At 48.0% G+C, this 70331-nt stretch overlaps 2 protein-coding genes and 1 long non-coding RNA gene across 15 annotated transcripts; 2 read left to right on the top strand and 1 right to left on the bottom strand.

Annotated features, from left to right (window-relative positions):
• Positions 1–647: 647 nt before the first annotated feature.
• Positions 648–2979, top strand: Hoxb13 (homeobox B13). Its single transcript, XM_070028277.1, has 2 exons — positions 648–1380; positions 2321–2979. The coding sequence occupies exons 1-2, from the start codon at positions 783–785 to the stop codon at positions 2572–2574; spliced, it is 852 nt and encodes a 283-aa protein (XP_069884378.1). The 5' UTR covers positions 648–782; the 3' UTR covers positions 2575–2979.
• Positions 2980–24074: 21095 nt separating this feature from the next.
• Positions 24075–47073, bottom strand: LOC138831124 (uncharacterized). The gene is made up of 5 exons (XR_011373124.1): positions 46734–47073; positions 40663–40818; positions 37556–37638; positions 32529–32632; positions 24075–24215 (listed from the first exon to the last, which is right to left on the bottom strand). It is a non-coding gene; the product is annotated as an uncharacterized lncRNA (long non-coding RNA).
• On the top strand, positions 42657–69827 carry Hoxb9 (homeobox B9). Of its 13 annotated transcripts, none has more exons than XR_011373114.1 (6): positions 42657–43319; positions 56581–56834; positions 57183–57336; positions 59561–59599; positions 61305–61431; positions 62254–63937. XR_011373114.1 is itself a non-coding variant. In XM_070028276.1 (2 exons), the coding sequence occupies exons 1-2, from the start codon at positions 64550–64552 to the stop codon at positions 68095–68097; spliced, it is 753 nt and encodes a 250-aa protein (XP_069884377.1). In that variant the 5' UTR covers positions 63961–64549; the 3' UTR covers positions 68098–69827. The 13 variants fall into 13 exon arrangements, 1 of the variants encoding a protein (XP_069884377.1); XR_011373117.1 differs by lacking the exon at positions 61305–61431 and adding an exon at positions 53713–53864 and having other exon boundaries at positions 56657–56834; XR_011373118.1 differs by lacking the exon at positions 59561–59599 and having other exon boundaries at positions 61385–61431.
• Positions 69828–70331: the final 504 nt, after the last annotated feature.

Below are 70331 nucleotides of genomic sequence, written 5' to 3'. Positions count from 1 at the left end.
GTTGGTAGTGGTGGCAGTAGCCGAGGTCCCTGGGGAAAGGGGCATCTCAGACACCTCTCTGGGCTCCAGAGCCGCTTAAAAACAATGCATCCGAGACAAGAGGGACATCTGGAACGAACTAAGGGTGCTAGTACCCGAACTCAAAGCAAGAAAGGGTTGCCCAAAGTATCCCTAACCCCCCATTCCCCAGTTTCCTGTGACTGGCGCATTCCCGGGTTCTCCTTGGAGGCCAGGAGTGGCCTACCAGCCCCAGCCCCACCCCCAACCCCCACCCCACCCCAACCCCAGGAGATGGACACTTTATTGGGAGAGCTTTTTATTCTCTCGTTAAACCTGCCAAAGCGCAGGAGACAGAGAGCCAGAGAGAGAGAGAGAGAGAGAGAGAGAGAGAGAGAGAGAGAGAGAAAGAGAGGCGGGGAAGAGAGGGAGGGGGGAGAGAGGAGTAAACGGGGGGGGGCGGGTGGGTGGGGCCGGACTCCCGGTCCCCCTCTCCCTCTGTCCCCCTCTCCCTCCGTCCCCCTTCCCACTGCAATTTCTACCGGGAGGATTTTACGAGCGTCTCTTCCCCCCCCCCCCCCCGCCCCAGGCCGCAGCCAATCAGCGCGCGTGGCCGGGCCCTGCGTCTTTTGCGTCAGGACGGCCCCGGCTGGGCGAATGCAGGCGCCGAGCGAGCAGCGAGCGATTTAAAGCGCATAGGATTCCCTGGGCCTGGGTGGGGAGAGCTAGCTGGGTGCCCCCTCCATCCCCCACCCCCAGCGCCCCATGAGCCGACCCTCGGCCCCATGGAGCCCGGCAATTATGCCACCTTGGATGGGACCAAGGACATCGAAGGATTGCTGGGAGCAGGAGGTCGGAATCTAGTCGCCCACTCCCCACTGAGCAGCCATCCGGCGGCGCCGACGCTGATGCCGGCTGTCAACTATGCCCCCTTGGATCTGCCCGGCTCTGCAGAGCCGCCGAAGCAGTGCCACCCATGCCCCGGGGTACCTCAGGGGGCATCCCCAGCTCCCGTGCCTTATGGCTACTTTGGAGGCGGGTACTACTCCTGCCGAGTGTCCCGGAGCTCGCTGAAACCCTGTGCCCAGACGGCCACCCTGGCTGCCTACCCCACGGAGACTCCTGCGGCTGGGGAGGAGTACCCCAGCCGCCCCACCGAGTTTGCCTTCTATCCGGGGTACCCCGGACCCTACCAGCCTATGGCCAGTTACCTGGATGTGTCGGTGGTGCAGACCCTGGGCGCCCCTGGGGAGCCCCGCCACGACTCCCTGCTGCCCGTGGACAGTTACCAGCCTTGGGCCTTGGCCGGTGGCTGGAACAGCCAGATGTGTTGCCAGGGTGAACAGAATCCACCGGGGCCCTTTTGGAAGGCGGCATTTTCAGGTAACTTCCAACACCCTGGGTCCTCATGGCTCTGAGCGTGGGCTACGTGGGCTACGCTGGCACTTGCCTGGGAGGAGGAGGGAGACTTGGGGCTGGTAAGGAGGAGCTTGGTGCTCTTCCGTTGCCTATTAGAACTCCGAAGGAGGGTCCAGGCATCTGGAGGGCCCGTATGGAGGCCCCAGAGGGTCAGTGCGAGGGACCTGAACTGGGTGCTGCCTGAAGCCTCAAGGCGGTCAGCCTCCCTCAACTTCCCCCAGGAGGCCCTGGGACCAGCCTTTCAATATGTTGGAGAGCTTTGGACTTCTTTGTGGTTGATTTCAGCCAGATTATTCCCTATGCAGCACGATCCCAGTCTGATTCGACACAATCAAACAATTCAGTGAGTGTGAGGGTAGGGGTGGAATGGAGGCATTGGGTCTTCTCTTGAGAATAAGACCTTTTACTCTCTCTTAGGTGAGCAAAGGGTAGGCTTTCCCACAGATCAGGTGTATGCATTGGGGTGGGTGAATTAAATACATGTTTGTGTGTTCGTAGTGGAAGGAGAAAAATATTTCCTCCTGTGCAGAATCTGCCTGGAGAATCTGCAGGAGCGGTGGAGAATCTGAAAATGGGTGGACATATGTGATCGCGGGCAAAGGCCTGGCAGAGTGAGGTGGGTGTGCTTGCACACTCCCGGGCATGAAGGCAGTGAGGTGATGGGTGAGGATGACCTGCAGGAGCTGACCAATAATGGAGCACTAGCTGGAAGCAGAGGTGTCTCCTGTGTTTGGGGGGGAAGCAGGGGACGTACAAATACACATGCGCCTGCCCGGAGGGTGAACTGGATTCGCCTGCAGGATGACGTAGCCTCCGGTTTCGCAGGGCCTGGGTCTACACTTATGTTTGCGCTCCTTGGAGATCTGAGCAGTTCCTTGTCCTCTCTTCTTCTCCCGCCATGCAGACTCCAGCGCGCAGCACCCTTCCGACGGCTGCGCCTTCCGCCGTGGCCGTAAGAAACGCATTCCCTACAGTAAGGGGCAGCTGCGGGAGCTTGAACGTGAGTATGCGGCCAACAAGTTCATCACCAAGGACAAGAGGCGCAAGATCTCGGCGACCACCAGCCTTTCAGAACGCCAGATTACCATCTGGTTTCAGAACCGCCGGGTTAAGGAGAAGAAAGTTCTGGCCAAGGTCAAGACCAGCGCTACACCGTGAGGGATCTCTCTGGCTGGGTGGGGGACAGGGGAAATGTTTGTGCGTGAAGGTCCTCGGGGATCAGGAACTTGTCAGAGCCAGGCCTGGCGAGGAACTCCGCTGAGAAGGCCCCCCCCCCCCAGGAGAGCACACCATGGCAGGCCACTGGTTCCTGGACAGTGCATCAGGGGCCATCTGGATACCCCTATACGTGCCAGGAGAGTGAAACCAGGAGTTGCGTTCCATTCCACCAGGGTTCCCCAAAACCCATCCCAATCATAATCATTCATCCTAACAGTGGTGATTATCACGATAACCAGTACTAGTTGCCATGATAATTAGTCTCATTTTCTATCTAGAGCTCTGTAGAGCACTTTAGAAATGCTTTCATGAATTGAGCTGATTGTGAATAAACTTGGAAGGAGATCTTTTTGCAGGGCAGCTTCCTCTCAAGACCCCTCTCTCTCTGCTTCCATTTACACTTTGCCCTTCCAGTTCCAGTGATGGGGTGGGGGACTGGAGAGAGGAGAAAAGGCAGATTCCTCTGAGGAACTATGATGCCCATTTAGCATTTTTCTAGGATGACAGTTGGGAAGGACAGACAATGCTAATGGATGCCTTTCTGTCTTCCCGGCTCTTTCCCACCCTCCCTTCCTGTCCACCTCTTAGGTTGTACCCCTTTCCCCATGCAGCCCTGATCCCTAATTACTAGATTTTGCAGTTGTATGAAAATGAAGCCCCGTGGGTTATCCTAAGTTTATCCTTTTTCCTCAAGAGAAATGGAGTTTGAGGAAGTGCCTATGTAATTCAGTGCTCTCCACTTCTAACTCCAAGACTCTCCTTAATGTTCTCTGTGGTTCCAATGTGAGCAGAATGTGGTTTGGTGAGCATCTTGGAGCCACTTGAGATAGCCATGTAGACTAGTCATCTCCCAGACACAAACTGCTTATAAAAAGAGTAGTGCACTATTACCTTCAAGGCCCATCCCAAATATACTGGAGTAGAAAAACCTCAAAATAGCTCCCCTATCACCCATTATCTCCTGTTTGCCTTTTTGTGACACCAAAGGAACCTTCTAGCCTCAGGACAGGAACATGAGGTAGGTACTTTTGAGAGTAGAAGAACAGCACTCTAAAGAGGCGCCCAGACCTAAGTTCAGGGGAAAGGAACTCTTGGCAGCCAATGCCACGGTGGCCGCAGATTTTCTTTCCATTCCTTTTCACTGGCTTAGCCCATGTACCCTGCATCCTGAGTGGGTGGAGGACAGAGTGGCAGCAACTGTTTTTCCGATGCAAGTAGAGCAAAAACTATAGTTCAAAATTCTGGAAATCTGAGGTAGACCAGGTTAGTTACAGAATGGGTGACCCAGAAAGGGACTCCAAGTTTCCGCTTCTGTACTGGTTCCCAAATATTCCTGGGGCCAACCAGGACTGGAAGCCTGGGCTCAGCAGCAAAGCCAGTGGGTTTTCGCTGGACCTTCTTGCAGCTTGGGCTGGGTGGTGGGTTCCTGAGATCAAGTGCCAGGCCTGAAGACAGGAGAGTCCTCTGGACTGAAGTTCCCAGTGGCCAGCAGCTTATGTTGGGCAGTGCCTACCATGTAGATAGGTTTTTCCTGGCAGAGTCAGCTCACCATTTTCCAAGAAACAGTGGCCAGGGCCAAGGGGTTTGTCAGCCCCCATGTAGAGTGGGATCCAGGCACTGGCTCCTCCCACAGGAAAGAATGAGTAGGGGAACAATCTAGATTCTTCTAAATCTATTTACCAAAACAGAGCCCAGACTGGAGGAAAAGGTGGGAGGGAGGAGGTCAGATTTGCAGAGGTCCTTTTTATGATTGAAAAATTCCTTTTAAACTCTGTGGTGCAGCCTGAGCTCTCTGGCTTTGTAGCTATTCACAGGGGGCACCCTCTGCCTTTCATATTCTCCTTCAAGGGAAGTTCCACGTGGCTAGCTTTATATACCCCCAAGTTCTTATTCCTTTGTCGATAAAAACCCAAACATGACCAAGGACAACTCAAGCAAACCCCTCCTTGACTGACTTCAGAAGTGGCAGGACTTCAGTGCTGATGGGCATGTGGGAAGGGAAGAGATAAATGAAAGGGAGCATTATGGAGGAGTGTGTGTGTGGAGAGGGTGTCCGCCACATGAGGAAGGGGGGGGGAAAGCAGGAGACTGGACTTCACCCTCAATGAACAGAAATGGGCCCAGGTAGAGTGAGAGTGAAGTCTGTAATTCTTAAATTATGTTATCAGAGACTTAAATTTTGATGGTTTCTCTGTTTTTCTGCTTGCATTAATTTCAGAGCAGACAAAAGATTTGGAGTGTTAAATTTTATTCTAACAGTATGTTTGAACTTTTAAGAAGACAAGGGTGCCCCCTCCCGGTAGGAGTTTGCCTCTTTAGGGAACCCATCGGCTGCCGAGGTTTTAATTCTCCCACGGAGCTGCAGGCTTTCAGTCCCCAGGGGTCTCTGGCCTTGGGGTTTTGGAAGGTTCTGGGCTGGATGGGGTCGCACTAGGACTGACAGATGCCTGGAATTCGGCCAGAGCTGCGGCAGATGCATAGGTCCAGGCTCTGAGAGACCCAGGGTGGCTGGAGCCATCTCAAATGAAAGAAGCAAGGCTGCATCAGCCATGTGGCTTCTGTCCACGTCTTCGTTCCACAGGAGTAAAATACTCATCCTCCTCACCATAACAATTCTCTGTTGGACCCCCCCCCCCCCACCACGGTTTTCTGATTCCGTTGTATGGAACCTGTGCAAAAAATATTTAATTTCGTTTTGTATTAAACCCTTTTATGGAATCTTTTTTCCCCTCAAAACACCCATTTTACTCCCAAAGTGCATTATATACCCACTGGCCATATTGAAATCTCACACTTAGTTGTGTCTAAATTACAAGGAAATTCACCTGTCCACCCTAACTTGGCTATCATTTGTTCCCTTAAAATAAGGGCTAGTGAGCTACAGGAGAATGTCATTATAATTGTTATTATTGCTTAAGTTCTTTAGACAAACGTCTAAACAATGTTCACAATTGGTAATTTCAGGAAAAAAATGCCACAGGCAAACAAATGCACGCACGCGCACACACACACACACACACACACACACACACACACACACACACACACACACACACACACACACACACACACACACACACACATCCTGGCTTTCCCCTTCTTCCCCTCTCTTTGGGCCAAACCAGCTGGTACCGCCGCCGAGGGTTTCAGCAGGATGGGAAGGTCTGGTGGACACAAGGGCTCCAGGACCAAATCCACTTTTAACTCCAAAGCAGGTGGATTTTATGTTGCCTCCCGAGGCCCAGTGATAGGGGAGTGGTGACTTGTGTAGACTCACTCGACCTCCGGAAGCTCTTCTTTTTTATTTTATTTTTGCAGCTAGGTTCCAGCAGCAGCAGAGTCACCCCAAGGCTTGTGGGGGGGAGTTCTGGAGCCTTTTTCTTCTGCTTGCACATACTTCCTGCCCCCAGGCCAGGGCCCGCTTCCACCCCCACCCTCTACCTCTGTACTGGGGGTTGTTGGGGCAGAGGCTTCCCCTGGCACCAGCCCCTCCCCCAGCCCAGAGCAAACTCCCCTCCCCGCTTCCTTTCTTCCCCCTTCATTAAAGTTTTATTCAAAGTCTTAAGTGCTGCACTTTAATTAGGTTTCCTTGGGGGGGGGGATGGTACTCCACCCCCCTTGTCTTGTCTAACGGAAACTTCAGAGCTACAACCGCGAATTAAAAAAGAAAGAAAGAAATCGTTACCGTAATCTCTCCATAAAGCGCAGAGGCGACTGCGGCGGAGTCGGCTGAAAGGAGATTTCGTCGTTTTGGGGCGAAATCTATATCATAGTCTCTCCCACCTGGACATTCCCTCCCGGCACGAGGGGGAAAAAGCAACAAAGCAGCCCTGGGCCTTCCGCCCAAGACTGGGGCACCCCCCCTCCCCCGCTGCCCCCCCCCCCCCCGCGCTGGCCTGAGCCTGGCGATTTAAAACATCCAATGGGGAACCGGTGCCAGCCTTTCTTTCTTTCCCCGCCATCAGTTAGTTGGGGTGTGTGTGGGGGAGTTAGTCCGAAGAGAGGAGACCTGAAAGAATGCCCTCATTTCCCCTTCCCCTCCCCTAAATGGCCTCCTAAATGGGAGGGAGACCAGAGGTAGCAACGCTGGGGAAGGGAAAAGGCTGGCGCCAAGGGGGGGAGGAGGAGGGCCAAGGGCTTTGCCATTGAACTTGAAGATCCTAGCTGGGGGTCTCCACCTCCACTCCAAACGTTGTATGGGGAGAGAGAGGAAGGTGAGGATGAGGGGCATCCCTGGCCTTGGGACGCCAGGAGGAGGCCAAGCAGCGGGGGAAGGGCTAGAAGCCACCAAGGAAGGCCAGGGGGGCGTGGAGGAGACCCTCCAGCCTACGCCTAGATTTTCAAGCAGGAACCGCTGGCGGTGGGAGGTTGAGCCCCACCCCAGACTCAGCAAGGAAGGGGATACCCAGTACTACACCCTGATCCACCGTCTCCTGGTCTAAGGTGAGCCATGCTTCTTGGAGATGGAATCACTCAGGCAGATGCATGCTGGGTTCAGGGCCTAGAGACAACCAGATTCCTGACTTTTCTCTGCCTTTCCAAAGTGAGCAGGAAAGTTAGTTCCACTTCTCTCACACCAAGAACCAACCTATTTACCACCTTCCAAAGTGCGTTTCTCTTTCAGGTGGTAAACAAACTGATGTTGGGTGAAGGGTGTTTAGGATCCTTCAGTCTGGGACCTGCCTCTGGGGGCTCTAGAGTGAGATCTACAATGGCTCTAAGTAAGTTGTTCTCAGACGACATGTCAGGGGCTTCTCTTGGCTGGTTTTTGGAAAGAACTGGTGGTCATTTGGGCATAAAGGGTCAAAGAAAATGCTTCAAAGCATGTGCGACATTCTTAGTCTTGGTTGGGGAGTATCATTTTGGGAGCCAGGACCACTAGTAAAGGCCCTTCTTTAGGACTTTTTATTTTTGACTTTAATGGAATGGAGTACTGGAGTTATTTTTATTTAACATGGTAACATTTTGAGAGCACACATTTTGAAAATGAAGCAAAAGTGAACTATGATGATAATGAGGCACTAACTCACCCTTAAGGGATTTGCTCCAGAGCTTAAAACCAAACAAAAGCTGGCACACTTGATGTCCTATGGACCCCAACCCTGGACTCTCAAGCTCCCAGGTTTGTTGAGTGATTGGAAGGAAGCTCTTCTAGTTCTCATGGGTATAACTGTTGTGGCATAGGGGTTCTTGACAGTCAGTAAGTGGCCCAGGTCATCAGCCACTGCCTTTGCTAAGTTGGGCTTGAAGTAGCAAATTAATCTATAAACACAGCCAGGATTCACCTAACAGTTTTTCTGTGGGCATGCTCCATCTCTACCCTGCTTCCTCCACTGCCCCACCACTGACAAAGCCCACAACAGAGTGAGCACTTTATTGATAATTCCTAGTGCAAAAAAACAAGCAAAAAAAAAAAAACTCAGAAAGAACAAAGTGGTGAAGGGGCTTCATTCATATTCACCAAAGCAGTCTGAGCCTCAAAGCAGGACTCAAATCTCTTAAGTTCTAAGTCTCCAACAACTGACAGAATGGGAAGTCAGGCACCCTCTCACCCCATTTCCAACATATTCTCTCTCTCTCTCTCTCTCTCTCTCTCTCTCTCTCTCTCTCTCTCTCTCTCTCTCTCTCTCTCTCTCTCTCCCCACACACACACTGAATAATATTGCTTCCACTGGGGCCATTGAGGGAGGTCACATGCTTCACCCAAATGCCTAGACCTAGCCCCACCATGGCACCAGTGTTGGGCTAATTTACCACACACTAATAAGGAAGTCCTTATTACTGAGTGCCTACTGCGTGTGGAAAATCTCCATTGAGTTTGTAAGGCAGGAGAGAGTTTAGAGATACAATGCCTTTCCATAGGCCTGCTTGGGTTCTCTACAGATCCAAGATTTGGAACTGTATACCCTCCTCCATGCCTGAGGATTACATTCTGTGACTTCTATCATAATGAGCTGGGAAAGCATCTTTGTAAATGATTATAATCAGAACAAATAGGAAACAGTGAGACACACACACACACACACACACACACACACACACACACACACACACACACACACACACACACACACATATAGAGGCAGCTTCAGGTCAGCCAGAGATAGCGGGATTCACAGCCATCCAAAGGACTCTTAGCTCCCAGACCCTAGTTGGGCCCAGCCTGTCGCCCCTGCCGGGGAGACCTGCTTTGTCTGGTTGATGTTCATTGCCCCTCCCCCTCCAGGCAGGGTTTGTCATTGAACTTGAGTCAGGCTTTAAACATTCCTTCACCCCTCCGGGAACACAAGAAAGTAAGCCAGGGCGGGGTAGAGAGGGTGGGGGTGGGTGAGGGTTAGAGGCACCCAGAATTCGAGAGATTGGGCCTCTCCACCTGAGCCGGCGTTGTATTATCAAAGACTTTCTGATCCTTGCCTTCCGGGAAAACTCGCCCCGTTTGCATTTAAACACCGGGTTATTGAGGCCACATGGTAAATGAGCCCGGTCTTGTTAGGGTCCCCGTACGGCGACGTTTTCGTTTTCACTCACTCGTAATTATTCATGTTCGTTTACTTTATGTTGGCCAGTAAGTCTTTCCGTTTCTTTTAAATAATCAAGACCAACAAGCACACAAATAAGCCGCCGCGGTGTTAGAGAGCCGCGGAGCGGGCGGCTCGAGGCCGTCGGCGTTTGGGTTGGAAGCGCCCCGCCCCGGGCGCTGGGGTCCAGATGCCGCCGCCGTCGCGCGGGTCCCCGCCTGCCACCCGATCGCTCCGTCTCCTCCGTGTCGCGATCTGGAAACGCAAAACTGGGCATCTCCCGGTCCCCACCTACGAGAACGCAGTGGCGGTGGCGGCCGCCCGATCCGGGAAAGCGGCCCGTGTTTCGCCGAGGTCCGCTGAGGGCGGAGGCCGCGCGCGGAGAGCGGCCTGCGGAGACCGGAGGTTGGTGTGCGGGTTTACTGTTTCTGTTTTAAGAATCCGGGATCCGGGACCCAATCGGAGGGGTGCGGCCCACCGCCGATCCCGGGACCTCTTCCCTCGCGCCTCGGTCACAACCAGGTTGAAGGAGAGGAGAGAGCGCCGGGAGGGCGAGGAGATGCCGGGGCTCTTGGGTCTGGCCAGGCCGGGCTCAGCGCGCGGGGCGACGGGTGCGTTCCGGGAGCCCACGCAGGCTCCACCACCGGCTACAAAAAGACAGCGAATCCCGCGAATCGACAACAGCAACCACCACAAAAGCGAAGCGAACGAACCAACAACTCCCGGCCTTATTATTTGCGGCCGGAGAACACGCAACTGAGGCCGTTTTTTGGCAAATCGGGAGGAGGCCGGAGGGAGTGCGTGCTCTCTCCCCGTGCTCCCCGCCCTCCAATCTGACTTTTACCTGCCACGATTCCGTCGGGATCGAAGGAGTTCGTGGTTTAATCCTTTTCCCAACCTTGATCTCCGATCCTTTCCCGGCCCTGGAAATCCAGCCCCAGACCTCTTTCTTTGTTTGACCTTTCGGGGGAGGGAAGGGAGGGGAAAGGCGTGGGCGCCCGGGTCAAGTTCACCGAAAGATCTCGCACCTTGTAGGGCAAACGAGGCTGCGGTTTGTCGTCTAGACCGGGAGGAGATTAAGCAATCCCGACGCTGCGGGTTTTGCGATTTTTAATCCGATGTTTCCATCGCGCCCCCCCACCACGCCCCTCGTCCGCCCCAGCCCTGTAGAGGAGGAATAATTCAAACTGAAACGATTCTTTGGAAGAAAAAATGCGAAGGTGTTAGGGAATCAGCATCCTAGGAAAACAAAAACAAAAAAATCTTGGCTTGTGGTGTTAGGGCCCTGCTGGCCGGCGTTTACCGAAGCTAAGCATTTACCGTGTTAGACACAATTTTCCCAGCAAAGGGAGCTTTGATAGCGACCCTGCTCCCCTCAAACCTCCAGATCTTACACATGCAAATAAATTCCCGCAACATTCTTGCCTTTAAAAAGCAAACCTCAAAGTATAAAACAAAGCAAAACAAATTAAACTATTCAGATCGAAAAAGAGAAAAGAAAATGGGGCTTAAATAGAAATACATACTTTGGAAACTTTTTAATAAGCAACCTCCTTAAAAAATGTCCATACTTCTTCTTTCAATGTCTGTGCTTTGTTTATAATTTGCAATCACTCTTATTCCCTTTTTGTTTCCTTCCCCCAGGCTACCTTGTAGTTTTATGCATCTTAACTTTTCTAAAACTTGTATGTAATTTATTAGGTCATAAGCAATTTACTGTTTTTTCCCCCTTGCAATCTCTCAAATGCTATTTCATAGTAAGTGACGAAAGAATTTGTCAGACATTTAGAAGATAATTTTTCTAATGATCATTTAGATTGTCCCTGCACTTAAAAAAACACATTTTTTTCTTCCTGATTGGCAAAATAACACATTCTTGTAATCAATAATTGAAAAAAGGCTATAAAGAAATAAAACCTACTCCATATTCTACCATCCACATTTTACCAAAGTGAATCTTTTGTTATACTTTATGAGTTCTTTTGCCTTGTACATAGATATAATTTCAAGTTCAAGATTCTGTGCCATCTTGAATTTTAATTTAATCTTAGTTTACTAGCATTTCCCAGTGTTATTTTTCAAAAGTGTGGCTGTGATGATGGCATAATATTTAGTTCACCAGATGTGCCATGTAAAAGTATTTCTTTAATTATTACTCACTTAAATTTTCATTTTTGTGTGTATGTGTGCCTGTCCTGGGGCTTGAAGGGCCTAGTGTCTCTGATCTTTTTTGCTCAAGGCTAGTGTTCTACAATTTGAACCACACACAGCTTCACTTCTGGGTGTTTGTGTGTGTGTGCGCGCGCACGCGTGCTTAATTTTAGATAAGAGTCTCAAAGACTTTTCTGCTCAGGCTGGCTTTGAACCAAAACCCTCAGATTTTAGTCTCCTGAGTAGCTAGGATTATGGCTACAGCCACCTGCACCTGGCTAAATTGTTTCTATGTATGTATCTTTAAAAAAAAAATTTAAGTCACACGACACTAGGAATTGAGCCCGGGGTCTTCTGTCTGTGCCTCCTGTCTATGTCCCTCGTCATCGGCATCTACTTTTAAAAATAACTTGTAAGAGAAGAATTGTTAGGACTCTAAGTATGTTTACTAGGGAGAGGAAAGTTGAATCCCTGTGCAATAGAATGCTTGAAAAATGATTAGGTTAAAAATCCCCCTTGGTGTTTCTTGGGTGAGAACAAAAGAGTCTTAGCTTGCTTAAAATGTCCCACATGTTGATCATGGTGGTATGTACGTATAAGTAAAATTTTATTAAGCTCAATATTGGCTATTTGTGAATTTTGCTTCTTTTAAGTTTAAACACAGCTTTCCTACCCACAAAGACTGGATCTGTTTACATAGAAAGTGCAATGCAGGAAATAGGAGGAGGAAGTAAAGAAGGGGTGGAGACCAACCCAAAGTGGATCAGTCTCCCCTTGTAAGTATGATCTTTGGTTCATAGAGACCAAAATATTTACCAAAAGTAAATATTTGACAGTTAGTAATGGGGGCAAGGAGAAGGGCTTTCACCATTACCCTCTTTATCCCATCCCAGGGCTAACTCTTGTCCACTAAAGAGGGTTTCCCCATGCGAGCTGCACTCCTGTGCTTAGAGTGAATTAGAGAGGCAGAAAAATGTGGAGGAAGAGAATACACACACACACACACACACACACACACACACACACACACACACACACACGGCTAAAAGTCCCATATAGCAGGTAGTGAAAGCCTGTGGTCTTCAGACACAGAGTCATTAGGTAAGAGAACAGAGAGCTGGCTACATGGCTAATTCTAGGCCAGCTTGGGATACATTGTGAGATTTTGTCTCAAAAGAAATAAGTAATCTTTCCTAATAAATGTTCCTAATATTTTCATTACCCAAATAAATAAAGTAAAAAAATTAAAGTTAAAATCAAAAGCTGACTGGTGTAACATTGTCATGCAAAGAATATATCTATATATATGTATATGTATATGTGTATAATTTTTAGAACTACTGTAGGTTTGGGCTGGGGACTTAATCAAAAAACTACCCTAGCACGCTCAAGGTCCTGGGTTTGATGATCTTCAACACTGCCAAAAGAATGAAAAGAAAAAAGCATACTGCAGATTTTGCATTTGTTTGTAATCTACTTTTACATAAAAAGGTAACAGAAGCCAAGGGCCAGTGGCTCACACCTAGACTGGTAGCTATTCAAGAGGCTGAGATCTGAGGATCATGGTTTGAAGCCAGCCCAGGCAGGAAAGTCCTTGAAACTTTTGTCTCCAATGAACCACCAGAAAACTGGAAGTGGGGCTATAGTTCAAAGTGGTAGAGTGCTAGCCTTGAGCACAAAATCTCAGGGACAATGCCCAGTCCCTGAGTTCAAGCCCCACGACCCATAAAATATATACGTGTGTGTGTGTGTGTGTGTGTGTGTGTGTGTGTGTGTGTTTAAAGAATACATACATACCAACCCACCACTCTCACACATAAGGAAGACCCCAGGGGGTGGGGAGTGGAGCCTGGGGTCTTGAGTCTTCTGTTTCACAGTATGGTGAGGTCAGTTGTACTGAGTGCTGATGGGGAAACAGCCTTAATTTTGGGGATACTGAGGAGAGGAAAACCTCCTCACTCACTCCTTGTGATTCAGATAGGAGATTGTTAAAAAAAAAAAAAACAACCACCTCATTCATATATGGTGGCTATATTTTAAAATGTTGTATCATTTCTTTTTAAGAAGCTGAATTCTGTATTTATTTTTATTATCATAATTAGTTGTGTAAGGGAGGGAGGTTCACTGTAACATTTCCATACATGTAAACACTGTATCCCAATCAACCTCAGCCTCTGTCCCTCCCTCCCTCCCTCCCACTCTTTCCTCTTAAAACAATTTCAGCAGGTTTTCTTGTTCCATTTGCCTGCATGCATATTAACCTGTCAACTATATCCATCCTTGTTCACCCTCATTAGTCCTCCCCTCTCCTACTTGGTCCTGCCCATCTGAGACTAGTTTCCTTTCCTGTCATTCTTTCTTGTTGTTTATTTGTTTAGTATGTATTAAGTGTGCCAAGGGGTTTCCATATGGTATTTCAGACATGCATATATTATGTTTCACCCAGAATAATCCTCTCTATTGCTCTTTATTCTCTTCCTCTTCCCATCAATCCCCGGATGATCAGATGCTTTCATTGAGGCCCTGTGCCACCTTCAAACATGGCTACCGGGTATCTATTTCAAAATTCTTCACTCTCCATTTTTCTTTTTCCCTCTTTTCTTCCCCTCATTCTCTAAAAGTCAATATCTTATGAAGAAAGATATCGGAGACATTTTCCATGTTGACAAATACTCTACAGTTTGTTTGTTTGTTTGTTTGTTTGTTTATGCCAGTCCTGGGGCTTGAACTCAGAGCCTGGGCACTGTCCCTGAGCTGCTGCTTTTTTTTTTTTTCCTGCTCAAGGCTAGCACTCTACCACTTGAGCCACAGCACCACTTCTGGCTTTTTCTGTTTATTTGGTACTGAGGAATTGAACCCAGGGCTTCACAGGGCTTCATAATTTCCAGGCAAGCACTCTACCACCAAGCCACATTCTCCACCCAATATATATATATATATTTTTGGGTCCGGTTGTGGGGCCTGAACTCTGGGCCTGGGCGCTGTCCCTCAGCTCTTCAGCTCAAGGCTAGCGCTCTACCACTTGAGCCACAGTGCCACTTCCGGCTTTTTGCTTATGTGGTGCTGAGGAATCGAACCCAGGGCCTCATGCATGCCCATGCACTCTACCACTGGGCCACCTTCCCAGCCCCTCTCCACCCAATATTTTATTTTTTTAAGCCTCCCTCTCATGTTTTGGAGGCATAATATAAATTAAGTAATGCACATTAGTTTTAAGTATGGGCCTTGATGAATATTTACCTATGAAATCATGATTCCATAAGAAGATACAGAGCATGCTCTCCTGCCCCTTCAAATATATTCCACAGGGGTCTCTCTCTTTCTGTCTCCCCTCTCTTCTTTCCTTTCTCTCTCTTTTCTTTCCTTTCTCTCTCTCCCTGTCTTCCTTCCTTCCTTTCTTTTTTTCTTTCTTTCTTTCCTTCTTTCTTTCTTTTTCTTTCTTTTTCTCTTTCTTTTTCTCCTTCCTTCCTTCCTTCCTTCCTTCCTTCCTTCCTTCCTTTCTTTCTTTCTTTCTTTCTTTCTTTCTTTCTTTCTTTCTTTCTTTCTTTCTTTCTTTCTTTCTTTCTTTCTTTCTTTCTTTCTTTCTTTCTCTGGCACTTTAACTTAAGGCCCCATACTGGCTTTTTCACTCAAGGCTGGTCCTGCACTACTTGTGCCGCAATTCTATCTCCAACTTTTTGCTGGTTAATTTGAAATAAGAATGTGAATTTGTCTGTCAGGACTGGCTTTGAACTTCTATCCTCATATCCCAGTCTCCTGAGTAGCTAGGATTACAGACATGAGCCACTGCCACTTGGTTAAAATGGATATTCTTTTTTTTTTTTTTTTTTGTCGTGGGGCTTGAACTCGGCTTGGGCGCTGTCCTTGTGCTCTTCAGCTCAAGGCGAGTGCTCTACTGCTTGAGCCACAACACCACTTCCAGTTTTCTAGCGGTTTATTGGAGATAAGAGTCTCACGAACTTTCCTGCCCGGGCTGGTTTTGAACTGTGATCGTAAGATCTCAGCCTCCTGAGTAGCTAGGATTACAGGGGTGAGCCACCGTCACCCAGCTAAAATGGATATTCTTTTTGTTTGTTTATTTTGGTCATGGACTTTAATTCTGGGCCCAGGTGCTCTCCCCAATCTCTTTTGCTCAAGACTAGTACACGACCACTTTGATTCACACCACTACTTCTAGTTTTCTGGTGTTACTTAGAGATAAGACTCTCATGGACTTTCTGCCCAGGCTGACTTTGAACTGTGATCCTGAGATCGTAGCCTCCTGAGTAGCTAGGATTACAGGTGTGAGCTACCAGCGCCCAACTGAAAATGAATATTCCTTTTTTTCCCTCTTTTTTTTTTTATTGTGAAAATACTGTACAGAGGGGTTACAATCACATGGACAAGATAATGAGTACATTTCTTATCAAGCATTGTAGCCTCCTCCTTTGTTTCCCCTTCCCATCCCTTCCCATCCTCCCCCCCCAAACCTCCTCCCCCCCCATCAAAGTGAAAATGAATATTCTTGAATATGTCTTTTGGTGTACAAATTGACTCATGAACTATTTTTGAGTTGTTGAGTAGGTATATGTTTAAAACTACTAGTGGTGTAATACTTCAAAAGTCAAATTATTTATACACTAGTCTCAATTACCTGCAACAGCTGTGCAAATGGTCAGGTTTAAGAGAAAGGAATGTTGGCATGGAAGTGGCATTGTGTCTCAAAATGGTAGAGTGTTAGCCTTTAGCAAAAGAGCTCAGAGACAGCACCCAGGTCCTGAGATCAAACCCCAGGACCAAAAAAAAACAAAAAGAAAAGAAGAAAGAAAAAGAAAGAAAAGAAAGAAAGAAAGAAAGAGAAATGAAGAAAAAAGAAAACAGAAAAAAATGTTGACAGATGAAAAAACCTGATTAGATTCTTTTGGACTTTGATACTGAGCCTGTTTTCAAGTCTAAATGACCATAATGCCCTGGGGCAGTGGAGAGTTGGGTTGGCTGAGAGCAGAGCACCAGGATTCATGGCTCTGGTCTTTCCTGCAGTCTCCTTCCAGTCTTTCTCCACTAACCCAGTCCTAGGCACAATTACATCTGTGAGTTATGCCTATGGGCATCTCCCTAAACTCCCTAAATGCCAATGCAATGAGGTGGGCTAGCCGACCGTGGTTGATGATCAGGGTCATCAGGGAGGCCCAAGAGTTAAGTCCAGAAGATGGAAGAAATACTTTTGAATCCTGATTTGGAAGCTGAGTTATAGCTTAGGAAGTTTATTATTACTACATAGTCTTTTTAACAAGAAGTCATCTATCTTCCTGAGAAAAATTTCCATTACTGGTGACAGGTGCCTGGAGCCAGCTTATTAAAAACCATCATTTCAACCCTAAAGAGAGAGTGCCATAGTATATGGAGACAGAATGCTAATCTCCAGCTCCATACCGTATTCTAAGACAAGGAAGAGAGCTCTGGGAGACATGTTAATATTCAAGAGGAAGGAAGCCCAGCTACACTTGGGACCCAGGGATTGTCAGTATCTGCCTTCACTTCCCAGGTAACACTGGCCATCCCAGGAGGTGGACCATAGTTTATCACTTTTTACCTTCTGCCTGGCCCTGCTGTGGCCCAAGACATGCCTCATTGAGCTGCCGCTGTGGTAGGGTGGAATGAACCCTCAACTGTTGCACGTTGGTGAGATGAATTCATATCCCTGCTTTGGCCTGGGGCACTGTGTGTGTGTGGGGGGGGGCTTTCTTACATTTGTGGGGTGCTTTTTTTTTAATGTACCAGGGGTCTTGAATGTCCTTGTGTGCATTTTCTTCAGCTTCTTCTGGTACTAGGGCTTGAACTCTGGGCCTCATACTGTTGCTTGACTTTTCCACTTTTCTACTTGAGGCTGGTGCTCTTCCACTTGAAACATACCTCCACTTCCAGCTTTTTGCTGGTTAATTAGAGATGAGTCTCTTGGATTTGTTTGCCTGGGCTGGCTTTGAACCTTGACCCTCGGATCTCAGCCTCCTGGTTATTTAAGATTACAGGCTTGAGCCACGGGTGCCTGCCTCATTTTTATCTTTTATATAATGATATACAGTAGGGTACAGGGAAGAAGAAAAGAATGTCCATTTTTCAGAGAGGGTAAGTACCCTGGAAGCAAGCAGTTTTTTTGTTTGTTCTTGGAAGAGAGAGAGAAGCTTTACTGGCTTCTATCTAACTTGTTCCTGTGCAGCCCAGAGAAGTTTTCATTGGAGGAGGAGGAAACATGGAGGAAATAGTACATGGCAATCTGTTAAGGATGACTTAGCTTTGGAGCTGCACAAAGCTTTGTTCACCTCTCTGGTCTTCTAGGTGGGTTGCATTATTTAAATTACCAATGAGCTTTCTGTGTCACACAGAGGAGATCTAAGGGTACAGTCTGTGCTTGAATGGCCTAGCCAGGAATCAGCCACATGTTTTGAACCAAGTATAGTTGGTAGTGTGTATAGCCCAGCATTGATGTAAATAACTCTTCTGAATGCTTGGCGTAAAGGTTGAGGCTCAGTGGTAGAGCACTTGCCCAGCATGTGTGAGGCTGTGGGTTTGATTTCAGCACTTCAAGATTTAAAAAAAAATGGATAGAGTTCATGAAGATCAGAGAAGCTTATTACTAGGACACGTGGTATAGAAGAGCTTTCTAAAAGGTAAGGTTAAAGCCAGGCACCCACTGGGTGCTGGTGGCTCATGCCTGTAATCCTAGCTACTCAGGAGGCTGAGATCTGAGAATGGCTGTTTGAAGCTAGCCTGGGCAAAAAAGTCTGTGAAATTCTGATCTCCAATTAACCACCAGAAAACCAGAAATGGCACCATATCTCAAAGTGGTAGAGTGCTATCAATGAGCAAAAAGTTCAGGGACAGTGCCAAGGCCCAGAGTTCAAGCCCCCTACCCCTCAAAAAGAAAAGCCAGGTGCCCACTTGTAATCCTAGGCTACTTAGGAGGTTGAGTCTGAGGAATGTGGTTCAAAGCTACCCTGTGCAGGAAAGTCTATGAGTCTCTTACTTCCAATTAACTACCAAAAAAAGCCAGAAATGGAGCTATGACTAAAGTGATAGAGTGCTAGCCTTGAGCCAAACAAAGCCCAGACCCCAACTTCAAGACCCAAGACCAGCACAACAAAAGTGAAATCAGTAGCCATTCACAGCTACATCCTAGTAAAATGTCCATAATTTTCAGTTTTGATTTCTATCTTAATGAACAACATACATTTTCCATAGTTGCTAAGGAACATCATACATTTCCTAATGAGTGTGATTCATTTCATAGACTTTGACAGTTTATGTCAGTTACATAAAACTGGCCTAGTTTTGCTGTGCTGGGGCTCAAACCCCGAGCTGTACACATGCTAGGCAAGTGCTCTACTACCAAGCTATACCACTAGACAGCCTGGAAAAAGTCTGATCCTTTGGAAATTTAAAAGACCTACCCTGGCCTTCTGTCCATCCTTACTTATTAATTTTTTTTCTGTTTTCATTTGCTTTTTTAAAATTTCTTTTTTTTTAATTGTGAAAATATCGTACAGAGGGGTTACAATTACATGGGCAAGATAATGAGTACATTTCTTATCAAGCATTGTTGTCTCCTCCTTTGTTTCCCCTTCCCATCCCTCCCCGACCCTCCCCCCCCCCCCCACTTTATATTAGACCTAAACATTCAAGGTTACTTCTTTCTTTCTCTTCTCCCTTTGGTAAAACATTTGGATAAACCACAAATTCAGTCCTATTTCCAGTTTGAACAATTTAGCAATCTAGAGGAAAGCAATGCCTTTGTGCCTTACAGAATTTTTTTTGGGGGGGGTCCGTTCATGAGGCCTGAACTCTGGGCCTGGGCGCTGTCCCTCAGCTCTTCAGCTCAAGGCTAGCGCTCTACCACTTGAGCCACAGAGCCACTTCCAGCTTTTTTTTTTTTTTTTCTTATATGGTGCTGAAGAATTGAACCCAGGGCCTCAGGCATGCAAGGCAAGTGCTCTACCACTGAGCCACCTTCCCAGCCCCCCTTACAGAATTTTTTGTCTGGAAGTTTGGCACCTTGTGATCTGAAACTTAGGAAAGCCAAACACCTGGCCTCAAAGCCCTTGTGGAGTATGTGCAGAGGGGAAAATTAAAGCTAGTACTGCTAGCCTGGCACTGGTGGCTCATGCCTATAATCCTAGCTACTCAGGAGGCTAAGATCAGAGGATAGCAGTTCAAAGCCAGCCTGGGAAAGAAAGTCTGTGAGATTCTTGCTTTCAGTGAACCACAAAAAGCTGGAAGTGGAGCTGTGACTCAAATGGAAGAGCACTAGCCTTGAGCATAAAAGCTCTGGGACAGCTTTCAAGCCCAGAGTTCAAGTTCTGGGACCAGAAAGAAAAAAAGGCTAGTATTGCTTCTTGGTTAGCTTGGCCCAAGATGGACTTCACTTGGTATTCTTGGAAAAACAACTTTCTGGGCCTTGATGTACAAAACAGTCACCTCAGCTGGGTACCTGTGGCTCACGTAATCTTAGCTACTTAAGAGGTTGTGATCCTGTGAGACCCTTATCTCCAATTAACCAGCAAAAAGCTGGAACTGGAGATGTGGCTCAAGTGGCAGAACATCAACCTTGAGCAAAAAGGCTAAATAAAGGATACACCCAGGACCTGAGTTCAAGCCTCAAGACACACACAGAGGATCAGAAGGTGGCTCAGTGGTAGAGCGCTTGCCTTGCATGCATGAGGCCCTGGGTTCAATTCCTCAGCACCACATAAGCAGAAAAGGCCAGAAGTGGTGCTGTGGCTCAAGTGGTAGAGCGCTAGCCTTGAGCTGAAGAGCTGAGGGACAGTGCCCAGGCCCAGAGTTCAGGCCCCACAACTGACAAAAAAGAAAAGAAACACACACACACACACACACACACACACACACACACACACACACACACACACATACACACACACACTCATTTTATTTGTCTCTGAGAAGAGTTCCTTGGAAACATTTCAGCACTGCCCATATACTATTTTTACTCTGAATGTTTCCAGAGCCCAGAACCATTTTTGGCCCAGCTGTTGGGTGAAAGCATGACACTGGACTGAGATGCTCGCTGCCAGCTTGGGAGGGCTTTCCGGAGGCTGGGCCAAGGGCGCCATCCCTGCCACAAACAAAGCCTATCGGTTTCCCTTGCAGCTTAGACCACATCTCCACAAGTCCCTTCTATTTTAGACCAGAAAACTTCCATGCTGCAGAGAGTCTGGGGAAAAAGACAAGTGCAGAGACACTGAAACCCACTCTACCGTTCTTGAATCCTCAATGAGAGCACAGAAGTCAGTAATGAGACATCTTATGGACATGAGCATTTTCTGTCCTCATTGTCTCAACCATTTTTGCCACTGCTGTTTTGTTTTAGTGCTAGGAATTGCAATCAGGGCCTTGAGCTGGGCATGGTGGTGCATGCCTATAATCCTAGCTAGTACTTGGGAGGCTGAGGCAAGAAGATCACAAATTCAAGGCTAGAAAGGAAAGAAAAGAAAAGAAAGAGGATATCAAGCATGCTAAGCAAGCACTCTACCACTGAGCAACACCCCAGTTCTTGAATTCTTTTAGTGATCCCTACTTTCTCCTTCATCCTTTGGCCTCCTGATCTGACACTCCTGTTGTCCTTGGCCTGCTGTGGTTGGTCCCCTGAACTGCAGGGAGTAGGGAGGAAAGAAGGGTGTAGCCATTATTGACAGTGAGGCTCAAGGGAGGGGACATCTTTTCAGGCTCTGGTTTTGCTTTCTCTGCCATGGTGGCCCACAGACCTTGGCTACAACTGACAGGTTATGGGCTCTTTCTGGATCCTTCTCCCATATTGGGGCATTTGATAACTTGACTTTGGGGTCAGGAATCTACCACATGTGGCTAACTCTGTAGGTGCTCGGTAAAATACTGGTTGAATGAATGAAAAAATTGGGGAGGAAATAAATCAATAGATTCCCCAAACGCCAACCTATAGTAACAGAGTCACTACTAATGAAAACTGCATTCCAGAGCAAAACTATAAATCATCTCCATACTAAAGGTTAAAGTTTATTTGATGTGTGGTTACCTTTCACTATGAACTGAGAGATAAGATTTTAGCAGTAGCTTAAATGAACTGTTATGACATCTCCCTCTCCCCATCTGAAAAGCTACTTCTTTATATCATCCCCTACCCCCACAACCTGCATTCTGCAGGGTCCCCTTCTTCGAAGCCCTCAAAAATAAAGCCCACACTGCACTATGCACCTCCCCGCAAGCAAAGATCAAATTCTTATCCAGTTTCCAGCTTTAGCAGATCACATTATAAACAAACACCATGGTTTATGCTGTTTGCACTCTTATTACTGAAGTTAATTCTTCTAATGGTATGAGATTTGTGTGTGTGTGTGTGTGTGTGTGTGTGTGTGTGTGTGTGTGTGCATGTGCACAGTTGTCCTGAGGCTTGAATTCAGGGCCTAGGTACTGTTCCTGAGCTTTTTTGCTCAAGGCTAGTAGTGTTCTACCACTTGAGCCACAACCCACTTGCAGCTTTTTGCTGGTTAACTGGAGATAAGAGTCTACTTGTCCCAGCTGGCCTTAAACAGCAATACTTAGATCTCAGCCTCCTGAGTAGCTATCTAAGGATTAGTATGAGCCACCAGTGCCTGTAGTCCTAGCTACTCAGGATCTGAAGATCAAAGTTTGAAGCCAGTCTGGATAGGAAAGTCCCTGAGACTCTTATCTCCAATTAATCACAGAAAAAGCCAGAAATGTTGCTTTGGCTCAAGGTGGTAGGTAGAGTGTTAGACTTGAGCGAAAGGAACCCAGGGACAGTGTCCAGGCCCAGGACAGGCAAAACCCAACAACAACAACAACAAACAGGCTTAAAAATTTTTAAACATGTAGAAGAGGTAGCTAAAGTGGTTTAGCCATCAAGTATTATTCCTGACTGATACTGTCCCTCTACTTATGAAATAACAATATGCACAAACTGTCTTCAGCCTGTTGACAAAATGACTCTTGATAAATGGAAGTCCAGGCAGGGTGGGCAGGAAGGGAATACATATTTGCAAAGGAAAAGATACAGAGAACTAAAGAAAGAAAGGAGAGACAGGAGAGAGAAAGAGAGAGAGAAAGAGAGAGGAGAGAGGAGAGGCAAAGGCAGAGCGTATGTAGCTGAGAAGTTCTCTAAGGCTGGCCTAGATCTTCCTGTGTAGCCTAGGCTAGCCTCAAATCTGTGATCCTCCTGAGTGCTGGGATTGCAAGCATGCACTAGCATGTCAGGCTGGCAGTGGAAAGACTTTGGCCTTGATATGATGAAAGGAATGGATGTCTAAATCCAGACCAGATGAGACCCTGTGTTCCCCACTCTGAACCACTTCCATCCCATTGGAGGACCATCTATGAAAGAGAAGATTCACAGCATCTTGTTAAAAGGAAGGGAAAGTTACAGCCTGACTGTATGTTATCTTTCATAATCAGATCTGAGTGGCTCCTTTGTGTTTCTCTCCCTGGGAGACACAGTGGCTCCTCCTGCACCTCATCTCTACCCCTCTTTAGCTCTTTTCTCTCATAGGAAGTCCATCTTCAGGCTTTGGTTTGTCTTTGTGTATGCCCTTGCCCATGGTGAGACCATAACTGAATCATCTCTACTTGAGAACTCTAGGAAAAGGATCAGTACATGTCTCTCCCCTGATCCCTCTTTGGACTTCGCATCCCTTATTTCCGGTACCTCTGAACCTCTTTCTTCACCTCCTGCCTGATTCTGCTCTCCTCTGAGGATGCAGTGGAAGCCAGGGGCCTGAGATAGATCACTGATCTTCATCTTAAGCTCAATCGCAAGGGCAGCTTTGCATCTGGATGTGACTGTATTAGTCATCTTATAGCAAGAGAGGGGGTTGGGGGAGTGGTGTGAATGAAGAGGAAGCCGGAAGGGAGGAGCAGGAGAGATGGAGAAAGGGCACCCTGGGTGAGGAGGTTTCTATCTCTGCCCCAGGCTTCTGGCCAGTTGGATCCAACATCTGGACATATACTGAAAAGAGAAAGACAGAGAGAGAGAGATAAAAACTGAGCTCATACTCTAGACATTTGGTTTGCATGCCACTAAACATCTGGACCCTGGAAAATATCTGGTTTGGGAACTATGATTTTTTTTTTTCCCTCTTCAAATTTTGGAAGCCTATGTTCATATTGGATTGCCAGAAGACTTCAGACATGATTTTAACTCTTGCACAACTGCACAGGATCTCTGTATGTGCAGTACGCATATCTAGTTAATTCCCACGTCTCAAGGTTTCAGAGTCAGGCACTCAGTGTTTCATACTTGTAATCCTAGCAACTCAGCAGGCTGAGACCATTGTTCCAAGCCAGCCTGGGCAGATAGTCCATGAGTCTCCAATTAACCACCGAAAAGCCACAAGTGGAACTGTGGCTCAAGTGGTAAAAGCTCCATACGTGAGAATAAAAAGAAAAGCTAAGGGAGTGCACAGGGCCTCGAGTTCAAGCTCCAGTACAGGTCTTCGAGTACATGTGTGTGCGTGTGTACATATACATGTGCAAACACACACGCGCACACGCACACATAGAGTTCACAGAGTCTGAGGCATAACGGGAAGAAATGACCTCTGTTTACATGAGGACACAGGGAAATCTCTAGAGAGCATTCCTCCCCTTCTCTCTCCACCCCCACCACTCAGGATAAGTGTTAGAACATCCCTGCCTTTAGCCATCAGCAAATGAAAGCCCAGACTGACTGGAGCTTGGATACCAGGGCAGCGATGAAGCCCAGACTCGTGGATTTTTATAAGCTCTGTTTTATTGTCCATTCAATAACCAGTGAAGGAGCCAGTTCAGGAAATGAAGCAGGATCCAGGCCACCCTGGGCTCAGGACAGCTTTCTTTTTTTCCAGGAAACTGCTTGTCTTGGCTTTGGAGTGGCTTTCCCAGCCCATCTCTGACCTGCAACAGAACACAATCATCATCTCCCTTACCCAAACCCCCAGGGCTGCTGCCCTGGTGTTCTTCCTCCCCAGTGGGCTGTGAAGGAAGACAGCATGGCTGCACTGCTCCATTCCCTCTCCTATATCATCATTCTCACAAGACTGCTCAGAACAACCAGGGATGCTGGAATTCGTTCTCATTTTCCAGGCAAGGATATTGGAGCTCAGGCAAGTCATGCAATGGAGTAAAGTCATGAGTTTACAGTAAGTGCTAGATCTGAACTCAGTCTGTTGGACTCAAGCATGCACTTTATCCCATCTGCAGGTGCATAATTCATTCATAGGTAAGACTGTTTCTCATGAAGTCAGAGTCTACAGTGAAAGGTGGGTGAAAATGTCTTGCAAAGAGGGAAACCAGACAGGCCATGGTGGCCTGTCATTCTACCTACTCAGGAGTCTGAGTGAGAGCTGAGGATTGTGGTTCAAAACCAACTCAGGCAGGAAAGTCCTTGAAAATCTTATCTTCCAGTTAGCCACCAAAGAGCCAGAAGTGGAGTTGGGGCTCAAATGGTAGAGCACAAGCCTTGAGCAAAAAATGCGCCAGGACAGTGTCCAGGCCCAGAGTTCTAGCCCCAGGACCCACACCAAAATAAAATAAAATAAAATAAATAGGTAATCCAAATCCTTGGAAACTAAACAATGAACTACTAACTAATCCATATACCAAAAAAAAAAGGAAGTTTAGAGGCAAGTTACAAATGTATCAACAGACAAAGCAGCCCCAAGAAACATGTAAGACTCCATGCACTCACAGGAAAAACAGAAAAGCAAGTTAGAGATCTAAAAATCCCATCTCAATCACCCAGGAAAAGTAAGTCAACCCAAGGCAAGCAGAAGGAAGGAAATCACAAAGACAAGAAGAAAAGTCCATGAAGCTTAAGCCAGAAAACTGAAAAGAATAGTCAAGGAAGAAGCTATGTAGTAGAGTGCTCGCTTAGTATGTGTGAGGCTGTAGAGGTTTGATCCCAGTACTTCAAACAAAACAAACCAAATCCAACTGACGAGAACAACAACAAAAAGTAAATGCAACAAGTTGCTGATTGAAAAAAAAAACCCACAAAATTTCTCTCAAGACTTACAAGTTTAAAAAGAGAAAGAACTAAGTAAGAGTTATCATTATAGACCTTACAGATACTAAAAGGATGTGCTAACATAGGGGGTTACTACGTGATACCCGGGTGATACCTTTGGAAGGCATTATTTAGTCTCCCCACCTCTCCCCCAGCTTTATTGGAATAGTTTAAACTTACTTTTTTCTAGGATTTTAGTTGCTTTTTCCATCTGACTTTCAAAAACCGATAGCAGCAAATGAAACATATTTATCTATAGTGATAATCTAGTACAAAAAGCCAACTTGATTTCTGTGAAAATGCCATTTCTGTGTGATTCCTGAATAGCTCTAAATTATGCTACCTCTGAGCACTGATGCCTATTCTGAGTTTAGATTATTTCGTCTTCGAAAATATGCACTCTAACTCTTTGCCATCACCATCTACCTATCCAGCATGGAAGCTGCAATGGAGCTGATCCAGTTGAGGATTTAGTCCTGACTTCTCACATACAGCTGTGAACCCAGTACTTATCTCTCCATTTAGTTCACTCTCACTTGACCATGTTCTGTGAGGGGCCGAGGCAGATCTTCCTCAATGTTATTTGACAGCTACCTCCATAGCATCATTATGCTAAAATTAAAGTCATTTATGGAAGTTCACAGACATTTCCAGAATCGTTTTTACCTCGCACATGGGGATATATAAGGAACCTCAGAATAAAGCCAGGTGGCAGTGTTTCATGCCTGTAGACCTAGCTACTCAGGAAGCTGAAATCTGAAGATCTCAGTTTGAATCCAGTCCAGAAAGACAAAGCTGAGAGACTCATCCCCAGTTAACTAGCATAAAGCCAGAATAGGAAATGTGGCTTAAGTAGTGGAACACTAGCCTTGAGCACAAAGGCTAAGCAAGACCACAAGGCCATTAGTTCAAACCCCAATACTGGTATGCATGCACGCGCGCGCGCGCACACACACACACACACTCTCTCTCTCTCTCTCTCTCTCTCTCTCTCTCTGGAAACCCAAAACATGCTTACTGGACTGACTTAACTCTTCCTATTCATTGAGTCCTTGGAAGTGGGTTCTTTATAATAAACATTATATATAACACCGTTATCAAACTAAACCTAACCACTTTTTGTAATTAAATGCAGAAATTCTAGGATTATTTTTCCCCACCTCTTTCCTCCTTTTACATGAAGTAAAGCTTGCTGGCTTGGGAGTAGCTTCTATCTGCCAACCTTTGCCAGTGAAGAGGGTTCAAAGAAAATTATACACCATCAATCAGAGAGAGGAAAATAATTAGGCTGTAGTCAAGCATCCCTAGAGAATATGTCGTGATCCTCCTCAGTAGTAGCAGTTGATCATACTCATCTTGCTTCAATTGATGACTACAGGGTAAAATGCACTTCACTTGTATTTATTATTATTGTTGTTGTTGTTGTCATTGTGGGGCTTGAACTCAGGGTGTAAGCATTGTTCCTGAGCTCTTTCACTCAAGGCTAACACTCTACCACTTTGAACCCCAACTCCACTTCCGGCTTTTGAGTAGATAATTGGAGATAAGAGTCTCATGGACTTTCCTGCCCAGGCTGGCTTTGAACAGTGATCCTCAGATCCCAGCCTCTTGAATAACTAGGATTACAGGCATGTTCCTGGTTCACACTTCACTGTAAAACACTTAAGCTGGGTACCAGTGGTTTACACCTGTAGTCCTAGCTGCTCAGGAGGGTGAGATCTAAGGATTACGGTTCAAAAGCCAGCCTACTGAGGAAAGGCTTTGAGACTCTTATCACCAATTAACCACCAGGAAACTGGAAGTGGCACTGTGACTCAAAGTGTTAGAGTGCTAACTTTAAGCGGAAAAAGCTCAGGAACAGCACCCAGGCCCTAGTTCAAGCCGCATGACTACCCCCCAGTCCCCCCAAAAAGCACACCTCTTTAGGATGGTCTTTATGAATGTGTCTGATTTTCCTCTAAGAATGGATTATCCAGAGTGGTCACATCGTGAGCCACGTGGCCTACTTGGCTGTACTTGGAACAGCATTGCTTTCACTCTTGCTTGCTCACTCATTCGCTCACTCACTCAGGCTCCTTGCCACCCTTGGCAATGTGGCCACCTCTCCTGCTGGTAAGCAAGCATCTCCCTGGACATCACAGTCCTTGGCAAGGTGACCAGCCTCGCCACAGTGGTAACAGATGTCTGGAAGAGATGAGAACACACACTGCAAATCTCTGCCACAGCTTCTCACTCCAAAATCCTGGCCTCTCCCAGTGGGGCATTCTCTGGCCCAGCATCCAGTTCATCCACCCCTCAAGTTCTCTTTGCAACTCGTGCCTGCAAATAGAGCCTCTGGAATATGGGGCCAGGGAAGGTGGCTTGTAAGGTAGTGGCTGTTTATTTTCAGGATTCTTACCTGTACCATCCCTCTTTAATCTTAATAATTCCCCAAAGATAGCTCCTAACCCTGGGAGCCTGTAAATCTTATTTTATTAGGAAGGAGAATCTCTACAGACCTTTTAATTAAATTTTTTGAGATGAGAAGGTTATCAAAGGAAGCTGTAACTTTAGTTACTAATGTCCTGACAAGAGAGAAGCAGAAGAGGATTTTACACACACACACACACACACACACACACACACACACACACACACACACACACACACACACACACACACAGAGCTGAAAAGGAGGCAATGCAACCATGAAGGCAGAGATTGAAGTGATGTGGCCAGGAGCCAAGGAATGTTGGCTTCTACTAGAAGTCTGAAGAGGCAGGGAACGAATTCTCTCCTGAGGCCTTGGGAGTGCATATCATTCTACCAACATTTTGATTTTTGTTCTATTGATACTAACTTTGAACTTCTAGCTTTCAGAACTTGTTAGAGAACTTGGTGGGTTTGTTTTTTTTTTTTTTTGGGTCCGGTCGTGGGGCCTGAACTCTGGGCCTGGGCGCTGTCCCTCAGCTCTTCAGCTCAAGGCTAGCGCTCTACCACTTGAGCCACAGCGCCACTTCCGGCTTTTTCTTTTTGCTTACGTGGTGCTGAGGAATCGAATCCAGGGCCTTGAGCATGCAAGGCAAGCGCTCTACCACTGAGCCACCTTCCCAGCCCCGGGTTTGTTTTTTTTTAAATCCTGGTCCTGGGGCTTAAACTCAAAGCCTGGACAGTGTCCCTAAACTTCTTTTCTCTCTCCTCTCTCCCCCTCCCTCAGCTAATGCTCTACTATTTGAGCCACAACCCCACCTTTTTGGCTTTTTGGTAGTTAGTTAGAGGTAAAAGTCTCAAGGAATTTCCTGTTTGGGCTAGCTTTGAACTACCATCCTCAGATCTTAGCCTCCTGACTAGTGTAGGCATGAGCCTGTAGTTAAGCCAGTAAGTTACATTAATATGTTACAGCAGTAATAGGAAGCTAATATCCTATGAATAACTCCACACACATAATTTAGCAACTTAAATGAAATGAATCAACTTCTTTTTTATTTATTTATTTATTTATTTATTTTATTTGTGAACATACTGTACAGAGGGGTTACAATTACATGGGCAGGATAATGCGTACATTTGAATCTTTTTTTTTTTTTTTTTTGTCAGTCGTGGGGCTTGAACTCTGGGCCTGAGCGCTGTCCCTCAGCTCTTCAGCTCAAGGCGAGCGCTCTACCACTTGAGCTATAGTGCCACTTCCGAATCAATTTCTTTAAAGAAAAAAAAAAGAATACCAAGCTGGATGCTGGTGACTCATGCTTGTAATCCTACCAAGAGGCTGAGATCTGAGGATTACAGTTAGAAGCCAGCTGGGACAGGAAAGTCTGTGAAACTTTTATCTCCAGTTAATCACCAAAAAGCTGGAAGTGGAGATATGGCTCAAATGGTGGGGCACTAAGCTTGGGCAAAAAAAGTTCAGGAACAATTCCCAAGCCCTGAGTTCAAGCCCAGGACCAGAACACACACACACACACACACACACACACACACACACACACACACACACACACACACACACACACACACACACACACACACACACACACACACACACACACACACACACACACACACACACACACACACACACAGAGGCTACAATTCATACCATATGAAATTGGCAATTTGAAAAACCCTCCAACTATTAAAGAAATTGGATTTAGAAGGAAAACTACTCCCTTCCACCCTTGCAATTCTTACAGGGCCAGATGGTTTTAGTGGAGAATTCTACCAAGCATTTTAAAAAAATTAAATGCTACACAATTTCTTCCAGGAAACAGATGCGAAGGATTACTTCTGAATTAATTTTATAAAGTTAATATTGCCCTCATACCCGAACCAGATGAAAACAGTACAAGAAAGGCACATTAAAGGCCAATATCCTTTATGAATATAGATGCAAATATCCTTAATGAAATACTAGAAAACAGACAATGAAACCCCACACACACACTGCACAAATAAAAGTGTGGAGGAAAAGGAATATTAATCAACAGAATTCAGCAATATATAAAGAGAAGGACACTCCATAATCTGAGTGAGATTTATTTCAAGGATATAAGGCTGGTTCATTACTCAGAACTCAATTGATAAACCCCTACGCCCGCCACATGAGTAGAAAAGGGAAAAAAAACTTTATGATTATATCACCTGGGACAGAGAAATATTTGATGAAATGAATGCCCCTTTACTAATTTTTGTAAAATTCAGAAAAAGTTATAAAAGCTTGGCATTGGTAGCTCATGCCTGTAATCCTGCTATTTAGGAGGCTGAGATCTGAGGATCTCGCAATTCAAAGCCAGCCTGGGCAGGAAAAGCTGTGAAACTCTTATCTCCAATTAACCACCAGAAAACTGGAAGTGGCACTGTGGCTCAAGTGGTAGAGCACTAACCTTGAGCTGAAGAGCTGAGGGACAGCACCAAGGCCCAGAGTTCAAGTCCCATGATGGACAAAAAAGAAAAGAAAAAAAAATGACTGTTCAATGAACTACAAAAAGAGCTGGAAGTGGAGCTGTGGCTCAAGTGGTAGGATGCTAGCCTTGAGCACAAAGCTCAGGGAAATGCCTAGGCCCTGAGTTCAAACCCCAGGAACAGGGCTCTCTGTTCTATTCTAGCTCTCCCTCTGTTCGTTTCTAGCTCTCTGCTCTCTCTCCCTTTTCTAGCTCTTTTCTCTCTCTTTCCTTTCTTTCCTCTTTCCTTTCCCAGCCACATGGAGTGCCAACCTTGCCTGGTCCCAGCAGGTCTACCTGAATACCACGTGAGTGTTGCTGTTCTTACCTCTCTCTGCTCTTTTCTAGCTCTTTTCTCTCTCTTTCCTCTCTTTCCCAGCTCTCTCTCAAATAAAAAAACAAAAAACAAAAAAAACCAGGATCAGGAAAAAAAAAGGGGGGGGGAGTGGGAGAAGGCACAAAAATCAAGAGTCTACCTAAGAGGGAGAGGGGAACCCCTAAAGCAAAAAGAGCCAGGACATAGCTCAAATCGTAGACTGCTTACCTAGCAAGCACAAAGCCCTGAGTTCAACCTCCAATATAGCCAAAAATGACTGAATGATTTGTGTCTAACATTGAGAATAAGGTACTGCTTTTCAATGTAGGGTTGGTAGTTCTAGTAAGAAAGAAAAGAATTTATTTATACAGTACGTGAGTGAAAAATGAAGATGCAATGTTCTCAGATGAATGACATAATCACAAAAAAAGCAACCTGAGGGGTTTTGCCCACACATGTGGACACTGGAGTGTGTAGGATCGGCTTCTGTCTGCACTTCCTGGAACCCTCATGTCTTGGGCATCAGCTCATGGCTCACTCTTCTGTCTACTAGTAGATCTATTACAGGTTTGGGGCCCACTGCCTACTCTCTACCTGGGAGTGGAAGGTGTTCTGTGATGAAGCGCCCAGATTCTCCCTACCTTCAGGACAAGAAACACCTAAAAGAAGGTGAGGGGGCTGGGGGCAGGACACAAGGCCTTGAGTTCAAGCCCCAAACCACACACATATGCATGCACACGCATGCACACACAAAGGCGTAAATCTGTATTCCCTCAAGTGTGGGCCTAACATCAATATTGTAGGGTTTTGTTTTTGTCAGTTGTGGGGCTTGAACTCTGGGCCTGGGTGCTGTCCCTCAGCTCTTCAGCTCAAGGCTAGTGCTCTACCACTGGAGCCACAGTACCACTTCCGGTTTTTTGAGTGTTTATTAGAGATAAGAGTCTCACAGACTTTCCTGCTCGGCTGACTTTGAACCACAATCCTCAGATCTTAGCCTCTTGAGTAGCCAGGATTAGAGGTGTGAGCCACTGGCTCCAGGCAGTATTGTAGATTTTTGTGAGTGTGCTGGTGCTGGTGCTTGAACTCAGGACCTCATGTTCAAAATGGGGCCATGAATTTTGATTATATTATTTTTATTTTGTGGTGCTGGGAATCAAACCCTGGTCTTTGTGTATGCTGGGAAAGTGCTCTACCATTAAATTTTAGCCCTGTGTTGTGTGTGTGTGTGTGTGTGTGTGTGTGTGTGTGTGTGTGTGTGTGCATAGTGAATCCCTATGCAGCCCAGGCTGGCCTCAAACTCTCATCCCTCCTGCCTTGAACACCACAATTACAGGTGTGTACCACAGCATTCAGTAGATGTTTCAAAATATACTTCCAGGGATTTGTGTACACAAGGTGTTGGGGGTTTTTTGTTGTTGTTGTTTTGTCCATCATGGGCTTGAAGTCTAGGCCTGGGTGCTGTCCCTCAGCTCTTCAGCTCCAGGTGAGTGCTCTACCACTTGAGCCACAGCACCACTTCCAGTTTTCTGGTGGTTAACTGGATATAAGAGTCTCACGGACTTTCCTGCCCAGGCTGGCTTTGAACTGTGATCCTCAGATCTGAGTCTCTTGAGTAGCTAGGATCACAGGCATGAACCACCAACTCCTGGCACACAAAGGTGTTTTAGAAGCAGTTCCGCCTCTGAGCCTCTGCAAACTGTCTCTATCTGCCCCTCCCCTGTTGCCCCTCTCTTCTTGGACAACATTCCTACACCTGTGTTGGATTTGGTCTTTAGGCCCCTGATTCTATGTAGCAGCACGGTCTGCTTAGTACCCAGAGTGTCACAGTTCCTCTAAAATACATTGAGAAGAGCAAACCAATGACTGGAGTAGAAGAAGAATGAAGAGGCTGAGGGCTGCTGAGAGGTCCCTGGACACAACATTCTTGGCCCATTAGGAGCCCCACCCACTGCATTTTCACCAAGACTTACTTCAGTGTTAGCACATTTTCCACTTCTCCATTTCTGATGCTCAACGTCATAAGTCACTCAGATGACTCATTAAGCTGGTTTACTCAATTTATCTTGTGAACATGCTAATAAAAAAGATGGTTATTGAGTTAGATAATGAAAGAGTAGTATGAGTTTGAAAAGTTATAATAAAACTCTTTAATTAAACTTGACAATGGCCCTTAGACCAGTAATTAGTATCATTTGCATGGTAATTGAATAGTTGATTTGAAAAATGGCTCTGTATTAGGATTTCTTCTCTTCCTCCTCCTCCTTTGTGCTGGCAGTCAAACCCAGTAGCTTTTGCCCCCAGCCCTAGGATTTCTCTTAGAGAGCATGCAGGAATTATAGAAACTTACATTTTTCACTAGTGGCAATAGGCCACATGCTTTCTAGGCAGGTGCTCTACCACTTGAGCCATATCTCCAGCTCTGTGGGATTTTTTTGCTGGTTCATTCCTTCTTTCCCCCACCCTTTGCCAGTTCTGGGGCTTGAACTTGAAGCATCACACGCTCACTTGGCTTTTTCACTCAAGGCTGACACTCTACCACTTGAGCCACACTTCTACTTCTGTCTTTGGTGGTTAATTGGAGATAAGAGTCTCACATACTTTCTTGCCCAAATTGGCTTGGAACCAGTCTTCAGATCTTAGCCTTCTGAGTAACTAGGATTGCAGGTTTGAGCCACCAGCTCCTGACCATCATTTTCCTTCATGTTTATTGTGCATCTACCATACATTAAGTAACAGCCTCAGAGACTAAGACAGATGAGCTCCTTGCCTACCAGAGCTTGCATTCTACTGAGTTTCCTTTCACAGACACTAGTTGGGAATGTTTCTAACAATTGGAAAATGTCTCCTACTTCCTCAGTCAGGAATCAAGGGCACCCACCAATATCCAGGCCCAAATGCCAGAAGAGAATATACAGTAACTCTTGCTACAGCCCTAAAAGCAGGATAGTTTGGTGGAAAGGGAGAAAGGAGAGTCCGGTGCCAGCTTTGTTCAGGTTCTTTCTCTATTTTACAAAGTTCCACTTTCCTCATTTTTTTTTTTTTTTTTTGCCAGTCATGGGGCCTGAACTCTGGGCCTGGGCGCTGTCCCTTAGCTCTTCAGCTCAAGGCTAGTGCTCTACCACCTGAGCCACAACGCCACTTCTGGCTTTTTTTTTCTTCTGCTTATGTGGTGCTGTGGAATAGAACCCAGGGCCTCATGCATGCAAGGCAAGTGCTCTACCACTGAGCTACCTGCCCAGCCCCCCACTTTCCTCATTTTAAGGCCTAAGACGACAACCAGAAAATAAATAAGTAAATAAATAAATTGCTGGAGCTTCTCTCTCTCTCTCTCTCTCTCTCTCTCTCTCTCTCTCTCTCTCTCTCTCTCTCTCTCTCTCTCTCTCTCTCTGACAGTCCTGAGGCTTGAATTTAAGGCCTGGGCACTGTCCCTTCATTTCTTTTGTTCAAGGATGGTGTTATACCACTCGATCCACAACTCCACTTGTGGCTTTTTGATGCTTAACCGGAGATAAGAGTCTCACAGACTTTCCTGCCCTGGCTGGCTTCGAATCTCGATCCTCAGATCTCAGCCTCCTGAGTACCTAGAATTATAAACAAAAGCCACCACACTGAGCACATCAGTCATTCTTAGGATGAAAATGAGGAAACGTGACACAGAGAAGGCAAAGTGACTTGTCTAAGACTACACAGCAGTAACTGGAGGAAGGAAACCTTGAACCCAAATCTTCCAACTCTATCTATGTCAAGTTCTTCCTCCATTTTGGCACCACTTTCTCATATGGGGCCAAGAAGTCATTATCAATAAATGAGGCAATAGCTGTTTACAGAGGGCTGCAGGCCCTTGTTGACTTGAGGGACAGCCTGAAGAGAAGAGGAAAGGTCTTCGCAGCAGAGAACTGTTAGTGGCCAGGGAAGGAGATGCAGCTGCTGCCTACTGCCAGCTCACCTGCGGCTGAACACTGACCCCTGCCGGTAATGAGTGGGAACGCAGCATCAGGCCCCGTTGCAGGAGCCCCAGGTTGCAGGCAGGAACCACACCTGCAAGCACCTCTTCCCAAGCTCAGAACCTCTCCAGGGCCACCCAAGGTAATGGTCTTACCCCCTCCCCCTCACTCAGCTCTAGACCACTGGTGGACAGAGCTGAGAGTTTTCTAAGCCATGGGCCCCACCCTGGTAACTCCCAGGCTTCCAGGATTCCTCCTGATCCCTCCTGGGATGCCCACCACCTGGTCTCAGACCTCAATCCTCCTATCTCTGCTGTCTACACAACTTGGATTACAGGTATGCACAACCACATTTAACTTGCTTTCTGAGAGAAGGTCTGGTTGACTGAAATTGTCCCATCTCTGCCTCCTGTATGGCTGGGATTATAGGTGTGAAGGGCCACACCTAAAATCTTCGGTTGAACCTAGACTATCTGGCTTCAAATACTGGTCCTGCCACTCCCTAATGGAGTGATCTTGGGACAGTTATAAAACTTGGCCATATCCTGATCCACAGAATGAAGTAATCAGCTCAGCCTCCCAGGGTTGTTGTGATGATTAAATAAAATAAAGACATGATTCAATAAGCTCATAAAAACCATAGAGGGAGATAAACTCAGAAGGTCTACAACTGTTATTTGCCTTCCTGAAATTGTACAGGGAGCCATCAGCTTAGTAAAAATCCCAGAAGTAATTGTTCAGAAAGAATGTGAAGGAAATGGAGCATAGACATGTTGTTTGCATGTGCACACCCATGCATGCACGCAAGTGTGCATGTGTGAGGTACAGAGTCTTGAACTCAGGGCCTCCTACTCTTGCTTGGCTTTTTTTTTTTTTTTTTTTTTGGTCGGTCGTGGGGCTTGAACTCTGGGCCTGGGCACTGTCCCTCAGCTCTTCAGCTCAAGGCGAGCGCTCTACCACTTGAGCTACAGCACCACTTCCAGTTTTCTGGTGGTTTTATTGGAGATAGGAGTCTCACGGTCTCTCCTACCCGGGCTGGCTTTGAACCGCGATCCTCAGATCTCAGCCTCCTGAGTAGCTAGGATTACAGGCGTGAGCCACCAGCGCCCGGCTTTGCTTGGCTTTTTTATACTCAGGGCTGGTGCTCTTCCACTTCAGCCAAACTTCCACTTCCAGCCTTTTGCAGGTTAATTGTAAATAAGAGTCTCTTCAGATTTGTCTAACCAGGCTGGCTTTGAACCTCAGTCCTCAGATCTTAGCTTCCTGAGTAGAGTAGGAGTGAGCCACTATGCCTACCTGATAGAGATGTTTTAAAGATCCAAAATCCAAGCCGGGAGCCAGTGGCTCATGCCTGTAATCCTAGCTGAGATCCAAAGATCACAATTCAAAGCTACCCAGGGCTAGAAAGTCTGTGAGACTCTTATCACCAATTAACCACCAGAAAACCAGAAGTGGCACTGTGGCTCAAGTGGTAGAGTGCTGGCCTTGAGCTGAAGAGCTGAGGGACAGCGCCCCGTCCTGGAGTTCAAGCCCCACAACCAACAAAAACAAAAACAAAAAGATCCAAAATCCAGTTGTGGACGGAAAAGGTCTTTATCTGTACACTCCAGAGAACCCAAAGCTCTGAATTTCAGGAGGCCATTCTGGTTGATCCTCTTCAGCCCCTAGTCCTCTGAGCCTTACCTAATAATGCTCAGTGATCATCCATGCTAACACTTGCCATCTTGTAATTACAATTAGTTAGGTTCACATTCCCAGTGGGGTAGTCCCATTCCACAAAGCTCTTACCAGATCACTGGATGCTATGTGTATTAGGTCATGCATATATAAGACATGGTCAGTCCAGCAGAAAGCCAGTTGTGAAAGTCTGAAGGATTTACTGTTCTGTTTTGTTTTAGCCCAAATCGCAGCTACTCCAAGGTGCATCACCAGACACAACCTGAGTGTTTTTGCTTTCTAAGCACTGAGCACCCTCTAGTGTCTGTCCATGGTAAGGCATGCTAAGGAGAAACCTTCCAAAGACACCAATCTTACTGTGATGGATTTCTTGCTTCCAAATGAGCTTAGTTCTACTTACATCTAAGCTGTTTTTCAGGATAGGCTATAAAAATAACATTGACAGCTTAAAAGTAGTAAATAACTCCATTGTCAACATTTTGGGGCACTTGGTGTAGCTCTCACCCCCCGCCCCCAAATGCCATCATATTGATCACTAGTTCCAATATATGTGTTCTGGGGAATACAAACATCAGCCCATAGCCCATTCTTTTTCAGTGAGTGTTTGTATCGGTACTGGGTCTTGAACTTAGGACCTTGCATTCTCCCTTTTTCTGCTCAAGGCTGGTGTTTTACCACTTGAGCCACAGCTCCAACTCTGTTTTCTTGGTGGTGAATTGAAGATAAGAGGCTCATGGATTGGTTGACTCATTTCTCAGCCTCCTGAGTAGCTGGGATTATAGGCATGAGCCACTAGCACCCAGCTTATTTCTCCACACTGTTGTCTGTGCTGCTACTCTACATACAGGGGGCTTCTATTCATCTTTTAACATCTGCTAGACCAGGTGAGCTTATCATGATAAACAGAAACATTCATTAAAAAAAAACAAAAACCTGTGCCAGAAGGAGTGCATGTGTGATCATGTATTCCCTGGCCCCAGTTTCTTATAAATTCTCAACATAGGGCTGGAGTTGTGGCCCAAGTGTTAGAGCTTTTGCCTAGCAAGTATGAAGTCCTGAAGTTCAAACCCCGGTACCACCTAAGTTATCAAAGGAGGCAATGCTCCACTCCTAACTGTTAACGATCAGCTACTGCCTTCATTGCAATCCTTATGTGGCTTGGATCCTATCTCTCTTAAGCATTGTGATCTCTCTAGCTTCTGGAAGATGAGCACACATAGTAGATGCTCCAGGATTACAACTAGACCCCCAACTACTTCTGTCCACTCTGTCACCACTTTGGTTTGGAGTACTGTTCACCCACCTTCTTGGCGGTAGGCTCTCCCTAAATGATCTCTCTACTTCTGCTATTGCCTGCCATAATCTATTATACTCACATAGCATAGTGATGGTCAAAATTGAGTCGTGAGCTGCATGTGATGGTTCACTCCTGTAATCCCAGCAACTTGGGAAGCAAAGGCTGGAGGATCAGACCAGGCAAAGTTAGAGAGATCTTCCTCAAAAAATGAAAACAAAAGCACCTGCCTAGCAAGCATAAGCCTCTGGTTCAAACCCCAGTAGAGCCAATACACAAACTGAAAGGGAGCTGCGGACATGGCTCAACAAAGCATGTGGCCCTGTGTTCAATCCCCAGTACTTAAAATTTTTGTCTCACTACTCCATTATTTATAAAAAATAATTTGTGCTCTTTCAGTGCCTCAAGCTCTATCACTGCTGGCTCACCAAGGGTTCTTTGGAAAACCACCTTCCTGAGACTAAATCTCTTTCCAACCAATTGAAAAATGAGATTTTTTTTCCTTATTTGGTCTTCAAACAATATATTTAAATATTGGAAAACAATCTCTCTTTTTTTGTCAGTCATGGGGCTTGAACTCAGGGCCTGGGTGCCATCCCTGAGCTTTTTTGCTCAAGGCTAATGCTCTACCACTTTGAGCCATAGTTCCACTTCCAGTTTTGTGGTGGTTAATTGGAGATAAGAGTCTCAGGACTTTCTTACCTGGGCCTGGCTTCAAACAGAGAATATAGAATTACAGGCTTGAGCCATTAGCACTCAGCTATGAACAATTTTTTGAAAGACACAAACGACCAACTCTCACCTAAGAAAAATTCACAACTTGATAATCAAGTTTATAGAGAAACTGAATTTTCGGTGGCTGACCCCTGTAATCCTCGCTATCCCAGAAGGGTAATGTCTGGAGATTGTGGTTCCAAGTCAGCACTGGCAGAAAAGTTTGTGAGATTCTTATCGCCATTAAACTATTCAGAAAAAGCCAGAAGTGGCACTGGTGCTGTGGCTCAAGTGGTAGAACACTAGCCTTGAGCTCAAACAGGCTCAGAGACAGAGCCCAGACCCTGAGTTCAAGCCCTAGGACAGAGAGAGACAGACAGAGAGATAGAGATAGAGAGAGAGCTGAATTTGTGCTATAAAATAATCCTTCCACAGAACTGAAGGGTTCACCTCTATCATGCATTGCTTGCTGAGAACTTGCAAGATTCTGGGCTCAAATCCCAACATGATGGGGGGAGGGGGAGGGGACTGAATAAAATATCTTCCCACGTGACCTCAATGATGGATCCTACTAAACATTTTGAAAAGAATTCCAGTTCTGCCCAAAACCTTTCCAGAAAATACAACATGAAGTCACATTCCTCAATTTAAGCAAGCCCAACAAAATCCTGATACTAAAAAGAAAAACAAAACAAAAAAAGTCAGTAACTACTTATCAATGATCCTTATGAACATAGGTAATTTCCTTAACCAAAAAACCCTTAATGAATATTTTTGCAAATCAAATAAATTAAAAGTCTTAACACATCAAGTGAGGGATCATTTTCAGAATTCAGGGTTGATTTACTTGAAAACTCAATTGGTGTTATTCACTGGTTGGAAAAAAAACCCACAGAAATATGGATGCATAAAATTCATCAACGGGAGCCATCATATAGCAATGATCTCCTGTGATCCCAGCCCTTGGAAAACTGAGTTTCAGGCCAGCCTGGGCTACATAGGGAGACCCTGTCTCCAAAAGAAAAATAAGACAACCACACGAAAAACTTTGACAAAGTTGACCATCTATTTGTTCATGACAAGAACTCTCAGCAAGCTGGGAACAGATCGGAGATGCCTCACCTTTGTAAAGAGCAACTAGGTAAAACTTACCTTTAGATTGTACCTAGTAGTGAAAGATTTGATGCCTTCCCCCATTAGATTGTCTGTTCTCACTGTTTCTTTTACCATTATACTAGAGGTCCTATTTGATAAAAATTATATCATATATATGTCAATATATTAGTATATACATGTTATTATATATTAGTAGGTATATATTATATATTACTATATATAAATACATATCAAATATATTTTCAGGACATTTCTAAATGGGGGCTCTACTACTGGAGCCACTCTGCCAGCCCCAGATATTCCTGTCTTTATAAAAATAAAACAAACAAGCTAGGCACTGGTGGCACACACCTGTTATCCTAGCTGCTCAGGATCACAATTCCAAGCCAGCCCAGGTGGGAAAACATGGGAGATTCTTATCTCCAATTAACTTCCAAGAAAGCCTAAAGTACAGCTGTGGCTTAAGTGGTAGAACACTAACCTTGAGCAAAGCACTCAGGCCTTGAGTTCAAATCTCCTGGACCCACACAAAAACAAAACAAAACTGGGCATGGGAGGGTGGAACAGGAGGACTTTGAGTTCATTTAAGGTCCATTTGGACTACATATGGAGAACCCACCTCAAAACAAAGAAGTACATAAAACTTGTGTGTATGTGTGGATATTTATGGTTAGAAGAGCAAGGAAATTAAGGTATGGAAAATTCCACTAGCCTATCACCATTATGTCTGAGGAGTAAAGCTTTATTTGATTTATCTTTCATGGGTTTTGCTTCATTTGTTTTCTTGTGACAATATCAATTTGATAATTTAGGGAGAAAAACAAGTAGAAAATATTTTAAAACACAAACTTGACAAGAGCACTATGTTGGAAGTCTGTGATGAAGAAGGAACATGTTTTTGACGAATGAGAGCCTTCTCTCTTCTGCCTGTTCTTCTAAAGTCAGGTTCTTCCTAGCCCCTCCAGACCTGCTTCCTAGGTAACTTCTGGCTTCTTTCCTCTTTTCTCTGGAGTCAGAACCACCTGTCAGAGAGCCCTGCCTAAGCCTTTTCACTACAGGTGTTAATAATTTCTGACTGAATTAAAATTTTAAATCAAGAAACACCCTCACAGAAGAGGACATCCAATTCACCAAGAAACATAAGAAGGTGCTTGGTTTCAAATGCAAGGTAAAACCACCAGATTATCACCTCACAGCCATAGGGGAAAATGTAAAGGAGACTGGAGCTATACTTTCCTTAGATAATTGGCTCTTGATTTCCTCTGTTTCCCTAGATGGTTTGCTTTTCTCATAGGTTTAAGTGTCTGTATCTGGTTTGCTTTGCTGTCTAACATTTTTGTTGGGTTTGATTCCACATACCTTGTGTGGCTTTGGCCCATATAAATGTTGTGCTAGCTGCATTGGGGCTGCTGGTCTTTAAGACAAGAGTCTACTGGTAGTCCTCCGGCTCTCCAATAAAGACTCATCATTTGGCTTCTTAAGTGGTGGCTTCTCTGTTTCTCATGACTAAGTTTCCTTACAACAAAGGAAAAACAATGGGATAGGAAGAAATCAGAATCTTTGTGCATTCCTCACAGCAATGTAAAATGGTGCACCATTATGGCAAAACAGTATGGAGGTTCCTCAGAAATTAAAACTAGAATTACCATATGCTCAGCAATACCAATTCTAGGTCTATAATTGGAAGAGGGAATCCTGAAAAGATATTTGCATAGCTATATTCACTGTAACATTCTCAATAACCAACAGGCCACCTAAATGTCCATGAATGGAAAAACAAAATATGATATATAAATACAATGGAATACCATTGAAAGAGAGGTAACTTCTGATGTGTACTACACAGATGAACCTTAAAGACAGCATGTAAAGTGAAAAAAAAAAGCAGTCATGAAAAGGAAATACACAAGCTAGGTATTGGTGGTAGCGCTTGCCTGTAATCCTAGCTACTCAGGAGGATCACAGTTCAAAGCTAGCCTGGGCAGTAAAGTTTGTGAGACTCTTATCTCCAATTAACCACTTGCAAAACTGCAAGTGGAGCTGAGGCTCTAAGTGGTAGAGCAAGCAAGAAAGCTCAGGGATGGTGCCAGAATTCAAGCCCCACGACCAAATAAGACAAGAAAAAAGAAACACACCATGATTCTACTAACACCATGCACCTGAAGTGTTTATAGTCATAGAAACAGAAAGAAGAATGGGGAATGCCAGGAGTTGAAAAAAAAGGGAAAGGAGGAACTTGCTGCTCAGTGGAGGTAGTCTCTTGTTTTTGCAAGATGGAAAATTCTAGAGATCTGAGGCACAACCATGTGTATGTGCTTAACTACATAATTAAAAATGATTAGGCTGGTAATTCTGGTTATGTATTTTACCACAATTTTTAAATGTATAACCCTCCCCTCCCCCCAAAAAAACAACAACCAGCTTCAATTGCACGAACACTGGAGGCCGACCAGAATGACCAAAAGGAAAAAGAGATCCATTTGTGGAAGCAACTTTTAATTTGTCACAATGCTTGCTGAAAGTTTTTCCTTCAGCTGTGCAGGCTCACTCACACCTGCAAAGGGGAGGAGGCTATAAAGGTGAAATCACTCAGCCTGCTCTCAGTTGACAGAGGTCAAAATGGAGGCCTATCAGGGCAAAAAGATGGGCGCCTGAAGTCGGGTGATAGGTTTAGTGACAGAGCCAGACCTAGGACAGAAACTTCAGAACTTCCCTTACCCACCTTCTGGCCAGGGCCTGCAGAAAGGGGGCTGGTCGGGCTCTGAGTAGATCCTCAGTCCTCAGTTGGGTGCTAGGGTCTGAGTCAAGGTGGAGAAAAAACTCCCTGCACTTTGCCAGCTGGGATTGTGCAAGGCTGCATGCAACCCTGTCCGTTTGTCTGTCGTAGTCTTAATTGTAAGCATGTTGAGACCTCTGTTTGGGTTTCCGAAATAAATTAAAAAGTGCCCACAATCTCGGAATAGTCTTGTAACCCTTAGGGCCAAAATGTAAAGACTTTCAGTCTCTAGGGCTGATTTAGAAAGGGAAACTTTCCAGCTCTTTTGACCTTGGCCAAGGTCGTTCGATTCCTCACTTGGCCCGTTCACTCAATGGGGGAAGAGCTCTACTTTAGGCTCTGGGAACCAAAAAGAAAGAGGCAGGTGGAGAGGGGCAGCCTTCAGTCGGGCGCTGCTCTCCATCCGGACTGGAGCCGCTGGGTCCGGGTGGAGGGCGGGAAGCGTGGGGCTGAGCCGGGAGGGGGGGGCGGGCGGGGGCATCCGCTCTCCGTTCAGCCGGATCTGGGTCCTAAACGTGAATTGCCGCGTCCCGCCCAGGGTCTGCGCGCCCAGCCTTATTCCGGGCCTCCCTCTCCCTCCCACATTCCCAACTCCCAAGGACAACTTGTCGCTTCCCGAAGCCGGGTTCAGCTTCCGTCCCCCCGACTCTGCTATCTCCCTGCTTCTTTTGTCTGTGCATCTGATCGTCTGGGAACCTCTCCCTCCCTCCCTCCCTCCCTCCCTCCCTCCCTTCCTCCCTTCCTCCCTTCCTCCCTTCCTCCCTTCCTTCCTTCCTTCCTTCCTTCCTTCCTTCCTTCCTTCCTTCCTTCCTTCCTTCCTTCCTTCCTCTGGGCCATCTCCGCGCTGTTCCTCCCTGGCCCCGGCCTTTCAGAAGCGCCACCCCTGGGAGCCACCACGCCACGCGGGGCCCGGACGGTTCCCTGAGGCTGGGGGGGGGGAGCAGGTGAGACTGGCGGGAGGCTGGACCCGGAGGAAGGAGGCACCGGTGCCAATCGCCTCCCGGGCCCTGTTGCGCCCCCCCATTCCCCGGCGCCGGGGCGGGAGGGGGGGCCAGGACGCCGTCGGCGCCACCGCACCAGACACAGACACGACCCCCAGAGGCCTCACAGGGGCGGGGACTGGGACGGCGGCTTGGGGCCCGGTCTCGCCCCTCGCCCTGGGCGACATCACCTCGGTCCCCAGACACCCAGGGATCCCGCCGCCTGGGAAGACGCGTGGAGGACGGCGTGATTCCGAGAGGTAGGTGAGGCGCTCCCGCCCTTCCTCCTGCCTCTGGGGGGGCCGCGATCACGCGGGTCAGATTGGCTTGAAAACCTCCCCCAGGCTGGCGGCTCCGTGGCCCCAGCCTGAAGGACTGTCTGTGGCTGCCCGGTTGCCCGCTTAACCTTGAGCTCCAGACGGATCTAGGTTCCCTGGTCTGGCCCTGGGGAGCGCGGAGCCGCCTTGGCCTCTCCACGCGCTCCCGCCCCACTCTCCTCCCTGTATAGGTGGCTGGGCGTGAGTGACCAGGGGATCGTCTCTCCGCTTCCCCCCAGAGCCCGGGGGCGCACCGCCCAGCCCCAAGTCCTCCTCTGCCAGCTCAAAACCCTGCACAACAAGGGCTGGTAGCATGATAGCCAAAGGCGCACTGTCCCCAGCGGCTTGAACATGCAGATTGAGTGGAAAGGGAAAACGGCCATTCTTTCCCAATAAAAATTAGAAAATTGTATCTGAAGCTGTGAGTTTAGGTGGGAGTCTCTAAGTCCCTGAGATTCAGAATCTGCTTTCTAGCGGATACCTGGAAGGGGTGGGAGAAGAATGATTGCCTGGAGAGTCTGTTTTGCCTTCGGGGATTGTAAAGTGACCTGGGTTTCCTTCCCCTTGATTGTGGATTACGTTGGGGATGGGGCGGGGGGTGGGGGGGCTGCCTAGGACGGCGTGCATTTGACTCTAAGAATAACCAGGCGCCGCCATCTTACTTGAAACTCACAAAAACACTGCACGTGCATTTTTCTAGAGGGGCCTGTTGTTTGTTCAAGTGGTCAGAAAGCAGGAAAAGGATAGAAGTCTGTGGGAACTGGCTGATGGGTCAATACAAAAATTATTCTTTGCAAAGAAGGAAACAAAGATGTTTGTCCCTTGTAGGGGTTCCCAACGGCCATGGGACTCGCTGAGGCATTGGATAAACATGTGGAAAGATGGAGGATTCTTGCAAACCTGCAAAAGAGATGGGCTACCGAGTGTGCTGTTCTCACTAATGAGGGCAGTGGGCGGGAAATTTATATGTTCACCTCTGTGCCACCACCTTTCCCAAAGTAGGACAGTTCATGGAATAGCTTGCATATCCCACAGATTGTATGCGGCGAAAGTGCACAGGGTGCACTTTCCAGAGGAAGTAGAAGCACAGGGACTTATTACGTGTAGAAAGGCTTTCCTGATGGAAAGTTAACTGTTTCTCAACATTCTTTGCCGGGCTCTTTGAGAAAAGGGAGGCTGGGGCCTTCTTGATTTTTCCCAACAAATCCCCCTTGAGTAGGTGTTCCATCCCCTTCCCCTAATCCAGAGCCCACTCAGCATCCAAACAGGGTGTTAGAGAAAACTCCCCAAACCCTTATTTTTAAAAAAAGCCTCACTCTACCACACTAATTCTAAAGACCCAAGACAACCCTTCCTCATCTAGTACACGTTCCCATCTACCATACCTTTTCCAAGGCACTGACCACACCACCAGGCTGGTGGGCTGGGAACTTAGTTTCCAATTCAGCCTGACTCCAACTTCTGCCCTTCTGAATTAGTTGATACTGGGCTAGAGAGAGTTTGATCATTTTAATTTATTGAAATCCTCTCCCTCATTTTCCCTCCCACATTTCTTTGCTTAACTCCCAGATTTTCTTCTCTCCAACATACAAATTTCCCAAGCAGGAAAGTCCGTGGGACTCATCTCCAATTAACCACCAAAAAGGCACAAGTGGAACTGTGGCTCAAGTGGAAGAGCTCCAGACTTGAGCAAAAAAGCTTAGAGACAGTGTTCAGGCCCCGGTACTGGCACAAAGGGGGGGGGGGAAGAGGGGCTAATCATTTAGAACTTGCTGCAATTTTTAAAAAACAAGAGGAGAAAAAAAACCCAGGAAACTTCTGTAGTTGTTCAGGTAGCCAGATACACAGCTGGCCTATAGTTTGGCTAGGGGAGCCAGATTTACAAAGGAGTCAGGAAGAGGAGGAGTTGCAGCAAGGCTTGACCCTGAGTGGAGGGTAGACTGGGTTCTAGCCTTTCCATTGAGGAAACCTCACACTAGAGTTGAAATCAGAGACTGGAGACCCAAGTCTCTATCCTGCCTGCTGCACTAAATGCCCTAGAATCTACCCTGAGCCAAAAAACCAGTAACAGTTGAAAGAGCCACTGGGTGCCTTAGGTCCTGGTAGCTCATCCCTATAATGCTAATTACTCAAGAGGCTGAGTAATGAGGATCATGGTTTGAAGCCAGCCTAGGCAGGAAAGTCAGTGAGACTCTTTATCTCCAATTAACCAGCAAAATGCTGGAAGTGCAGGTGTGCCTCAAGTGGAAGAACACTAGCCTTGAGTGAAAAGCTAAGGGAGTGTACCTAGGCCAAGAGTTCAAGTCCCAGTACTGTCATGTGCATGTGGTAGAAGCAGGGTGAAGGAATCAATTCCTGAACATATCCAAAAATTTTAATCTGCTTGAACACAGATTTATCCTGAAAGCAGTAGGAAACATGAATCTTTCTAACTGCCTTGCAGATTTTCCAGCCAGTTTGGCCACATGAGGTCAGCTTGAATTTCAGAGCTTGAAGGTTCGGAACCCCATGTCTAGGGTGCCAGACAGTGGGGCTGGCACAATTCCCCTCCTTCTCCCCTTGCTTTCTTGCCCTCCGAGGGTTTCTGGCTTTCTTATAGAACCCACAATACAGAGAGAGATTTCTTAAAATTCCGCAATCTCATAGAGTTTCTGAATCCTTGAACCTTGAATTCAAACCTATTTGGACCGATTAGAGACATTTGTGTCTGATCAGTGAACTGTCTTGGTTTGTGACCAATTTTTTTTTTCCTTTAGCTAAAATCTCCATGCTAACTAGGTCAGACTTCACCTTTTAAAACACCCAGGTGGCACTAGGTTTTCCCTTCCCCTGCCAGTAAATCAGAGTAAAAAAAAGCACTCAGTGCTTAAAAGTTGAGCCTGGAACTGAAATGCCTTTATATCTGGGAAAGATGCCAAGTGCCATCTCAGCCCATTTTTTTCATTCCTACCTTTCCCTTCTTTTTCTTGGAAGAACTGTCTTTACTTTTGCTGGGATAATTAAAGCCAAAGCAACCCCCCTGTCTGTGACCCGCCTTGCCCCCATCCGCTGAGTAACTTCAGTCTTGGCCCTCTTTTGACTACTGTTCAAGTTTGAATCTCCGCTGGAGTGGAGGGCCAGTCCTAAGGCCGAAACAACCTGGAGAGTCAGTAATCATAAAGACCAAACAAACCGTGGCACGGGCTCCCAAGCCTTCCAAGAAAGCTAGTCCCAGAGCTGCCGCCAGGGCAGCTCCTGCGGTGCTGGCCAGATTCCTGCAGACTCCTTTGTGGAGTTAGAAACTAACGCCAGTTACCATTTTAAAACAAAACAGTAAAAGAGGAGAGGCTCCCAATGTGTACTCTTTCAACCACCTACCTCTTGCAGTATGTTCACTCCTCGGTTTGGGGCTCCAACCAGAGAGAGAATGTGAACCCCCATACCCTTCTCCTTCTGGGAGCCAAGGGGTCCCTTTCTTGCTGTTCTCGATTCTTGGGGACCACTGCGGTGCAACCAGATCTCTGGGAGATGGAAGAATCTAGAAATCTCGATGAGGGGCTGGAGGCGTCCCTGCTGGGTGTAGATTCCTTGCACAGGTCTTGGTGGCACCAAGTGCCTGGCTGGGGCGCCGCACCTTCTCCTTAAGGCCGAGTGTGGCTCTTCGGTGCAATAGCAGACCGGCTCCTCCAGTACCCTCCTGGACTGCGGGTTCTCGAGGTTGAGGTTGCCAAACCAGCGCGCATGCAGCTAAGGGCGCTGTGGGGTTCTGCGCGGCCCCTGAAACCCCGGGCTGACAGCGCAGCACAGACATACATCACAGGGTGGAATCCCGAAGCCCCTGAGCGCCTAGATCGGAGCCCCAGCACCTGGGTAGTTGGGGACTTGCAGAGGGATCAGAAGAGTCTGGAATCTGGCTCTTGGGGGGCTAAGGGAGGGCACACTGCAATGCCAAGGGCCTGCAGACACCACCAGCTCGGCGGCGATCAGGGATGGGGAGAGACGACCTTGGTGAGACCGGAGCCAGGGGCTAGATGCCTCGCTGGGCTCCCTCCCCACTACCCAGCGACGTCTAGATTTTTCTGCGCAGAAAGGGAGTGGGTCTCAATACTCCAGAATACTTCTAGCTGCCCCTAAGGAACAGTTCATGCGCTCCCTCCCGGCTGCCTACACCTGCGCTACTGCTCCGCTGTGCCACTTTCTCCCACCAGGAACAAATGATCTAGCCGGAAACCCCTCAAGGTCGCTGGCAGAGGGGGGCACTTCCACCCCCAGGAGCCGGTCAATTAATCAGAGAATATTAAGGCCTCGGAAGAGTTGCAATGGGGCGGTTTTGTAGGAGGGGGCGCCAAGGAGGTTATGAATCTCTGAGGAAAAATGGGAAGCTGCGGAAGTGGCTGCCACCTTCCAGCACCCTTCTCAGCAACCGGGTTTGAGCCAGTCCACCAGCTTACCCAGCTCCAGCTCTCTTCCTGCCCAGCCATTTCCATTCTTTGTCATCCTCCATTTCCAAGGGCCGTTAGGGGCCCCTTTTCCGTTGTACCTACTCCTGTATTCCTATCCAACTGTCTCTTGCATCCTTTTCGCGGGGGGGGGGGGGGGGGGGGAGGGGGCACATCTGGGGCCCCTAGAGCTCAAAGGTTGTGGGGAAGAGGGCTCCAATCTGAGCTCTCAGACACAGCTCCTTAAGTTTGGCTGTGGGAAGTGGAGCTACCCCTGGGAGAATTATACCCTCTTCAAAAGAAGGGCATTTTTGAGTGGAGTAAAGTTCCTGAAACTTTCCATGTAGACCTGCTCAGAACAAGATGGCAAATGGCAGGAGAAGGCCTTTTCTTTCTCCTTGGTGGAAAAAGAAACGCTTGTTTAGCAGTACTGGGGTTTGAACTTGATGTCTTGTACTTACTTGCTAGGCAAGCTGTCTACCACTTGAATTGCTCAGAATCCTTTGTATAAGAGTCAGAGACCTGGCATACTCCCTAGTGGTAAATGGGCTCTAGGCTGGAAGTGCTATCTTGTCAGACACCCAAGGGCCCTTCACTTCCTTCTCTGATTTACAGTTTGGTTGCTTGAATGTGGTTGGTAGATTAAAGGTTCTTCACATTTTGAGACTCGCCCATTAATGTTTTAAAATTTGATAAAAGGTGATACAAGTACTCACCAAATTCCACTGTTCCTGAAAGTTTGAGAACTTTGATTTGGGTTGATCAAAGTATCCAGTATCCACAACATGCAGCAAACAATGATGGTTAGTTTAGGTAAGTCTTGATTCCCTCCCCCCCCCTCTTTGGTTGATGTGTCTGTTTGCTGGATTACTCTTCACCTTTCAAAATACCCAGGCAGCTAGGTAGCAGTCATTCATACCTGCAATCCTGGCTACTCAGGAGGCTGAGATCTGAGGATCATAATTTAAAGCCAATCCTATCAGGAAAGATTCTTACCTCCAGTTAACCACCAAAAAGTTGGAAATGCTCTACCCACGTGGTAGAGCACTGATCTTGAGGAACAAAAGCCAAAAGCTCAGGGATAGTACCCAACCCCTGAGTTCAAGCGGATCCCGCGCGCATATACACACACACACACACACACACACACACACACACACACACACACACACACACACACACACACACACACACACACACACACACACACACACACACACACACACACACACACACACACACACACACACACACACACACACACACACACTTCTCCCCACCACTTCCTGCAGGGCCTAGTATTCTGAGACAAGCCCCTAGATAATGTCTTGAGCCAAGAAAACTGGGCAACAGAGTATTTGTGTGTGTGTGTGTGTGTGTGTGTGTGTGTGTGTGTGTGTGTGTGTGTGTGTGTCCCTTATTGATAATACCTACTCAGTTTCTTCAGAGATGATTATTAGGATTTAAACCAATATTAGAGGCTGGGGAATACCCAATACCGTTCTAAAAAAAAAAAGGCTTTGTTCTAAAACATTGTTATAATCTTGTTTATAAGAGCTGAAGAACAGGCAGCCCCTGAGCGGTCTGGGAGAATTGCTAACTTTCCTCCGCTTTATGTTTGTGGATTATTTCCTGCCTACTTCCCTCTCTTCCTTTCTGTGCAGGTACTAAGGCTTGAATTCAAGGCCTGGGTACTGTCCCTTAGTTTTTTTTGTTTAAGGCTGGTGTTCTATCACTTGAGCCACAGCTGCACTTCCAGCTTTTTGGTGGTTAATTGGAAATGTGTCTCACAGACTTTCCTGCTGGGGCTCCCTTTGAACCAGGATCCTCTGATCTCAGTCACCTGAGTAGCTAGGATTCCAGCATTAGCCACCAGTGCTGGTTGGGTTCCAACTCCCTTTTTCTAAGACTACGATTATGCCCAACAAACTAGGGAATTGGAAATTCGTTTAGTGCACCTTCACCCCCCACCTCCACATAACTATAAATCCAAGCCCTCTTAGCTGTTCTCCATTATTTACACATTTCTAAGAAGTGTGACTTGAAGCAAGTAAGGCCATGTCTGCCCCTCTTTGAGCTAGCACAAAACCACATACCAACCCAGCACTTCTGGTCTGTCACTAGAAGTCAATGGTTGGTTAATAGTATTCAAACCCCTGCCTGAGAATAAAAAGAAAAAAATGAACAATTTTCTGCTTGGGACAGCTTAAACTGAATAATCCAGGCTGTGAAAACTTGACCTAAATGCTTTTAATCAGAGCAGAAAAAATATATGCCCATTTGCTCACTACTTTGCTAATTAAAGAAAGCTAATTGGTGTTTGCAGGAACTTCCTACTGAGGGTCAGAAGCCTCCAGTCATCTTTTTGCCCCTCCTTGCTCTCCTGCACCCCACCCCTCCCCCTACAGGGTTGTCTCTACTGTGGAGTTGGCCTCTTTCTGACAGACAATGGGAGTGGGAATGCTCCCACCCCCTGGCTCTGTCTTTGTACCAGAACTTTGGCCCTGAAAAGGAAACGCTGCCATTGGCCAGAAGTTCTTGCCCAGCAGGCTTGTCCCCCTTCTAGTGTCCCTGGACTTGTTTCTGGGAGCCAAGACCTCTTACTGGTTAGAACTCCAAGTTAGAACTGCCACCTGGCGGGGTGTGGCTTCCGCTGGAATCCCAGAGCTCAGCCCAGTACTCCATACCCAGGAGGTGCTTTATAAATGTTTGTTGAGTAAGGAATAAAGAAAAGGTTCCATCAAACAGTGGTATGTGATTTGTCTGAAGACTTTCCTGAGCTGTTGTGTGGAGAGCTCCAGGAAATGGACAAGACCTAATTTTTCTCAAGTATTTCTCATAGTCTCTGTTTCATTCCAGCTTTCGAACACCCTATTTCTTTCTATTGTGTGTACTGGTACGAGGGTTTGAACTCAGGGCCTGAGCTCTATCCCTGAGCTCTTTTTTGCTAATGGTTAGTGTTCTAGTACCACCTGAGCCACAGCTCCACTTCTGGCTCTTTTTGTAGTAACTTGGACATAAGAGTCTCACAGATTATTTATTTATTTATTTATTTATTTATTTATTTATTTATTTTTGCCCAGGCTGGCTTCAAACAAAGATCTTCAGATCTCAGCCTCTTAAGTAGCTGGGATTACAGGTGTGCACCACTGGCTCCAGCTTCTATTCATTTGCTAAGGCAAGATTCTGCTCACCCTAGAAAAAAGGAAGTGGCCCCCCAAGAAGTCAAATGGATATATGTCACCACTCCCTAGACCTTTCCCCCAAGAGATCTAGGCTGAAGGGAGTTTGAACCTGAAATGAGTCAGATAATTACCCCAATTCTCTGTTCATTATTGAAGAGGTAGTTACAGGCCAAGGGGTTCAAGGGGCCTCGCTTTTATGGACATTGCTCTAAGTTAAAAGAATACATCACACACACACACACACACACACACACACACACACACGCAGAGGCTCACACCCTGCAACCTAGACTGGTTCTCTGAGAACAAAGCAGACTTCCTCCCTCTCCCTCCCCTTCCTTCTCCTCCTCCTCCCTCTTTGTTATTAATAGTTACTGGTGTTTCTTGCTAAATCCTAAGTACCTAGTATTTTCATCCTTAGGAATTAAGACATCTAGCTTTTGCACAGTGCAGACACTTACTTTGGGGCATGAAGGGTGTGTGAGTGCGTGCACGCAATAAAGTTGATATGATACTGGCAGATCTGAATGTTGAAGGATATAATGGGATGGAAATAAAATGGAAAGTGGGAAGAGCTTAAAGTTTTGAAATAATAGAATGTTTGGAGAGAAGGCAGAGAGTTTCCCCTGCCCTAAAGTGAACAAAGAAGCAAGGCAATTATCTGGCTGATTCGGAGACCCAAATGCTTTCCCTTGAAATGGGCGGATAATGAGGCTGACAGTATGTTCGCAGTTGAATTCGCCTGATGTTCCCCCACATCCTCCCCCCCCCCACTTTGCAGGATCCATTGGGCAATCACAGTGAGCCTCACAGAGCAGGCCCAGTGCACACTCACACACAGGAATGCTGACACACACACACACACATACACACACAAACCTGACTCAATTCTGCCTCCAGAGTCTTTTATGACTCAGCCTTGGGAATGAAAATAGGGTTTGGAGCGAAATAATGTGCCCGAGGCCGGGTGGGGCGCAGCTGCTCCAGATGTGCATTCGGTAATTAGGCACGGTGATTGCTGATGCCCGGCTGGGAAATGTGTGTCTCCTGGGACCAAAGAACCCCGGCAGACACCGAGCCAGTCTGCCCCAGGCTGCCCTTTGTTACCTGCTCCCCCTCCCCCCAGCCCTCATGACTTCAGTCCCCTCCCATCCCTACTGGGGAATCTCTGACCCTCTGTCCAAGGAATAACTTCCACAGAGGGCTCCACTCTGAGCAGTAGACTGGGCAAGGAAAATGTCTCAACTCACACTAAGAGGGAAAAGGGTCCCCACTAAAACCCTCCCTTCTCTCTTTGTACCTGTGTTGGGGTTTGAACCCTTAGGTTCGTGCTATATCACTGGGGGTTTTCCTCTTCAAGGCTTGTGCTCTACCACGTGTGCCACGTCTCCCCTTCTGGCTTTTTGCTGGTTAATTGGACATAAGAATCTCCGGTATTTCTCAGATCTCTTAAGTAGCTAGCATAATAGACATGAGCCTTAAACACCTAGCAAAGCTCCTCTGTCTCTGACTCTCCCCCTCCTGCTCCCAACTAAGACTAGGAGAGAGGCCCTGATCTAATCAAGAAGGACAGTGACTGGAACTACTGACTGGCCTTAACTACCCCTCGTTTGGGGTTTATGAAGCAGTCTTGTATCCATCACAGATACAACTTCACAGCAACTCTGTCCAATATGTCATTTCCTCCTGGGCTTTCAGAGACTAAGATATGAGGCCAGGACTACACAGCTCAGAAGGTTATAAACTGACCATTTCCAGGAAGAGAGGGGTCTGGGTGTGCCTTTCTTTCTTTCTTTTTCTTTCCTTTTTCCCCCCTTCCTTCCATCTTTCTACTTTTCCTTTTTTTATGGCCCTAGGAATTGAACTCTGGACTTCACTAGTAGCTAGTGGCTCTATTGCTTGAACCACGCCTCCAGCCCTTTTTGTGTTGGTTATTTTCTCTAGATAGGGTCTAGCTTTATGGCTTTGTGCTGGGGCTGGGTGGCTTCAATTGTTTGTGTTTCTGATGCTCTAAATCTGAAATTCAAAAAAAAAAAAAACCCAAACTTCCAACAAAGACAGCCTTTACAGATTGTCTATCTGGAAATGAATTTTGCTCACAAGAAATACTTTTGAAGCCGGTGCCAGTGGCTCATGCCTTTAATCCTAGCTACTCATTAGTCTGAGATCTGAGGATCACAGTTTGAAGCCAGCTGGGGCAGGAAAGTAGGTGAGACTCTTATCTCCAATAAACTACTGAGAAAAAGCCACAAGTGGTGCAGTGGCTCATGTGGTAGAACACTAACTAGCCTTGAGCACACAGAGGCTAAAAGACAGCACCCAGGCCCTGAGTTCAAGCCATAGGACTGGCCAAAAAGAAAGAAAAAAGAAAGACCTGCTTATTGTGGTTGGACAGTTGTAGCACTTTGGGGTGAGAACATTCGATTGGGAATAAAAGGCACATCATCCTCTAGCCCTGCTTCATCACTTTCATTTAATAGCTGCTCTCTGGCTAAAGGCTTAACTTCTTCAGATTTCAGTGTCATCTTCTGTAAATTAGGGTAGGGGGTCAGAGATGCGGGCACTGCTCTCTAGCTGGCAGCAGAGGAGATCAAAGGAGGTTGGGGCTGCCCCCTCCCCACCCCTCTCCCGTCTCTAGGGTTAGGGGTGGAGATGGGGTGGGGTAGAGCAGTCTTAGCGGACTGCTCCTTTCCCAGCCCGCACTCGGTTAATCTCGTTTCTCTTGCTTGGCAGAGGGCGCTAAAGGCGATGCGCGGCCGCTGGGAGCCAGCTCCAGGCCAAACTCAGTGGTCCGCAAGAACCTGTCCCTGCACCCCGGCTCAGGACTCAGAACCGCGGGAGGATTTTTGTGCCGCTGGGACTCAACTCTAGGGCGCCGCCTATTGGTCAGTCGCCACCTCGGCCTCACTCGCCAGCAGCAATACAACTACTTCCCCCGACCCCAGCCAGAAATGCAAAACCAAACCAAATTCCAGTGTGGCTCAAGAACTTTGCCTCTGGAACTGCTGATTTCTCTCCACCTTACAATGAATCCTAGGAAGGGAAAGGGCCCAGTGAGTCTCCGAAATATTCTTGCGACACTCGCTAAATGGGAGAAGGTCTCGATTTTGGTTTCTTTCCGTATCTTGTGTTCTGAGTCAGTGTGTTTACAAGGCCTCCTCTCACCCCTTGGAAATCAGGCGCCCTCCACTTATGCTAAAGCTGTGCTTTAGATTCAAAGGTGGGGGGAGGAAGACAGCAGGAAGAAGTTACCACCCCCCCCCCAATGCTACAATCTGATCATCACTTTTCTGAATAATCGAGATCGATATGCTTTTGGAAGAGTATCTGAAAAACCCTTTAGGGAGCGAAAAGAACATTAACTTTTATTCATTGAATGACCACGTGCTCAGCTAGTGTTTGAGCAGTTGTCAGATGGTACTGGCTGATACTGGTACCTGTCCTGTCCATGGAAGTCCTGTGCATTTATTTGAAAGCTAACTGGTTTTTTTTTGGGGGGGGGAGGCGGGGGCTAGGTGACTTGAAAGGGACAGCTAGCATCTGCAAAAGATTGCTATTTCCTTTGGCTCCCTGCAGTATTTTAAAGCTGAGATCAGCAGCTTTGAGCTCTGGGGATGGGACCACAAAGCCGCTCAAAATGCAAATACAAGTGTATTGCATTGGTGTAAGAATCGGCTATAGGATGGGGGTCAGCACCCTCACCTACCCCTGTGACAGGAACCCTGGGCCTACCCCTACAAGTGATAGAAAATAGTTCTGAATAGGCTAGAAACTAATAGCCCCTCTGTCCTGCCCTCCTACCCGCTTCCCATGTCTCCCAGGGGCAAATGCTACCAGAAGGGGTAAGGACTAAGGGTTCATGCTTGCTTAGCAGGTGCTTTACCACAGAGCCATGCCTCCGCACTCCCCTCCCTAATACATGCAGCATTTTAAACATGTAGCAAAGAGCAAAATGGGGTGCAAGCACTGGAGGAACTTTCCCATGCAAATCCTAGAATGGGAATGTTAGAAGTAAGGTATTTCCTGTCCTCCAGTTGTTAATGAGCTCCCCCTTGTTTCCCTCTTGGTGCCAAGAACCCCTCACTCCCAGGGCCCTCCAGGACTGTTAGCACATCATTGCTCTTATCTAACCAAGCTGGGCAGGATGGAGCTGCTGGCAGCAGGGTAAAACCTTTCAGAAAAATTTAACATGGTGGAACACAACTTGGTGTTTTGTGAGGCCATTCTGTGTTTTTATCTATTTAAGGAAAGAAAAGGTCCCCAGTGGAGCTTTGGCAGCATTTCTTGTGGGAAGGAGTGGAATTGGCTGGGTTAGAGCTGCACCTGTGTGTCTGTGGGACTTGGTGCTCCTCTTGGGCCTGCAGCTGGGCCTCCACCCTATATCCTAGCTAATCACAGTCATGGTGTGTCTCAGACTTAGTATATGATGTTTTCTTTGTTTTATTCTTGTGCCATTGCTGAGGCTTGAACTCTGGGCCAGGGCACTGTTCCTTAGCATTTTTGCTTAAGGCTGGTGTTCTACCACTTGAGCCATAGCTCCACTTCTGGCTTCTTTTTTTTCCCCTTGGTGGTTAATTGGAGATAAAGAGTCTCATGGCCTTTTCTGCCTGGACTTGCTCTGAACCTCCATCCTCAGATCTCAGCCCCCTGAATAGCTAGGATTTAGGGGTATGAGCTCCCGAGGTGTGTGATGAAGGTGAATGACTGTGGAATAGAGTAGAATCTCTTTGCTGTCCCCCTCCCCATAAGAGCTCCTTGCCTGGCCACTCAAACATACAAAGGGAGCAGGAAGTCAATAATATTGCTCCCCATTTCTCTGGAACTCAGGCCAAACAGATTGTTCTTAGTTTTGGTTTACCGTGTGCCCCCTCCCTGTAGCAAAATCGAGATTGCACAAATTTGTGAATGTGTGGGAAAGATCGAATAATTCAGAACAGAAAAGAACAAAGGGAAAGTGAAGGTTTGCGCAGTGGATGGTTTGGTTTGGGAGCTTTTACGCAGTGGTGGAGGAGACACCACCCGGGTCTGGCTGTGGAAGGGGGGGCCCCCTCGGGGAGCCCTTGGCCCACTCAGCAACCTTCTTATCTCTTCTCCCTTTCTTGCAAGTACCCCACCATAAACAGGAGGGGTAGGGCAAAGGTCTGACTGCTGGAGAGGAATGAAAAGAAAAAAAAAAAAAAAACCTTCAAAACCCGCATTCAGCGGAAAGAGGCCAAGTCGGAGGCTACAGGACGATCCTGCCTGGAAGCGGATTGCTGGGCGCCGCAGGCCCTCGGCTGTGCGCAGGGCTCGGAGGTCCCGATTTAGACAGTGGCTTTGGGCCCGGTGCCCGCTGCTGCCCTGCCGGGTCGGTCGGTCGGTCCGCACTGCCCCGGAGGCTCCGATCACTCCTCCGAGGGAAGAGCCTGGTGGCCCCGCTGAGGCCGCTGCAGAAGCAAAGGCCCAGGGGCCGGAGGCAGCGGCTGCTCTCCACGCCGACACAGTCTGTGTGGGTAGAGAAAAAAAAGAGAGCTGAGGCGGTGTTTCTTCTTCGGCTCATAAAATTTGTTTCCTCTTCTTTTTTAACCAGCAACCCCCCCTCCCCGCCGTCTTTCTTTTCAGGACAGGAGGGGATGTAAAGTAAACGGTTTGAAGTTCATCAACATGGTGAAGTTTTATTGTATTTCCGGTCCCCAAGATTTATACCCTGGAGGAGTTGCGGATGGCCGAGCAGACTCCCTCGGGTTACCTCGGATTTCCCTGATGGACACGTGGCCGCTGGCGCGCTAGTTCTCCCCAGGGGCCAGGGCTGGAGAGGTCAGGGGTTCTGATCTCACGTTGGACTTTAGGATTCCAGACCCGCCTCCCCCACGCAGGTAAGTCTCAGCCCCTCTGGGCTGGGGGGGGGGCACCTGTGAAGAGGTGAAAGGAGCAGGCACGGGGAGTTAGGCATATATAGTAGGGGGGGAACGGGGAGGAGGCGGAGACCCTAGATTGAAAGTCAGAGGAGACCCATATTTGTTCCCCGAGTCCCAATTCAGGTGCTTAGCATCCTGGATTCGCTTACTTGGGGCTGCTTAGTGACTGACTGCCCTACCAGCCCCCCCAGGGCAGGGAGGAAGGTGTTCAAGTCACTCCAAGCCACTTGTCTGTGTGTGGTTCCTAGAATTCCGGATACTTTCTGACACATTGCTTTTCTGTCTTTCTGTCAATTTCTTTCTCAGCAGCAGGGTGGTGGATCCATTTCTGTCTACCTCCCCCAGCCTCAAAGTTGGAGGAGTTGGGGGGGGGGAGCGGTGGTGTAGGGCTTGAAGATATGGCCTCTCAGAACTGCCCTGGGAAGATGAGGGACCCTGGAATCTAGGGACTGGCCAGATGGTGAGTGTAGACGCACCTTCCTAACAGTTTGAAGTTAAGAATCCTTTTCATCTGTGGAGGGCTCCAGTTGTGGAGACTGTCTGATGGGCAGACACTAAGCAGGTATATCAAAGAAGCTGTGTCCAGGCCTGAAGCTGGGCCCAGGGTCTTCTCTGGGTAAAGTTCCTGCTGCAAGGAAGCAAAAAAACATTCCTGGAATCTGAACTGCCAGGACCAGCTCCAAGATGCTTTTGCCTGCAGTCCTGGTCCAGTTCTTCCAAATGTGTTATTTACTAGCAACCAGGCTCTTCTGGAAAGAGATGGAAGAAAATAGTTAAAAGTGAAGGAAAGTAATTAAAGAGGCTTTTTTTTGGTCCTGCAGGACAGGACTTAGTGTCTGCCCCAGTTGAACCCTTGACCTGGAGCTTGAACTGGGACTGCTGAGTGAATTAGGTAGTTTCATGTTGTTGGGCCTGGGTTTCTGAACACAACAACATCAAACCACCCGATTCACGGCAGTTACTGCTCCTGGCTTAGCTTGGGGTGGGGGTGGGGGGCAGACGCTCAGAACTGGTGGCATGACCCTTGCGAAATAGCTAAGAGGTTTGAAGTCCCGCATCCAGAAGCATCAAGAATTTCCCCAGAAAAGAAAGCTTAGGGAGTTCTGGCGGTGTCTTCCCACTTCTAAATGTTTTTAATGAGTACTTAGAAGAAAGAGGGGAGCGGAAGACTTCAATCCTCCAAAGGTTCCTTCAGACCGGCAAGCTTTTAAATTGTTCTGCAGAGCCGTAACAGTTAGCAGTCAGAGATTCAGTCTTTCTACATAACTTTCCCCGAGAAGATCTTCGTCCCCCCCCACCATCCCACCCTCATTTGCATAAAGGATTAATTTCAACAGAGACCCAGAGGGTCCTGGAGGTTTTTGTTATCTTTGGGTGATAGGCTGCAGTTCAGTAAAAAGTTGCAGGTCCTCAAAAAGACCCAATTATGAAAGAGAAACATCGGGACCCTTTGCAGACCTACAGACCCTATGGCCCCTTCCTAGGGCCCCTTCCTAGTAGGGAACCTCCAGAGGTAGGTCAAAAAAGTTCTCCCTGAGCTGGGCACTGGGTGGCTCATGCCTCTAATCCTCACTAGTGTCGGGAGGCTGAGGTCCTAGGATAGGATCTTATAGTTCAAAGCCATCCTTGGTAGGAAAGTTCCTAAGACTCTTGTCTCCAATTAACTATTAAGAAGCTGGAGGTAGAACTGTGGCTCAAGGGGTAGAGTGCTAACCTTGAGGGAACAGGCTAAGAAACAGCACCCAGGCCCTGAGTTCAGGCCCCAGTATGGGCATAAAGAAAAGAAAAGGAGGAAAAAAAGTCCTTGCTTTTCTAAGCTCCAGTTAGCTCCGTCCTCATGGAGTGACCAAGAGCTGCTCACTAAGACAGGGACCTGACTTACCATGAGAAGCAAACTTTGAGGCAATTCAATACAGACTGATGGAGTGAGCGGAATGGCGTGAGGAGGGGGCTGGGGCTGGGGCTGGGGGAAACTGTTACCCTCTCTGACCCCAGCCTTCTTAAGGCTGCTGTTGGCTCTGTGCCCAGGAAAGGAATAACTAGAAATGCTGGTGGAGGGGGGGGGGGACGGACTTGCCAAAGCATAAGCTAACTTTTGTTCCCAAACTTTCCCTCTGCTTGAGGCAGAGGAAATGTGCAAAGGAGCTGGGGGAAAGACGCCTGGCCGGATGGGGCTCCCGGCGCCAGGCTGACTTGGAGAGCCAAGGGAGTCTTTGAACAAGGGGCCTCTGCTAAGGCAGAGGGAGCATTGGGGAACACCCACCCCGACTGGTGCGTGGAAAATTCAGCCTTCACCCCACTGTCTTGATAAGCAGAGGTCAATAAGGTTGTCCCTTGACAATTCCGCCTTCTGGGGTGTGGGTTGAAGACAAGTCTTCATACCCCTGCAAGTCTTACCTTTGCTTCCTCCCAGGCTCCCACAAACTTGCTCAGTCTACCCATGGCATCCCTGTCCCTTGGGCTCCCCCTCCCAGGAAAAGTGCCGTAAAAAAAAAAAAAGAAAGAAAAGGGGGGGTGTTAGAGAGAAAGGAGGAAATAAAGTCTTTGGAAAGCAGAGAGTTTTACAACAGCCACAGGTTTTATGGAAGCAATTCCGTAATAACCTTCTACCTGCTCGCCTCCTTTCTGCTCCGCCTGCCGCCCACCCCGTTTGGCCTCCTGGATGCCCCCTCCCCTGGAGTCAGACACCTCATTGCTGGGATATCCATGATGGCTGAGAATTGGTAAGAAGATTCCTGAGGTCGGATGGGGCCACTGACCTCCCCGTTCTTCCTTTCACCTCTGACATTCCCGGAGGGAGGTTGGCAGAAGATTTCGTTACATTGCAACTAAGATTCACACTTAGGAATGTGAAAGTATCCAGGTTGGAACTCAAGGGTGTACATTCGATAGGATACCAGTTATCGATGCACAGTTAGATCTTATTGGATGTCATTTGGGATCAACGGTTAAGGTGCTGGGATCTTGATTTCTCCTCAGATAGAATAAGAGTCCCCACACCTCATACTTTTCCAGAATTGGGAATTCTAATCCTGGGATCAAAAACTGTATATCCACAGTGTGCGGTACTGGAGGGGGGAATGGATGGGGGACTTTGACCATTTATTTACACAAAGGTGCTTTTTACATGGCCTCCAGCATTCCTTGAGAACTTTCACTCAGCTCATGGATGTCCACCTCTTCTGGACACTTGTGCAGGACAAGTGTGCATAAGTCACAGTACTTACAACCTCCCCCTACCTCATGTGCCCTCTAGCATGAAATAAACATCACACAAAGCATGCTGTCCCTGTAGGTTTGGGACAAGATATTCAGTCAAAGGTACATCATGGTTAGACAACAAAGTCACCAAATTTTATGATCTCTCCTGGGCCAGTTTGAGGTCTTTCCTTTACCTTTGGAGAAATGTTCTTGCAGCAAATTGTGATAGAATCTAGCTTTTAAAACACCTTCATATATTTTGCTTGAATATCAGTTTAAGGGACAGATTTTCCAGTGAGGTTTTCCAATCAGCTAATATTTTATAGCCACAATTCAGGTATACTCATATATCCAGATTTTTGCCTATGCCATAGATGGGTTAGTGGTTAGAAAAGTGTTCATATAAGCTTTTAGGTGACAGATCTTTTTGTATATATTTTGCTTGAATATCAGTTTAAGGAACAGATTTTCAAGTGAGGTTTTCCAATCAGCTAATATTTTATAGCCACAATTCAGGTACTCAAATACCCAGATTTTTGCTTATGCCATAGATGGGTTAGTGGTTAGAAAAGTGTTCATACAAGCTTTTAGGTGATAGATCTTTTTGTAGGCACAGAATCGTTAAACCACACCATTCAGAGGTTCTACATGTATCTACAGATATACAACTAGATCTTCTATACACCCAAGCCCATCCAGTATCATACTTGGGCAGACTTGTTTACTACATACTCTGTACACAGTACAGAACCCAGCAGCATCTTTGTCTACTAAGTTTCCCTTACACAGATATTGGTTTGAAATAGACATACTGGATAAACACCTATTCATACTCAGTATTTGTCCATTTCAGCCTAGCTTATTAATTAAAAAGAAACTTATTTTCCCTTTTCTCATTTATTGCTTTCCTTTTAATTTTTCTTTTCTTCCCTTTCCTTCTCTGCCTCTTGATTTTCTCTCTTATTGGTAAGGACCCTTCTAAAAGGCACCACCAAAGTACAAGAAACTCACCGGCTAATTCAGGCCAGCCTCGTTGTCCTTTTCCTCAGCTGTCCTGGGTCCCTGTGTGATCACGGGCTGCTGCTTTTTCCTGCCTGCTCTTCCCATGTCACCAGCCACCAGCCAGCAGTCGCAGTGTTCAGGCAAGGCTCTGGTGCAAGGACTAGCAGGAGGTTGCAGGAAAGACCGGGTTTTGTGGTTGTTTTTTCCCCCCTTCTTTCTCTTCAGGATGGGGGTGGGGTGCTGAGCAGTTCACTCTCAGAACCGAGTGACCCCACTGAAGTCACTCCTGTATGATGTATCTTTAGCAGCTGATTTCCAGGGACCACAATCTGGTTTACTCCCCTCTGTCATGGTAGGTAGCATTGGTTGGAGAGTGGGGAAAAAAAAATAGGGGGGAGTCCACAGGTTCTCAGAGTATCCAAAAAGGGGTGCTTTCCCAGATTACCCTATCATTTGCCTGAGTTGAAGTTGAACTGAAATGTGGGGGAGCAATGCTTTCCAGGAAGCTTGTTGGGGTGACCCTGCCCTGTTGCATTCCTCTTCCCACCTGGAGGGAGATGAACTGGACCTGGGGCAAGTTCATTCGCTTCCCTATAGAAGAAAGGGAAGAGCAACACCACCAAACCTGGTCATTTTAAAACTGTTGCCACTCCCTAACTTTGCAAGCATAGACTAAGCTTTGGTCTCTGAAAAGAGGCTGGGCTCCCTCCTTCACCTACCCCCAGCCACCTTTAGGGTTTGGGGACCACACCCTAAGTCAGCAACTAGAAAATCTGAACTCAGAGAGAAAGAGAGAGAGAGATGCTAGAATGTCTCTCCCTTGCAGGGCACAAGTCTTGAACCCAAACATTTCTCTTTCTCTAACTCCTCCCATACATGAAGCCACCTTATTGACTCCTGAGACAGCTAGGGCAGAGAAAGGGAACTTGGCGGACCAAAATCCAAGCCCAGCGTCTGCACAGCTTGGGTCTTGTGAACAGCCCAGCTCTGTGACTTTTCCATAAATAATCATCGTCATAATAAAAAAGCCCCAGACCACAGTTCACATGTCCTTTTGAGCCCTAATTTATATACTACAGAAAATCATATAGTCAGCCCGCCATGGTTCATAAAGCTGTTATTTATGGCAAGGGGGAGGGGATTTTTTTTTTCCTGAAGAGTGTATTTATTACAGGTAAAGCCGGCATCACACTCCATACGTCTGGCAAATCGGGAACAGGTGCTTTGCCTTAACTGAGATTCATTCACTGCGTGCCCAGCTTTTTCCCTGGCGAGTCCGGGGAGCTTCCACGACCTTCCCCAGCCTCCAAAGGCCACTTAGAAGAATTTGCATGGGATTTTGTTTCTCCACTTGGGTCCTATGGAAAAAAGCAGATCTTCACGCTGTTTGGTTCCGGATCTCCGGGGCTGTCTTCCTCAGAGAGCGGGTGTGAAGAAGAGGGGGCCGGCTGGGTGCCAGCATTGATCTTTAAAAAATCATTTTGAAATCGCCATAATGTGAAGAAATACGGCACTTCACCCTCGTATTTCACACGTAATGACAGGAGATGGCTTCATTTGGAAAGAAAAACTGGCGAGAGAGTGTCTGTGTGTGTGCAGAGGTGATCTTCAGCCTTTCACAGGGTAGAGGGTTTTAAAAAAAACTACCCCAAGTTAGAATGGCCCTATTTTTTAAAAAGACTTGGGGGGGGGCAAGGCCATAGCTCTGGGGGGAAGCCTGTCTTGTAATGGCCCAGCAGCAGTGATTTGACAAGAAATCTCTCCCTAAAGTCAACCCGAGGGACTCTGATCTGTCCAGGGGCTTTGCCTCCCAAAGCCCTGCTGCAGGAGAGACAACTGCACCCAGGCAGAGAGACTGTAGGAGCGAAGGCTGGGAGAAGAGCCAGGAAGCCAGCCCGTGGCCCCCAGGGAGCCCTGAGCTGGGCCGCAGAGCAGATTCTAATAAAACGGACTATTGGGAAGTTCCTTCGAGGGGATCCATGGGGAGGGAAGACAGCCAGCGAGGGACAGACAGGAGGGAGGGGGTGTCGCTGTTCATGCTAGTCCTTTTCTGATATTTGGAAGTTGTCCAGAAGAGCGATTCTGGATGAGAAACACTGGATAAGATTATTGGAATTTTGACCTTTTCTGGGTGGAATGGAAGGTAACGAGCCTTTTACATGCTGGTGGGTACCCTGTCCCCAATGCTTTGCTCTGGTAACAACTTCCTTAATCTTTTATTTAATTCCCTCATGGGGGCAATTCAGGGGGCCTGGGTCGTTTCCCAAGTGAAGGCAAGGAGAGATGGCTGCGTCCCACACTGGTTCTCAAAGACAAGAAATTTCAAGTTGTTCAACGTGAAGACCAGTTAGTTGTATGAAACACTTTCTGTGGGGGTTTAAGTTCCGGGGCTTGATGAACCCCTTTGGCCTCAAGCTGGTTCTGATTGTAGGATAGACACTGCCTACATAGATGGTTGGGAATTCACCCCCATTTTATTCCCTGTTCTCCCACAGCTGCTGAAGGATCAGAGGAAAGGCCCATTCATGTAAATCTCCCCCCCCCCCAATATCGCACCGAGCCCCCTCCAAAGCGGGTGACTTCCTATTAAACCCTAACTTCTCTTTCCCCTCCATCCTGTTACTACATCTCCTGTGGATTGCTGTTGCTTAATAAACATCTTCTGTCTAGGGGACAGAGGAGAGGAAATGAGGGCCTGGCGGGTTGGAGTGGAGGTGCTGGGGAGGGGTGGGGGGGAGACTGGACTGCCTCCTCTTTAATTATCCTGTTGGGCCTCTGCATGCTCTCTGGGATGGGTCTCTCTCTCTCTCTCTCTCTCTCTCTCTCTCTCTCTCTCTCTCTCTCTCTCTCTCTCTCTCTCTCTCTCTCTCTCTCTCCCCCCCCCCGTGATTGCTCTCCCTCCCTCTCCCATCCGCCTGGGGAGAGGGCTCCACAGCTTGCGATCCTCCCAAGGCAGCCCGCTGCTTGCCTCCGCCCCCACTCCGCCCCACGTCGTGAACCCCCGTTCCCCCCCCCTCTCCTTTCTGCAAAGGCGGGAGGGGCCCGGGGCGGCCCGCTGCTCCGGCTGAGGTTACGTGGCCGCCGGAGCCCTGACGTGATAGCACATTGCATCAGCATAAAACAATCCATCCTCGATATGGAATGCGGTGCCGACGGATGACAGCGAGAGCGCAGCCCCCGCGCCCGGATTGATTTATGTCGGAGCTGACGCTTTATCAGGCAGTCGGAAAAACTTTGACCAATCATTTTGCAAGGAGCGCTGAGCCGGGCTGCTCCACTGTACTTTGTTGGCTGAGAAGTTGAGCAGGGGGTGGGGGTGGGAGGGTGGGGGGCTAGGGTGTGGGTGTGGGGGGGTCGCGTCCGAAAGCCCTTCACACCGGTCCGGGTGCCACCTCTCCCTGGCTCGGGCGCCGCGGCCGCGCGCGGGCGCTTCCCCTTCCCCCTGCGAAGCGTCCGGATAATGTCTGAGAATGTCCATTTCTGGGACGCTTAGCAGCTATTATGTCGACTCGATCATAAGTCACGAGAGTGAGGACGCGCCTCCAGCCAAGTTTCCTTCCGGCCAGTACGCGAGCCCCCGGCAGCCGGGCCACGCGGAGCACCTGGACTTCCCCTCCTGCAGCTTCCAGCCCAAGGCGCCGGTGTTCGGCGCTTCGTGGGCGCCGCTGAGCCCGCACGCGTCCGGGAGCCTGCCGTCCGTCTACCACCCCTACCTGCAGCCCCAGGGCGTGCCGCCGGCCGAGAGCAGGTACCTCCGCACCTGGCTGGAGCCCGCGCCGCGCGCCGACGCGGCCCCGGGGCAGGGCCAGGCGGCGGTGAAGGCGGAGCCGCTGCTGGGCGCGCCTGGGGAGCTGCTCAAACAGGGCGCGCCCGAGTACAGTTTGGAAACTTCGGCGGGCAGGGAGGCCGTCCTGTCTAATCAAAGACCCGGCTACGGGGACAATAAAATTTGCGAAGGAAGCGAGGACAAAGAGAGGCCGGATCAAAGTAAGTTATAAAAAGTGAGGAAATAGCCAGGCCGAAGGCCGGGCGAGGGGGAGGGGAGGGCGAAGGCCATAAACGGCGGACAATGTGCCGGGAACGCGCGGCTGTGGTCCCAGAGCCGGGAGGGGGGGGATGGAGGAAAGGGAAAAAGGAGGGGGGAAGCTGGGTGCCCCGGAAGGGGGTACACTGAGTCCCGCGGGCCCAGCGCCGCTCCCCGCCCCCCCGCAGCTCACTTCTCTTTTTAAGTCCTGCAGGGAGCTGGGGCTCTGGGACCCACTCACTGCCTGCCCCCCCCCCCCCGCCCATGGTCCTCCAATCCCAGGCTGATAAAAACAAACCCCACGGCGATAAACGGGCGATCGCCGGGAGAGGAGCTGGAGGGGGCCGGGCTGGTGGCCGGGGAGGCCGGGAGCCGGCGCGGGCACGGGTCGGGGCTGCCCCGGGCCGCGCGGCTGGCAGGGCTCCCCGCGCCACGCGCGCACCGTCAAAGCCGGCCAAGGGGAAGGGGGAGGGGGCTCATTAGGATTTTATTTGCGATGCAACAGCTTGGCGGAGGATCGTTCCTCGCAGACCGCGCGCAGTAGCGGTTCTCGGTCCACCGCTGGCGCCGGGGGGGGGGGGGGAGAGCCCCGGACGCGGTGACTGCGCCCCCTCCCCGGATGCGCGGCCCCTCCCCGGGAGCCTTCCCTCCGGTGGCCCCCTCCCCTCTTCGGCGGCGTCCTCGCCTGGGCGGCCTCCCGCTTCCTTCCCCCTACCCCCCGGGCTCCCGCTGTTCTCCGCGGGGATCCGCAGCACCAGCCCGGGCCGTCTGCCTCGCAGGGAGTCCCGGAATCACTTCCGAATTTCGGGGGCCTGCCGTCGTGGTGGATCGGGGACATCTCGGAGGGACCCCAGGGAGAGAAGGCCGGGGGGGGGGGGCGGGGGAGAGAGCTGAGGAGAGGCTGAACACTTTACACTTAGTAGGTAGTTTCTTATCACTCCTTGCTCCTCCAGTAACAACACCCTCGCAGGAACCCCCAAGTCTGGCCAGATTCGCCTAGAGGTGTGTGTGTGTGTGTGTGTGTGTGTGTGTGTGTGTGTGTGTGTGTGTGTGTGTGTGTGTGTGTGTGTGTGTGTGTGTGTGTGTGTGTGTGTGTGTGTGTGTGTGTGTGTGTGTGTGTGTGTGTGTGTTTGCTAGGAGCAATCCAATTGGAGGTTCTTAGTCCCAAACAATAAGCAGCCCCAAAGCTGGTCAAGTCCTCACTTGTTTTTAACTCGTGGGGAACCGGATGTTTAAGTCTTAGCTGATTCTGCCAGATTTCCCACCAACACACTGTCCCAGGAGCGCTTTGGGGCGTCCCTGCCCACTGATGGAGTAAGGAACTGCCTCACTCCTTGGGGGGGGGCGCGCTATGGCCCCTCCACCTCCAGCCTGCCAGGTAGAATGGTAAGAGCTGGCAGCACTGGGGAAAGACGGCTTTTCCCAGACGCTCCTTCACATACTTAAAACAGAAGACCCCTTGCCCTATTCCCTCCTCCCCAAACCCTGCCTGGAAAGCCCATTATTGTAGGGCAGCCATTTGACTAGGATCAATTATTAACAGTTCCCCCCCCTTTCATATTTAATGTGGCTGCAGGTCCCATTCCAGGCAATCACATTAAGGACACAGTGCTACAAATTGGTAAGACACGGTATTTAGTGGAGGATGAACTGAATATATATATATATATATATATATATACATACATACATACACATATATATATAATGTTCAATGCATTTCATTTGGGAAGAAGGAAGCTATTAGAAGGTAGCTGATATTTTCAAGTGGCCCAGCTTCATCTGGTAACTTTATTCTGAATTCTATTGAGGGGAAGGGGGGAAAGTCCACATATATTTCCATCCCCCCCTGCTTTTTTTTGGACCCACTTCCATTCACTGAACATGTTTCCCCGCCCCTTTCCCATAAGGTCAGTGAAAAGACTGGGTGAACCCCTGTAGAAGGTTTTCTGGGTTACCTCCCCTCCCCCCTGGGTCCCCCACCTTGGAACTGGAGCAGTTTTGCTCCTCAATTTCCCTGCACTTGTGTTAAGCAAAAGGCAAGCTGAGCAGCAGAAAAGAAGAGGCTATTGCAGCCATAAGTTATCTGTGAGCCCCGGCGCTCCCCTGTCCATAGGCTGGAATTGATAAATGATTGCAATTGGGTTGCTTGTGAATTGGAGTGTGCTGGGTCTTTGCGGCTCTAAATGTGGATCCTTATTTGTGTGGTGGTGGCAGGGGAGAGGGGGGAGAAATCTACAGACATGCACATCTGCTGCCCTGTGGCCTGGAGAGGAGTGCTTAGTATGTTAGGTTTGGACTGCAAGGCTTGGGGTGTGGGGGTGTCCTGTCTCTTAGGCTGTGGCTGAATGGGACCCCCACTTGTTCCAGTCAATCCCCCCTTCTTCCTCCCAGACCTGGAGCTGGGGCACCCTCCAGATCAAGAACCCCCCTAGCCAGTCTGGTGGTGCTGGTAATGAGTCCTCCACCATCCTGGGCTATGATCTGAGTCCTGATCAGTTTGGATCTAAGTGGAGAAAGAAGTTGAAGCAGGCGAACCTTGGAGAATTCTGAGGCAACCTAGGCACACAGAGAACTCCCCAAATAAGCAGTCACCTGGAGGTGTCTATAGAAATGGTTGGCCCATCCCTGGGGTCCTCTCTGGGGATCTTGAAGGCCCAGGTGCACCCTGGGTAGTGGTGACCATGAGTGTACCCTCTTGGCCCGGGGGTCCTTTACTCCCTTCCTTTCTTTGATTCTACCCCTGCTTCTCTTTCAGCCAACCCCTCTGCCAACTGGCTGCACGCACGCTCTTCCCGGAAAAAGCGCTGTCCCTACACCAAATACCAGACGCTGGAGCTAGAGAAGGAGTTTCTGTTCAATATGTACCTCACCAGGGACCGCAGGCACGAAGTGGCCAGACTCCTCAATCTGAGTGAGAGACAAGTCAAAATCTGGTTTCAGAACCGGCGGATGAAAATGAAGAAAATGAATAAGGAACAGGGCAAAGAGTAAAAGTTCACCCCTGCCCTTCCCAGCCCTTCCCCACCTCACTCTTATTTATGTGGTGGCTGCCCAGCCTGTGCTGCCTGGATGGATCCCGTGAATGGGGAAGGGTGTCCCTCCTGAGCCCCTCATCTGTACCTCTCCTTCGCCTATCTGTACCTGTCCCTCTTTTCTCTGGGTGTCAGGAGGAAGTGTTGTTGTGTTAGAAGCTAGAAGTAGTTAGTTCCTAGGAAGGTGATGGGTCTTCAGGGAAGAGAGACTCTAGTGAAGCTTCTAGCATCCCATCTCTAAATACCGCCCCCCCCCAAGCCCAGTTCCTTACTTCCAGCCTGCCTATCCCCTCCCCAACCCTTCCAGAAACTACCTAGGGACAGCTTACCTGCCCACAGCCCAGCAGATGCCCCCAGACAGGAAGTTTGGAGATCACACTAAATGTGGGGAGTGAAGTCATACCTAGAATTAGGCATGGAGCCCCAAATCCAGCAGAGCAAGGTCAGGTTCTAACGCTGCTGCCAGGAAGGGGTCTAGAGTTGGACTCCCCGAATGGGGTGTTGTAGCCAGAAATTCTAGCACCCCACTAGCATCCCCCATGGATTGGCCAGTGATACCCCTATGGAATGGGTGTGCTGGCAAATGGGGGGGGCCAAGCCAGCTCCCCCAAGCCGGTGGACTAGAAAGGGCAAGAGAAGGCAGTCAGCGGTTTTATGAGGGTATCTTAGGTAGAGCCCTCTCGTCATACATTGTGTTGCAGGAAATGTTTAGTTCTGCATGTTCTTTTCCTTGCCTTTCAACGAAGGAGGTCAAACTGTGGGTCCTAAAGCCTCGATGATGCCTTCCTCCTCTTCATCGGTGTGTGTGTGTGTCCCTCTTGACAAGACCCTAGCTGCTTTTGTGCTCCATGGGTCCTGCATTCTTCCACATCCCTTCCAGCTCCAAAATCAGTGCTCTGTTAGGCCAAATCCACCTTGCACCAGCAAATCAAGCTTCCCCTCGTAGGAAAAAAAAACCCCACCCAAACTCCCTTCACCCTTCCCTCCTGCTAGGTCAACCCCACTGTAGACGACAAGAAGGCCAGGTCAGGAAAGTCTGATGGAGAATTTATTGTGAATCGATTTCCCAGCTCCCTTTCTGGAACCTACTGTGGATGCGGGATAGGGAGGAGCCACGGCCCCAGTGGTGCAAAGCGGGTGCGGTTTCTTCACATCCTCAGCGTCTTGACCCACGCAGAGAAGCCCCCAGAAAGCTCCCCAACCCAGTGTCAAAGGGGGGGCAGCCCCAGAGCCCCGGGCTCCCCCTCCTTGCTGCACCGGCCTGCTTGTCGATCCTGGCTGCAGGGTCTTTCTTTTGCAGTCCCGGGTGCAAAGCAAAGAGGCAAAACCGCAGCTCCACAAGGAGCGGGAAGAGGTATTTTCTGCTTCCTTTCTTCCCAGTGACTGCCCTGCCTCTGGCTCCCCTTCCGATTCCATGGACTCTTTTCTCCTGCTTCACCTGACCTGCAAGGGGGGGAAACTGCTGTAGAATTTTGTTTTGTTTTGCGTTGTCAGTGGCCGTGGTGAAATTGTGCTTGTGTTTTGTGATTTCTTTTTCTTTTTGGAGATGATTGTCTCGCCTGTTTTCAGTTGTCGCTTCTAGGGGAAGGGTGGGAAGTTGGGAGGAAGGGAAGGGGATCTAGAGCTCTGAATGTTTGTTTTGGAAGAAAAAGAAAAAGTACAAAAATATATATCACTCTAGAAAATCAATCTCTCTGGAGTCTTATTTTGTGCTGTCTGCTTTATCTGGTCCTAAGTAAAGACCCCAAATACTCGGAGGGAGCATGGCTTGAAAAGGAAAGAAAGAAAGCTCCCAAGTATCCATCAGGTTTCTTCTTCGACTCCACCAAGCTCCCTAGCTCTGGCCAGGCTGTCCGCGAGGTCCAGACCCCAGGTCTAAGACTGCAGTGTACTCTGAGGCGTTCAGGAGATCAGGGAGACTACATGGGGAGGAGAGGAAATAGTGGTGGTTTGGGAAAGGAACTGGCTCTTCCCAAAGCAATGGGGTCCTCTCAAACAAGTTGCTCTGGGGACCTTCCTCCTCATTGACCTGAGGTCTGCTGCACACCTCCTGGCCGCTGCTGGGGAATACCAAGTAGGCCTGAGGACTCTAAGCTGCCATGCAAGGGAGGAAGGCAGCCGGCCCTCCACTATTCTCTGCAGCAGTAGCTGGGAGAAGCCTTGGTCGGATCAAATGAGGGAACCTCTCAGGAC

This window comes from Dipodomys merriami, unplaced genomic scaffold (assembly GCF_024711535.1).
Source record: "Dipodomys merriami isolate MVZ:Mamm:240054 unplaced genomic scaffold, mDipMer1.0.p SCAF_19, whole genome shotgun sequence".
Classification (NCBI taxonomy): Eukaryota; Metazoa; Chordata; class Mammalia; order Rodentia; family Heteromyidae; genus Dipodomys; species Dipodomys merriami.
Note: the sequence above shows the minus strand (reverse complement) of the source record. Positions and strands in the feature narration are given on the sequence as shown.

What these genes read in the sequence shown, in the direction of transcription:
- Hoxb13 (XM_070028277.1), top strand. Translation starts at nt 783, where the DNA reads ATGGAGCCCGGCAATTATGCCACCTTGGATGGGACCAAGGACATCGAA. An exon ending in TTGGAAGGCGGCATTTTCAG is followed by an intron (nt 1,381 to 2,320) that starts GTAACTTCCAAC and finishes CCCGCCATGCAG; the next exon opens with ACTCCAGCGCGCAGCACCCT.
- Hoxb9 (XM_070028276.1), top strand. Translation starts at nt 64,550, where the DNA reads ATGTCCATTTCTGGGACGCTTAGCAGCTATTATGTCGACTCGATCATA. An exon ending in CAAAGAGAGGCCGGATCAAA is followed by an intron (nt 65,067 to 67,861) that starts GTAAGTTATAAA and finishes CTTCTCTTTCAG; the next exon opens with CCAACCCCTCTGCCAACTGG.